General features: G+C 38.5%; 3 protein-coding genes and 2 long non-coding RNA genes across 5 annotated transcripts; 1 reads left to right on the top strand and 4 right to left on the bottom strand.

The window, feature by feature from the left end:
* Nucleotides 1-444: 444 nt before the first annotated feature.
* On the bottom strand, nt 445-29,581 carry LOC134802424 (zinc finger protein 648-like). The gene is made up of 5 exons (XM_063775085.1): nt 29,457-29,581; nt 4,381-4,497; nt 3,531-3,692; nt 1,747-1,867; nt 445-1,036 (listed from the first exon to the last, which is right to left on the bottom strand). The coding sequence occupies exons 2-5, from the start codon at nt 4,491-4,493 to the stop codon at nt 449-451; spliced, it is 984 nt and encodes a 327-aa protein (XP_063631155.1). The 5' UTR covers nt 4,494-4,497; nt 29,457-29,581; the 3' UTR covers nt 445-448.
* A 7,750-nt stretch (nt 29,582-37,331) lies between these two features.
* On the bottom strand, nt 37,332-42,749 carry LOC134802296 (uncharacterized). The gene is made up of 3 exons (XM_063774880.1): nt 42,574-42,749; nt 41,409-41,493; nt 37,332-39,823 (listed from the first exon to the last, which is right to left on the bottom strand). The coding sequence occupies exons 1-3, from the start codon at nt 42,620-42,622 to the stop codon at nt 37,339-37,341; spliced, it is 2,619 nt and encodes an 872-aa protein (XP_063630950.1). The 5' UTR covers nt 42,623-42,749; the 3' UTR covers nt 37,332-37,338.
* Nucleotides 42,750-45,019: 2,270 nt separating this feature from the next.
* LOC134802251 (uncharacterized) lies at nt 45,020-47,232 on the bottom strand. Its single transcript, XR_010145821.1, has 2 exons — nt 47,086-47,232; nt 45,020-45,972 (listed from the first exon to the last, which is right to left on the bottom strand). It is a non-coding gene; the product is annotated as an uncharacterized LOC134802251 (long non-coding RNA).
* Nucleotides 47,233-51,210: 3,978 nt separating this feature from the next.
* LOC134802545 (protein LLP homolog) lies at nt 51,211-51,750 on the bottom strand. Its single transcript, XM_063775198.1, has one exon. The coding sequence runs from the start codon at nt 51,680-51,682 to the stop codon at nt 51,251-51,253; it is 432 nt and encodes a 143-aa protein (XP_063631268.1). The 5' UTR covers nt 51,683-51,750; the 3' UTR covers nt 51,211-51,250.
* Nucleotides 51,751-61,778: 10,028 nt separating this feature from the next.
* On the top strand, nt 61,779-66,508 carry LOC134802529 (uncharacterized). The gene is made up of 3 exons (XR_010145852.1): nt 61,779-61,845; nt 62,741-62,932; nt 65,847-66,508. It is a non-coding gene; the product is annotated as an uncharacterized LOC134802529 (long non-coding RNA).
* Nucleotides 66,509-67,373: the final 865 nt, after the last annotated feature.

The raw sequence follows: 67,373 nt of genomic DNA, 5'->3' as shown, positions 1-67,373 counted from the left end.
GCGTGGCCAAAGAGAATTTGAAATAGAGAGTTACTGTAAATTTACAGTTGCTACATAATTTACTTTGACAATCCGCCTCTATACACTCTATTCTCTTTGGCGTGGCGTTCAAAGGCTAAAATAGATTAGTCTAAAGCGGTATCCAGACGGGACTGATCAAATCGGTCGATTTGATCAGAAATGAAATTGGCGTCAATCTCCAATTTAATCACCAATTTTAAATATGGTGATATTAGAGCCCTCTAAATTGAAAAAATGCCTCAGAACGAAAATACTGCCCTCACAAATTGGTATTCTTGCGTCCGCGTCATTTTATCGGTAATATCGGTCATTATCTTCGCTTGAATTCGGCGAGCCGAATTGGCGTTTGCGTCCGCACGTCCTGATTCGATCGGGCAATTTAATCAGATTGGCGAAAAATTGACTAGTCTAGATACGTCTTAAGATCTCACCCCATTATACCATGCTTCCTCAAAATACTTATATCTATAACACTTTCATCAACCTCCTGCTTAGGGTGATGTATCAAATGCAGCAAAATCTTCGCCATCGCACTAGAAGTCCAACCACAGATCTGACAGTTAAAACTGCCCCATTTGACATTATCGTCTGCCACACCGTGCTCTTTAACCATATGCCGTTTTAAAAACGGCCTCGAACAGCTTTTGAAATCGCAATCTTTACATTTAAACTTATGGGTGCGTTCGTGTTTTTTGAACGCGACCAAATCTTGAAATTGGAATTTGCAGCTGTCAAATTTTAGCCAATCAGCGTCCGTGTGAGTTTCTTCGTGTCTTTTGAGGGCTTTTGAATGTCTGCCTATGAAATCGCATTGCTTACATTTCAGTGGGTTGTTTGGTCTATGGATCAATTCGTGTTTCTTTAAGTTTTTCTTTGATGCGCTCTTGTAATCGCATTGGGAGCATTTGAAGGGTTTAATTCCTTGGTGGATGCGAACGTGTTCCTCGAATAGACTTTTATTGTATGTGCTGTAGTCGCACATGTAGCATTGGAAGGGGTTTTCGCCTTTATGGACCTGAAAATAAGAAATATTATTGATTAGATTCACTTGGCTAGTTTTCTGTTCTGTTCCACTTGCACGAATTAAGTATACATATTAGGTGTTTGATTGTTTACATCTAATATAATACATTTAAACGAGCAATTCTTGTTTATATACATATATATTTCGGGGATCTCGGAAACGGCTGTACAGATTTCGATGGAATTTGCTATTTGAAGACACACGGAAGACCAGCGTCGAGATCCTTAGATGGTATCTTGACATTACGCTGAGTGGAGACCTTTTCAGTGACGTTTAATAATAAATTAGTTCTGTTGTCTCATGTAATACCTAAATTTAAGCGTTTTCTGAATAAATTTCTTCTATTTCTTCTATTTGGGGTTTTCTGGGGCGATAAATCGATCTAGCTAGGTCTTATCTCTGGGAAAACGCGCTATTTTTGAGTTTTTATATGTTTTCCCAGATATTTAGGTATTATGTATAAAAAGAAAGGCCACCGATATTTTATTTTAACCTTTTGAAAGCCAGACGGCGATGGAATATGCCGTGCCCCGGACACTATGGCGATCGCGATTATTTAAGCGAAATTGAACTTTACGGCGACGTTGGCCATCGTTGGCATACGTGGCAAGACTGACAAGCCGACTGTGGCGGTCAAAAGGTTAAAGATTCTAAATCGTCTAATGGTTTCGGTTTCGGCCGAAAATGATTCGTCTACGTACCTTTTTTATGTGACGTAGCATTTTTTCCTCGTTTTCTGCGGTGTAGCGCTGACACTCAGGGCACCGTATCCGACGCGGCACCGGCGCCAAGTCTGCCTCGTCCGCTTTCTCTGACGCAGCCCTAGGAGCACAGAACACAGTAAGAATTGGGTTGACATGTACTTAGAAAGTAATTTACGGGTCTCTATTGTTTCCCAAATAGTTTTAAGTCATAATGTATTGTTTGTCCGAATTTTCGTTAGTCATAATTGCTTTTTCTCAGAAACGCGTAACTTTTCAGGATTGCCTTAAAACAAACCTAACCTAATCTATCTATAGAATAACCTTACGAAAATCCTGAAAAGTTAACGGTTTCAGTTTTATGACTAACGATAATATGACAAACAATACATTATGACTTAAAACTTTATGGGAAACCAAAGACATATGTAACTTCGTATAAGATTAATAAAGTCTAAGGAAAAATCGTGCCTCGGAAATCAAGAAAAAGTCATTCTCGGATAGATGGCGCACACACCTTTAGCCTATGCTCGGCTAGATGGCGTGACGACACCGTTTCATATTTAACAATTTTAACACATAGATATCAGTGAATGAACATGGGGTCAAAATGATATAAAAATAATAAAATAATTTATCCATATATATACATTTTTTTGATAATTGTATACGTTTTCATTTTGAGTTTTAGTCGTGTGTCGATAGATGGCAGTAAATTTACTGTGACTACAAAATTTACTATGACAGGACCCCTCTATACTATCTATTCTCTTTGTGGGAAACAAAGGGACCCCGTAATTTACAGATGGCGCCAGCAATGTCAATCCTACAAATAGTGTCTCAAATTCGTATTTTTTTGGAATTTTTAGGGTTTACGGAACCCAAAGGGTAAAAAAGGGCAAAGTAACGCCTGATTCTATTCACTATTTGGTAAAAAGGGACCCTTTTACTAAGACTCCACTGTCCGTCAGTCTGTCTGTCTGTCACCAGGCTGTATCTAATAAACCGTGACAGCTAGACCGTTGAAATTTCCACAGATGATGTATTTCTGTTGCCGCTATAACAACAAATACTAAAAAGTATGGAACCCTCGGTGGGCGAGTCCGACTCGCACTTGTCCGGTTATATTGCCTGGATGCTAAATCCCATAGAACAAAATTAACTAGAGACCGGTAAAACCTATGATGGCGCCATCTATATAGTTCTTTTTTTAGGGTTCCGTACCCAAAGGGTATACCGGGACCCTATTACTAAGACTCCGCTGTCCGTCCGTCCGTCTGTCACCAGGCTGTATCTCGTGATCTGTGATATTTTCACAGGTGATGTATTTCTGTTTCCGCTATAACAACAAATACTAAAAACAGAATAAAATAAAGATTTAAGTGGGGCTCCCATACAACAAACGTGATTTTTGACCGAAGTTAAGCAACGTCGGGCGGGGTCAGTACTTGGATGGGTGACCGTTTTTATAAATAATGGTACGGAACCCTTCGTGTGCGAGTTCGACTCGCACTTGCCCGGTTTTTTTTAGCATTAGAAAGAAGGTAAGCGATCTTGACATGTCTTTTAATTGAAAAACGCTTGTTAAAAATCAGTAACTATTAATTATGAAAGCAGAAGAATATAAATGATCGTATTCGATTCATAACTGTTACATATTTGCCGTGACATATTTTTAAAACGTGTTTTTCAATTAAAATACATTAAAAGATTGTTTACCTTTTTTCTAATGCTAAAAAAACGAAGTATAGATACATTTATCAGTTGGATCAGTAAGTACTCACTTCCTCCCACTCGGCTTTTTAGCTTCACTTTGACCGGCTTCATTTTGAGTTGCCGGCATTTCTTGGCTTGAAGCCAAAGCTTGGCTTGAAGCTTGAGTTGGTTGATGCGCCGTTGGAGGGAACTGGCTTGTTCCTGAATCATATGCGTGGCTTTCCCCGGTGCTATTTAAATAAATGAATGAATGAAAACATTTATTTTCAGGCAACTATTGGCCCATAGATAAATACCTTAAAAACTAGCATACATATTATTACAAAATATATCTTGAAACTAAAAACACACAGTTATGGCTGCGATGCTGTTATAAATGCTCTAAATAAATGGTCATGTTTAAGATTTTTTTGTCAAATCAATTGAAATTTTTCATACAAGTACGATGAAAGTGAGCCGGTCTCTCAAACAAGTTTGAACAAGATCGGCTCACTTTATATGGGGCATTATCTATGAAAAGGGACCTTATTGTCGATGGCGCTTACGCCACGCAGCGTCGCGCGGCATTGTATTTATATCGGAGCATCGCTAATAATGGCGTAAGCGCCGTCGACAATAAGGTCCCTTTTCATAGATAACGTCACATATTTCGTCAACTTTACCTACTTATATGAAAAATTTCAATAAGAAGTGACAGATAGGACTTAACTAGAGATGCCCCGAATAGTGGCTACCCGAATACCGAATATTCGGCCCCTCCCTCGGCCGAAGCTCCGAATATTCGGCATGACATGCGAACATTTTGTGTCACAATTATTTTGAAAACTGTTCGCCAACAAAGCACAATGTTAAGAATGTTAAGATATACTACTCGTAAGAGTCGTAAGTACATATTTTTTTACTTTTTTACTTTCTTACCTGGTCTCCACTTTGTCTTGAATCAGGTTCTGGCATATTCCTTGGGCAAGAATATACCGGTCGGGTGCTCGTTCCACGTCTATAAAGACCGGTACACTCCCATACGGGTCCATGGTTCTGAAAAAAATGACATAGGACGCCTTAGTTAGAGCATACTTTCAGTAACTTACCCCTCTGTCAAAAACCTTATATCACAATGTGCATAAAATAGTATAATAGTTATTTCTTTTACAACGGGGCAAAGTTGTTATTTAACCGCTCGTGCTAATATTGATACCCGAGCAAGCGAAAGATTCCAAAATTGAACCACGAGCGTAGCGAGTGATTCTAAAAATGGAATCTTGAGCGTTGCGAGGGTTTCAAAGCAGGAGGGTTAAACAAAATTTGCCCCCGTAATACAGTAAAATTATACATTTTGCGTTTGCGTCAAATCCGGTAGTTCTGATTTTTTGCAGACTTGTTTATGATGTTGGCCCAATGAATAATCCAAGTTTGTGACCTCGAGCGCCGAACGCAAGTTTGTCAAAAATCGAATAAACCGCATTTTTGTTTTTAGATTTGGGCGATTATAACTTATAACCTTAAAGTACTAGTTTTTGATAGTAACTTCCTAGGGCGTTTTTAAAGTAGACTAAATTTGCTACAATAAGACACTAGAATTGTCTCTGTACATCTAATATTTTCCGAGATAAAGCCTTTCAAAATGTATAACTTTTTCGAACTTGTATTCGTAGGCTAAGTAAGTGCAGTGAGTATACACTTTTGTCTCAGGCGATGCCGGTTGGCACAATTGTTTCTAAGGTCAATCAAAGCTCCAACATTATAAACAAGTCTGCAAAAAATCAGAACTACCGGATTTGACGCAAAAGAGCCAGGTTACAAAATTCGACAAAGTTACTGGATTACCGAGTGAAACTCAAAATTTTCACCACACCAATCCGAAGCAAATATTAAATGTAAAATATCAAACAAAATCAAACCAAATCAAATCCAAATGAATGTAATTAAATATTTATCATCCAAAATCATCATTTAAAAGTCAATTCTACCAGCAAACATAAGAAAACAACTCAAAATTTGCATTTGATTACTTTGCCTCACATGTGAATAAAATGCAACTTTGCTATCAGTTTTTGAAGTGCAAAGTAAGCCTTTCCGAGCTGGTTTGGCGAAGACATTTCCATGTGTGATACCAATGTTTGTGTGCGTCAAAATGAGAATTTGTTAATTTTTATTTAAATGTGCGTGCTGTGTCTCTTTGTCTTTCGACCCAGATCGTTATTGCAGGTGTGAGTAATCTTTCGGCGTCTCCCCGCAAAATAAGGCAGACATAAAAAAATATGCATATTGAAATGTCAAAAAAGTACAAGACCTTTTTTTAATTTCAATAATGAAAAAGTTTTTGGCAAAAAAAATATTTTTGGTACAAGCTTTGATCGCCGACTGTACTTTTCTTTCCACAGGCAACTAATACTCATCGAGACAATTGTACAACCCCACAGAGTGCCCATGGGCATCTACTGCCTCCATCATCAGATCAGCTCTACGTCATCATAATATTTCATTGTCATCCGATTACGACATACATATGTATATGTATGTGAAGTAAACACAAGACAGCTGGATATAGACTGATTTATTATTTCTAAAAACCTACCCACACCAATACATATTTGTGAATATACTACATCTCCCTCTTAATGAATTGATTAAGCTATCTAATTATTATCAAGTTTTAACAACTTAGAATACAGTAATTATGCTAAGAATTACACACTATAATTATAGCTAGTACATTTCACGAAGAGACTTGATTTTCACTTTTATTATTATGTTATCAAGGTCTAATTTCACTAGCCACCTTACCTTCGTGAGATGCAGTATCTATAATCTTAATCTTACTTTGTGGCCGTACAATTATGAATATCGCCCACAACTTATTTACCATACTTACATATATTTTTTATGTGTATCTATCCTATCCTTATATATATATATATATATATTTTTTAAGTATGCCAACTTAATAATGACACACTTGCGTTATAATTGAAATAGTTTTACAAACAAAACAAAAGCTACAGAATAGTAATGTTACGTTGTTAAGTAAAACACTGGTCCTTAATAGATTTTAACTGTTGTTTTTGATACTTTCATAAGGTCCAACATAACATTAAATTATTAGTTTAGGTACATACCTTAACTATCACATGCAATGCTTAATCGTTCTTTTATGAACGTGTTCTTTATTCTCATATACACAAGGTTTATTTCAGAATAACCTATGCGTCGTATTCATGGTTTTATTTTTGCTAACATGAGTACTGTAATAAAATTATGATATACATGATTGCTACAGGTAAATATGTAATATACCTACCGGTATTTAACATTGGTTATTATTGCTTTAACTTTTTCTTAGCCTCGATTGCAGCAGCCCGCGGTAAGCGCTGATTACTATTTTCATTAGGCCCTGAAAGAACAGGCTGACCGGTCTGAGAACGCGTGTCCTGCACCGCGGTGCCGGGGGCGGTATCGAGTGACTCACCTACATCATCGTAAACACTGTCATCGCTAGAACACCCTGCATCATCACCGTCCAATATCTCGTGATGAGATGATGTGGGAGACGCATCTTCGGGTTGCAGCCTAATCAGATGTCGCCTATTTCTTCGGTAACGCTTGCCCGAGGCATCCGTTACGAAGTACGATCGCGGCTGTGCTGCCCGGCCCGTGACCCGCGCCGCGCGCCTCCGACCGCCTTGGCCGTCCAGTGCGATGACGTCATCACCTGGCTGCAGCTCCGGCAGCGCTCGCGCCCGCTCGTCGTGCCATTGTTTACTCCGCGCCTGATTACGCACTATATTATCATAATCAACCGTGTTGTCCCTATCCGGTACTAATTTATTTTCGTGAACTGGTAATCGCGTATTTAATCTCCTACCCATTAGGAGTTGTGCAGGACTTGCAATTCCATCCCGCGGCGTGGCTCTAAAATTCAATAAACCTAAATAGAAATCTGAACCCGAGTCCAATGATTTTTTTAAGATCATTTTGACCGTCCTTACCGCTCGTTCGCTGCGACCGTTTGATTGAGCGTAGTGCGGCGACGACGTGGAGTGCCTGAAGTCCCAGAGTTCTGCAAATTTCTTGAACTCCTTCGACGAATAGGCTGGGCCGTTATCTGAGATGAGCTCCACTGGAATTCCGTGTCGGGCAAATTGGTCCTTTAGTGCTAGCACTACAGCGTTTGAATTTATGGATCTTAAGGGACATACCTCGACAAAGTTTGAAAAGTAGTCGACTAAGAGTAAGTAGCTTTTACTCTTGTACTCAAAAATGTCCGAGCCAACTTTGGCCCATGGTAAGCCCGGTATGAGGTGCGGCACCATCGGCTCCCGCTGCGGCGCGGGCGCGTGCTGCGCGCAGGTGCGGCAGCGGCGCACGGCGCGCTCGACGTCACGCGACATGCCCGGCCACCACATCACCTCCCTGGCGCGCCGCTTGCACCGGTCTATGCCGAGGTGGCCCTCGTGCACCCGGGATACCATCTCTGATTGGAGACCGGTCGGAATATACACCAGGTTGTTTTTGAATAACACGCCGTCTGTGTATTCAAAACATTCCCTGCCGTCCCATAATGCTCGCACAGATTCATCAGACTCATGTTTTGAGTTTGGCCACCCGTTTTTGATGTAATTTATTAAAACTTGACATACCTTGTCATTGCGAGTGAATTGTCTTATTGTATCCATCTTATTATCACTTATGCGCACCGACCGTAACAGGAAACAGGTTTGATCGTCAACTTCCTGTGAGACCTTATCGCTCAGTAGGTCTGGAAGGGCCGCACGTGACAAAGTATCCGCGATGAACATGTACTTTCCGGGTTTGTATACAACAGAGAAATCATACCTCTGAACACGCAGCATCATACGCTGCAGCCGAGCAGGTACAGCGTCCAGGGACTTCTTAAACAGCGCTTCCAAGGGTTTGTGGTCCGTTTCAACTACCACGTCTGATTTCCCGTACACATACTGATGGAACCTCTCGAGAGCAAACACAATCGCCAGCATCTCTTTCTCGATCTGCGCGTAGCGTTGCTGTGTATCAGTGAGCGTGGCGGAAGCAAACTCAACCGGACGCTCCTGCTGCAGGATAACAGCCCCTAGGCCCTGGCTACTCGCATCTACGGAAAGCACGCAGGAACGGTCCGGCGCGAACAGCGCCAGCACCGGCGCCTCACACAGCGCCTGCTTCAGCGCGTGCACCACGCGCTCCTCGCACTCGCCCCAGCACCACTCATTGTCTTTTTTAAGGAGGTTTCTAAGTGGAGCTACTTGTTCCGAGTAACATGGAATGAATTTGGCAACATAATTGATCATACCTAAAAACCTTTCCAGAGAGTGCCTGTCACTAGGGCTTGGCATTTCTTTTATAGCTTTTAATTTTTTGTCGTCGATTTTAACCCCTTCCGAATTAAAAGTATGACCTAAGTATGTTACCTCACTCACACAAAATTCACATTTTTCCTTATTAAATTTTATACCTACTTGTCTCGCTCTTTCGAGCAAAATTCGTAACCGGCTGTCATGCTCTTCCTCCGTAGCTCCCCAGACGATAACGTCGTCGACGAACGAATCGACACCCTCGAGGTCCTCCAGCAGCTGCCTTATTTTGCTGTGAAACACCTCAGAAGCCGAATTAATTCCATATGGTAAACGTAAAAATTGGTATCTACCATATGGCGTGCCAAATGTGCACAGATCAGCACTATCATCGTCTAACTGGATCATCCAGAACCCGGACCTGGCATCTAACTTACTGAAGTAACGCGCCCCCTTTAACTTTGTCGCTATCTCTGTTATTGTAGGCAACGGGTAGTGCTGACGACGTATAACGCGGTTCAAAGGTCGTGGATCGAGGCACACTCGAAAACTCCCATCTTTTTTAGCGACCATAACTATGGCATTTACCCACGAGGTTGGGTGCGTAACCTTACGTATGACACCTAAATTCTCCATGCGAGTCAACTCGGTCAACAGCTGATCCCTAACACCTAACGGTATCTTGCGTACAGGACAGATGCATGGACACGCGTCGCTTTCAATAGGAATCTTATATTGACCCGGAAGTTTACCTAGGCCACTGAACAAGTCAGCAAAGTCGTCGACGTTTAGCGAATAGACACGCTTTACTAGGCCTAATTCTCTCAGAGCGTATTTTCCAAGAATACTTTGATTATCACCATCTGCTATAACAAATTTCAACATAAATTCCTGCTGTTTGTATATACATTTAATAATACACGAGCCTATAAAGGGAATATAATGGCGAGAATACGATTGCGCTTTTACATTGTCGGCGCTTATATCCGAGAGACAGAAGCCTAATTTCACAAAATTAGATTTAGATATGACATTAAGATCTGCGCCAGTATCCAACTTAAATTTATGTCTTACTAATCTATCCGAACAAAGTAACGGTAATGATTCATACCACTCAGAGTCCTCGATGTGATCAACCGTATCGATAGTGTCCAAATAATACAGCTCGTCATTGTCCTCCTGTAGCTGATACACTTTGTTTGATTTACGCCCCGGACACACTTTTTTAAAATGACCTCTGTTTCCGCACATAAAACACTTTACACTTTTAGCCGCGCAACGGGCCCCGCCGTCGCAATAACTTTCAGCACACGATGCACACAATCGCTCCCTGGCGCTCCCGGCCGCTCCCGCGCCGCCGGATGCCGCGCCGACGCCGCCGACGCCGCCGCCAGGCGCGCGCGCGCCGCCTCCGCGGCCTCCGCGCCAGCCACGACGCGCCGACCCACGCCCATAGCCCGAGCGATTCCTCAACGCATCTACCGCCATGCTGTTCACCGACTCCTTCTTCACGCCTTCGATCTCCCGGTTCTCTTCACTCGTTATTTCACCCGACTGACATATTCGTATAGCTTTTTCTAATGTCAACCCGTCTGTGCGCAAGAGTCTATCCCGCACTACGCTATCCTTAATCCCGCACACGATGCGATCGCGTAGCAAGCCATCTTCGAGTTTATCAAACTCACACTGTTGACTAATGATCCGCAAAGCGGTTACATATTCATCGATACTGTGACGTTTATACAATAAAAGTGCAATGCGAACTACCTGCAAGTCGACATTCTGTTGTCAACTGTCATGGCGTACAGGCGGGTCGCGGAGCACACCTGACTGACCAACTGAGTTTTATTTATCACCTTGTAATACAACAGAACCTAGACGTCACAATGGCGACGAGGATAAAGAACGTAAGAAAAAACAAAAAAAATCGATGTAGTTGCTAAATAACCGACAAAAAGTTATCAGTTTGAAATTATTTTTTCAATAAAAGGGAGGGAGACGAATGACCCAAATAGCACAGGTATGATGGACCCATTGTGGACTTAATTTATAGCTCTGAGCACATAAACATCTTTATAAGGTACACATCTGGTATTTAAACTATATTTTGATCGAGAAAAGAACTATTTTTACGCTAATAATATTACTATAGTGCACATTTCAACGTCTTATTCAGTTTAAATACCATTTAATGCTTTTACCTTTCCAAAAACGGGTCGGTGAACAGAAATTAAGCCAAATACAGTAAAATAAGTTATTATAAAATAGAAATAAAACTTTTATAGCGACTGTGTATTTAAGGAAGCGTGTAAAACTATAATTAAGTTATACGTATAATAAATAAACTGTCGCGCATATTGCTGTGTAGTGCTGAATATGTCTGTTCACCGGTAATTTACTACAGGTAACTAAGTATACCAACGTGGTGCTGTCTGCGTTAACGGTTGTTGAAACAATATCTGGGTGCGCTGTAGTTTATTATTAGCTCACAAATGTATCAAATTAACGACAAATGCTTAATAACAGTTCACATAATAGGGTTAACACTTTTAACCAGAAGTTATCTACCTAAATAAATAATAAGTGTACGCTTTATTTAGCGTCAGACTCAATAAAAATCAACAGATCATCTGCTATACAACATGGTGCTACTTAGCTTACGTGTGCTAGTTAGATATGCATTTAAATTATTTAACCAAATCAGCATAATATTATCTGGGTCTTGTTTCTATATTGCAAAAGGAAAAATAAGTAAACAAACTGATACTGTCGGTGAAATTTGTCGTAAAGCTTAAGCTTAATACGAGTATTCTCCAAAAATGGAATACTTTTATGGTTGTAAATGTTGTTGTGTTAATATTGCACTCACCCTCCTGGGGCCCAGCCATACAAGGAAAAAGTCTGAAATTTGCTATTGAAATTTGAATCTATAGTGTAGGATTCAGGGTTGATTTTGTTTTGTTTAAAATGAAACGAAGCAAAACAGATGCAACTCTGCTTCAATTAAACATTAGGTGGTGTCGCTAAGGAGCAAAATGTCATGGTTACGGCGACGGCGAACATTGAATCCTGAACGAAGCGAGGTATTAAAATGGAATACTGAGCGTAGTGAGGGATTCAAGTGTTAACGCCCAAAGTGAAAATAATTTTGCTACCATGTGACCCATACTGCTTTTCACATCACATAATATATGTATAAGGAAATAAAAAATAAAAATAAGTTAGATCAAAGAACCTAAAGTCTTACCTAAACCTAGAGTTTAAACCTAAAGAGTCTTAAGAGTTTAAAGAGTTAAAGAGTGAAAAGAGTCTGAAAAGTCTAAAGAGTTAAAAGAGTAGAGTCTAAAGAGTCTAAAGAGTCTAAAGAGTCTAAATAGTCTAAAGAGTCTAAAGCGTTTAAAGAGTCTAAATAGTCTAAAGAGTCTAAAGAGTCTAAGGAGTAAATAGTCTAAAGAGCCTAAAGAGACTAAATAGTCTAAATAGTCTAGAGTCTAAAGAGTCTAAAGAGTCTAAAGAGTCTAAAGAGTCTAAAGAGTCTAAAGAGTCTAAATAGTCTAAAGAGTCTAAAGAGTCTAAAGAGTCTAAAGAGTCTAAAGAGTCTAAATAGTCTAAAGAGTCTAAAGGGTTTAAAGAGTCTAAATAGTCTAAAAAGTCTAAAGAGTCTAAAGAGTCTCAAGAGATTAAAGAGTCTAAATAGTCTAAAAAGTAAAGTGTCTAAATAGTCTTAATAGTCTAAATAGTCTAAAGAGTCTTAAGGAGACTACAGAATCTAAGTTAGAGTCTAAAGATTGTAAGAGTTTAAATAGTCTAAAGAAGTCTAAAGGGTCTAAGAGTCTTGAGAGTCTGAAGAATCTAGAGGCGTACATGTGTGCAGTAAACAGATTTTGTTGAAAATAATTATAATAAAAAAAAACATTTTCCGAATAAATGTAAAAATTTCGTCCACCGAACTTAGAAAGTACCTACTACAGCTGGTAGGACCGTGGGCCTTGGCAAGGGATGGCTATGCTTAATCATTCTGCCGCGCCAGCAATGATTGCGCGGTGATCGATTACATTTGGAAACTCATGAAATGCTTACCTTGTCCTCCTTAAATAAGTTCTTTATTTAATTATTTCAACGAGTTTTCAAATGCAAGTACCGCGGTTATGGTGGTGGGGCGGGTTTGCTGATGCCGACTATGGTGTATTTAAAATAACTAACTAGACATTGACACAACCTTGCCTATAAATATGAAAACTAGAAAAGTCGAGTTTCATAGGCTGAAAAGACAATGGTATTAATGTATAGTTTATGCAAGATACGAGTTCCGTATAAATAAATACCTACAATTGGAGTGAAGACTCCGTGAGTGGAACCTAAGTCCGAATAAGGAAATACCATTGGAGTGAAAACTCCGCGAGTGCTGCATGGGATATCGGCCCATGTAGTGCAAATGATAAGTTCTTCAGAATTAAAAATAAATATAGCTCAGGAAAAATTCCATAAAATTTAAATTGTTAGTAATATGTGACTATAATTAACGTTAAGGAGTGAAACTCAGGTTATTGTCACAAAGACTCGTTGAACTTTAATGTATGTCTTGGGGTCCAATCCTATGTATATGTGTCTACCTGTTCTGTTTGTTACACGTTAGGTTACTTCGATAACTCCTTAAGTACAGAAACTCGGTAGTTAGAAGGTACTTACCTAACGCACATGTTCCGTGCTTACTTACGGATAGTATTACAATAATGTCTTAATTGTCCGCTTTAGAATGTGCCTGAGTGTCGTGTGCCTGCTATCTGCGAGCACTCTTCCAAGTACGCACGTTTCAGAAGCTAGCGTAATGGACATTTTTAAAGTTGCTGTCGACAAATTATAAGAATACTTTTCGCAAAAACAGAGTTTGTATGAACGATTCGTGTTTCGACTGATGCAACAAGAATTGTACTTTGGAAATTTCTAATCTAATCTATTCCTAATGATTCTAAATGTGATTTCAATGCGGAAAATTGAGCCTCCGCCGATCTAAAGGAAAATATTGAATCTAGGGGTTTCAGTTACAATAAACAAGTGATTATGGGAACAAATTTGATAAAATGTTAGGAGGCAACTGAAAGAGTTTTGGGCAAACATAACAAACAGGTAGACAGGATTGCGATAATGGCGCCGCCTTCCCCCTAAAAGATAAAATGTGCCGGCATGTGATAAATGTGCCTACAAAGGCCAATTCAAAATGCAAAGCTGCACTAGGACTAAATGAGTACCGATAAAAGTCGACGGGCCGACTAAATTAAAGTCCAAAAATAAATAAATTACCTAAAGCCAATCAACTAATTTTAGTGCCAAAAGAACACAATAGTAATTCTATAAATTTACAATCAGGTCAAAGGTCAATTTAAGGTAAATAAATAGACGCTGGGTCCGTCACAATGCCACACATTGTGTAGGTATCTAAAGTAAATGCTGAAAAAAATACAAAGTACCAATCAGTGACGATGCGTGAAACCTTGCACTCCCACTGCGCTACTTTATATATGACTTGTTCCTAATAGTGAAAACATACACATACGAACATAGTAACCAAATCCGTAAAATGGACGGCCAAGCGATGGCGTCAATATCGGACAGTTACCCAGATAGAGATGAGTTTTAATTAAGTGTAATAAAAAGGCACGTTAGTGGGAAATTTATACTGTGTACGTATAAAAACGTAAGGACCAGACGTGATCTTGATTGCACCAAATTGCAGTTTGCCTAGTTGAGGTTGAAACTAACAAAATCAAACAAACCTTGTAAATTGAGGTTGCAGATCGAGCCTCTATATTTGCAAGAGTACATATATATTATCAAAGAGTTATTTATTAAGTCGTTGTTTAATTATCGTACAGGTACTAAGTACCAAGTATGAACTAAAACCCAAAATGGCGTAGGGTTTTATTAAAGCAACGGAATAATAATAAAGTAAATCTTCGAACAATGTAGTCGGTGAAACCGTGTTCATGGTAATGAAATTCCATTGGTTGCTTGTAAAATATACATAATTAGAGTTAAACAATATATGCCACCATCAAAATGAACATACACAGGTGCTAGTTTTGCTCTATAATAAATCTGTAAGTAATTGAACCTAAGGGAAGCAAAATGTCTTTAAAAAAATTTATTAATGTGACTGTAACTGTAAAATTAAGGCTGTGTATATTGTAGTCAAGGGCTATTGTAGACTATAGTCAAGGCTAAAATCAACTTCCAATTGTAAGCAGGGATTAAAGTTGTTTTCATAACATAAATAATATCATTCATTGTATTAAGTAACATTAAGTTGCTAGATTAACAGTACAGTCGATATACCATACTTGAATATAATTGAGGTCAATACTGTATTCAGCAAGTATTATAATTAAAAAACGGTAATAAAATAATGTATCCAATGCAATTTATAATAATAACGGTCAAATATGTAGGTACCTACATCATTTTACCCGAGTAATAGAAATCTATTTGTATAGATCATGGTTTGCGTAAATAACATACCAGTACACAAGTAAAACTAAATAGGTTGTGATATCTGGTATGACTTTTTACCTTACTTAACATTGGACCATTTACGTATATTATAAATTGCATTATATCTATATATTATACTATATTACCTATCAAACAGCCAAGTAAAACTGAGGAAATCAGTTGTTGCCAATAAATAATGTACATGTACGAGATGTTATTGGAAAGCGACCTGTATGTTACAATTTTATTGGAAATTCACGAAATAGGTATTAATTGTGTGAAACGTGTATATAGCTTGAACGCTAATGAAAATACCTAGAAAAGTGTAAGCATCCAAAGAAAATATGTATCAATTAAGGTTAAACTGGTAAGATATTTAAACCTCGAGTTATTATCAATTTGAATAAAAGAAAGCAGACTCGAAATTCAAAACTGAAAAAAGGAGAAGGAGAGAGACTGACATTGTAAAAGTAAAACCATAATTGTATTAAAACACTTTATTACGCTAAACAAGTACATAACAATAAGAGAATAGAATAAATGTGTACAAAGGCGAACTCATCCCTTTAAAGGATCTCTTCCAGCTGACCGCTAAGCAACTGAGAGAGATACTAGGAATAGTGTAGTGTGTGTGTGTGTGGAATATTCCAAGGTTATATTGTTAAAAAATGTTTATTGTTGAACTGTTGAGAAATGAATATATCCACACCTGGCCGAGTTTCTTCCGCCGGTTCTTCTCGGGTCTGAGGTTAACTCTGTTTTCCGAACCGGTGGTAGTATGTCGGAATTAGAATCTAAATTAACCTAGCAGTTATAAGATAAACAGATGTGAGATGACTGAACTATTGTTGCATGGCTAACGCATAAAATAAAATAAATAAATCATTATAAAAAGGAAGAGATGTGACGTTTATACAATAAAAGTGCAATGCGAACTACCTGCAAGTCGACATTCTGTTGTCAACTGTCATGGCGTACAGGCGGGTCGCGGAGCACACCTGACTGACCAACTGAGTTTTATTTATCACCTTGTAATACAACAGAACCTAGACGTCACAGATACCTTCGCCCGGCTCTTGAGTACGTGTGAAAAACTTAAATCGCAGCATAATAACATTTGTCTTCGTGCCAAAATGTTGATCAAACTTTCCAATCAACTTGGTTATGTCGTCGCGATCCTCCTCCTTATCAAACTTGAACGTAGTGTACACATCGTATCCCTCGGACCCGATTAGATTTAACAATAAACTCGCTTGTACATCCGAAGTTTCCTTGTTTACACCAGATGCCTTTAAAAACACTTTAAACTGCTTTAACCATTTGCGCCATGAATCAGCACGATTCGCCGGGCCGCCTTCTAAAGTTAATTCCGTAGGAGGACGCGCGTGCTCCATTGTTAAAAACACGTATTTACTAACAGTGCACTTTTATTAAAGCTGAAAATTCACTACACGAGACTTAATACTGTAATTTATTTAATATTTCCGAGCACCGCTGCCACCATGCAGTAAACACAAGACAGCTGGATATAGACTGATTTATTATTTCTAAAAACCTACCCACACCAATACATATTTGTGAATATACTACAGTATGCAAAATTTCAGCTCAACCGGAAATCGGGAAGTCGGTCAACTTCCAAGATTTGACCCACACTAAAAGGGCAAGTTTTAACTTGTAATAAAACAAACATTGTAAGTTAAATATTATCTAGGAATATTGCTGTAAAATATAAATGATCTTAGCAAGTGCACAATGGTACAAATGTTTACTTTGAAACTTGAACTGAAATTACAAACGGGCCGTATCAATCCAAATATGGAAGCCATGCAACGTTGGCAAGTTGGCAACGTGACCGATTTGCTTTTGGTCTAAGAGCTAGCTACGGAAAAGGTGTGCAATTTATAGAGCAACGAAATCCCTCTAGTTAGAGTGCCATACTATCATTATTAATTAATCCGGGCGCCTGGCAGCTGTTCAGCGGTGAGTGTGACAGTGATTGGGCAACAAAGGGGCTGTAAAAACAATTGAAGGTGTGGAATTTATAGAGGAGGCCGAAAATGGGACCTTATAATAAGGTCCCGTTTTCACCCTTTGGGTAACGAAACACGATAAAATTTGACCCAGTAAATGAGATGACTTGGCACTTTTTCGCGCATCTTGGACGTCATCTGGCACTACTTTTCCCCCAATTAAAATACCTGGCAATGTTATATTCGAATTAAATGCATAATTAGCTATTATATCACACCAAACTCAGAGCTCTATAGATTGTACACCTTCAATTTATTTGGCACCTCTCACACCCACCGCTGAACAGCTGCCAGGCGCCAGAATTAATTAATAATGATAGTATGGCAAACTAACTAGAGGGATTTCGTTGCTCTATAAATTGCAAACCTATTTCCGTAGCTAGCTCTCCGTCTATTTGTTCGTAAGACATTGGTTACACGCTAATTCTGGCGTCAGTTCAATCATAACTGTCATAAGGCTTATTCGAGTTTTGACTGATGCCAGAATGATGGAAAAATGGACACGGTTACACGATCAGTCCAGACTGACAACAGACTGATAAAATTACGACACAGTCGCCGTTTGGACACAGATCGCAACACAGTAATTTAGTCTTGTCTAATAATGGTGACTGACGCGAGAATGACACAAATAGGTGACACGATAAGTTTCCTATCAGTTTTCTGACTTTTCTGTCATTCAAAATGGACTGACGAATATTATCTAAAAATTCTAAAATATTAAATTTTCAAAATTTTCATCAGTCCAGACCATCAGTCAGAGTCAGAGAGCCAATAGCAGATGATAATCACGCTCTTCGATTGTTTCTTCTTCCTCGCGTTGTCCCGGCATTTTGCCACGGCTCATGGGAGCCTGGGGTCCGCTTGACAACTAATCCCATGATTTGACGTAGGCACTAGTTTTTACGAAAGCGACTGCCATCTGACCTTCCAACCCAGAGGGGAAACTAGGCCTTATTGGGAATTAGTCCGGTTTCCTCACGATGTTTTCCTTCACCGAAAAGCGACTGGCAAATATCAAATGATATTTCGTACATAAGTTCCGAAAAACTCAATGGTACGAGCCGGGGTTTGAACCCGCGACCTCCGGATGGAAAGTCGCACGCTCTTACCGCTAGGCCACCAGCGCTTCGATTGTTTATTAAAAATTAAATATCATTTAGTTATGACCACCCAAAGTGAACTTATCAAATAGTATGACGGAAACGCCCTCCCTGACCTTACCTATCTATATCTAATTAAATAAATGTAAACAACGTGTTTATACATTTCCGGGAACTTCAAAAATTTATTAGTTAACCAGCCAAATAGATAAACTGCCTGGATCTTCCTTCTTCTTTGTTGTTCTTTTTGTTGTGTTTTTGGTCCGGCTTTAACCTATTTCAATCGTGTAATGTTTTCATCTACTTCTACCCTCAAATGGCTAAACATTCGGTCTCGTTGTAGGTTCTTTACTAGGTCGAAGTAATAGCCAATATTACAAAACTAAATTACTATTGATTAGGGGCCGTCCAGAAATCATGTGATCGTTTAGAGGGGGGGTGGGGGTAAGAAAAATATCACGAATGATCACGATGGGGGAGGGGTCAGAGAAGATATCACGTGTATTTTTTGTTCAAAGCAGGAAAGTCAAAAACAACATATTACTCAAAAATTTAATCAGATCAAATAATCCGCTCTGTTTTATACGCGTATTTTATTTACCCAATAAAAATAATTTATCGCACCAACTTTAAAACATTAATAATAAAAGCTGGCATCGGCGCCATGGCCTTGATTGCTTAGCGTCTAAGGGTACCCGCATCAAATTATCACGTGATCTTGTGGCAGGGGGTTTGCGTTAAAATCACCAAATATCACCAAGGGGGAGGGGGGTTCAAAAATAGGCCAAATATGATCACATGATTTCTGGACGACCCCTTAGGTCGGCGGTCGGCAACAAGCGGCCCGCGAACCTCTCACTTGCGGCCCGCGAACCTCTGACTTGCGGCCCGCGAACCTCCCTGGCTATCTTGTATGTAATATTGACAAACGACAATGTCTGATAAAGTCATAAATATTAACAAAGTGCGGTCCGCGTCAACTTCGGTAACTACTATTTGGCCCTTGCCTGCTAAAAGGTTGCCCACCGCTGCCTTAGGTATTCAGATCATCCCGAGATATCCCTATTAGCAAAATAGCACGATTATAGCAGTTTCATTGTTACGTTGAGTAAGTAGGTTGTACCTAATTAATATTTTATATCGTAGTAAATTTCTGTGCTATGCTCGGAGTTTCTCTTAGACGTGCGCGCCGGTAGAAAAAAATCGGGCGGCGGCGCGCCACGAAAAAATCCACGGCGGCGGCGTAACGCCGGCGGCGTGGGATTTTCAACTTTTCAATATACGTATAATGAAAAACCAAGATTAACTCTAAATCAACAAGGGAAAATATCTCAAAAAAAACTGTGTTACATCGTTTTTTTGGTATATAAAAAATATCTAATTATAATGTTGAAAAAAAACATATGTCAAGTATGTTGGACGTTGCTATGATCGGTGTAAATAAAAAGATACGCCGCGTAATGAAAAGACGTCCAGTATTTTGGACACGCCGAGTATAGAGTACCTACTGTATGTGCATAAGGGTTTTTTAGTCCAATTCATGTTTTTTTAAATAAAATTTATTTTTTAATTAGAAATACACTTACTGATAATGTCAACTTATGTAATGAATTTAAGTAAGTAAAACCTATTATTTATATATTTTTGCAATAACTTTATAGCTCGTAGGTGGTAAAATTTTACCAGTTGTTGACGTCATTTATTTCACATTAAATCTAACTTAGCGGGGTATCCTAGGAAGCAGTAACATATGAGCAATGGTTTTTACAATAATGCATGCACTTTTATCAAAATTTTCGTAATAAATTGCTCAAATGAAATCGGGTCTGTCTCTTGATGAAAACAAATCCACACACACACACACACACACAGGACAAAAAAATCCATAAAAACATCCACAGGAAAAAAAAATCATAAAAATATTCTTTTTTAACTATTTGGTTCATTACGTTGTATTACCGCAAGTAATGACTTTTTAGAACGTTTTGAAACACCTAACATCCCTCTATTTAATTTATTTACCACAAAAACTACCAGAAAATTTAATAATTTTACTCTTCGCATACTTGGCAACGTCCAACATATTGGACTTAGCAAAAGTGCCGTGTAATCGACAACGGGCAAAATACTGGACATTACACTTTTTACACTTGTTTTTACGGAAACACAAAACATTTTTATGTAAATCATATTGCCACGTAAATAACAGACCAGTTAGTAACCTATTACACGTTTTAACGCTGCTTAATACTGTCATATAAAAAAAATGAAAAAAGGGGAAAATGTCAGTCTGTCGGATGCTTACTTGCAAGTTCTGCGTTCTGTAGGACTTTGACAAAAAGATTAGGTTCACACTGGTTCGCAATATTTTCTTACTTACTTAAAAATAACATATCATTCAAGTAGTAGTAGTAGTCGTAGTTTCCTGGTAGTGTAAGTACGCTACCAGGGGAAAGTAACGCTATGCTATTTGGTGCAGAATTTTTTTCTTGGGATGTCCAGTATAGTGGACGTTATCGATTTAAGGGTTAAAATAAATCAAGCATTGAATTAAAAAAAACGGAACAGTCGGAACGCTAAAGCTAGGCACGTTGCACGCGCTTTATATCCATTGATTTTAAATTTGTACCCTCTTGCGGGTCTTGTTTCGGCGCGAATTTTAAACTAACGGCGGCGGCGGCGGCGCGCTGACTCCTTATAGCGGCGGCGCGCCGCGGCGGCGCGCCGCGGCGGCGCGCACGTCTAGTTTCTCTACGTGATCGAATCAGAAATGAGGAGATCCGTAGACGAACTAAAGTCACCGACATAGCCCACCGGATTAGCAAGCTGAAGTGGCAATGGGCAGGCCATATTGCACGCAGAGAAGATGGCCGATGGGGTCGAAAAGTGCTCGAGTGGAGACCACGGACTAGCAAGCGCAGCGTAGGACGTCCGCCCTCAAGATGGACTGTAGACGACCTTATTAAGGTCGCCGGAAGAGAAGACGCTATGCGGGTCGCTTCCAACCGGTACGTATGGAGGTCCAAAGGGGAGGCCTATGTTCAGTTCAGCAGTGGACGTCTTATGGCTGAGATGATGATGATGATGTAATTACTGTAAGTTTTAACACATCGAGTTAAATTAATTGACTTCAAGAATATTCTTGCCCACTAAAATATCTTATTGTGGTTTGTTTACATTTTGTTAGATTAGATACCTAAATTAGGGTAGACCGGGGACAACTGAAACACGTTATAATAATATTGAAACAAGCACTTTTGTATGAAACACAATTATGTAGGTACAATCCAGAAAAAAAATCCTAGGCTTTGACGACGGGGCAGCCCTACCGCAGCCGCTAGCCCTAACCCACCACTACCAACCAAGTCTCTTTGTATATGTATTTTTATTTCCTTGTTTCAGTTTAAATAAACCTGTTATTATGTAGGTACATATTTCTACCAAAATTCATCTTGCGGTTGCATTAAAACACATTTGATTAAGCTATACTATGTATAAGGTGAGCGGTGAGGAGAGCGGTGGTGGCCGAGTGGATATGACACCCGACTTTCAATCCGGAGGTCGCGGGTTCAAATCCTGGCTCGTACCAATGAGTTTTTCGGAACTTATGTACGAAATATAATTTGATATTTACCACTAGCTTTTCGGTGAAGGAAAACATCGTGAGGAAACCTGCATACATCTGCGAAGAAATTCAAAGGTGTATGTGAAGTCCCCAATCCGCATTGGGCTAGCGTGGGGACTATAGCCCGAACCCTCTCGCGCATGAGAGGCCTGTGCCCAGCAGGTGGACGTATATAGGCTGAATTATTATATTATGTATGCTAGATGTCTTACATTACAGTTCTTTTATGTATCCCTTTCTTTGATCAAGATCTTCAGATTATTATGAAATAATTGTAATTTTTTTGCGAACTTTAGTTGATCTTATTGAATACCGTGATAGTTAATTAAAAAAGATTAGAAATAAAAAAAAGTTCTTTCATTTTGCCGAATATATTAGTGTTTCAAACTGACGACGTTTGAAACACTTTAATATATTCGGCAAAATGAAAGAACTTTTTTTATTTCTAATCTTTTTTCACATAGTTTTAATTAATCAACCTATGGGGTCAATTGAACCACTTTTCCACATTCTCTTTAATTCCCTATCATTACGGAACCATGGGTGATAGGCCTTTCAAACACATTTTATTTCAATACTAAATAAATAACGTTTAATTAATAATATAGGTAAGAATAAAATAGTAACAGGCGGTTAAACATAAATTGTTTCAATTGTCTCCAGTCTACCCTAATACACATGAGTCTGTGGATGTCGAATCAGCTTATTTTCTAATCAGGTTTCGTCAAGGATAGTCTATTACTCACATTATTTAAAAATATACATTTATTTGTCTGATTTAAATTTCTATTAAGTATTATTACTTAAAAAGTGCTTAAAAATAAGACCATGCGTTCATTTTTGTGTTTTTGTACTGTGCTTTCTCTAGCATATGGTGTTCATGGAAATGCCATCGGTGATTTTATTTATGACAACTCTGTAAGTATTTAATTTAATATTTTTAGGGTTCCGTACCTCAAAAGGAAAAAACGGAACCCTTATAGGATCACTCGTGCGTCTGTCTGGGGTCCATATTGGCTCATATACAATTTATTGTTCGAATATTTCTAATAATACCGCTTTGTAGTCATAATCATCATTTCTCCGAAAATTGTTTCTCATATATTTTTTTAATAGATTTTTGTGCTACTACCTACATTATTCATAACGATACATATTCCGTTTTTTTTACTCATAATGTTGTCACTGAGAATGTATCTGTCTGTGCCCATAATGTTATTTGTAAGAATTTCTTTATTCATAAACTTATTTCATACAATCATTTTTACAGAGCGAAACGTAAATTACCAATACTTTTTCACCTGTGAGGGTCGCAGTTCTAACCTAACCTAACCCACCTTTCTGGCAGCATTTCGGTTCTGTGAGGGTCGCAGTTTTAACCTAACCTAACCCACCATTCTGGCAGCATTTCGGTTCTGTGAGGCTCGCAGTTCTAACCTAACCTAACCCACCTGTCTGGCAGCATTTCGGTTCTGTGAAGGTCACAGTTCTAACCTAACCTAACCCACCTTTCTGGCAGCATTTCGGTTCTGTGAGGGTCGCAGTTCTAACCTAACCCACCTTTCTGGCAGCATTTCGGTTCTGTGAGGGTCGCAGTTCTAACCTAACCTAACCCAACCCACCTTTCTGGCAGGATTTTAACCTGACTTGACCTACTTTTCTGTTTATTTTTGTCTTTTTTTTCTTATTTAGAATTTACTATTGCAGGTGCATGCTATAAATAAAATCAAATATGTTGAAATCGATATGTCGAGTAATAATAATTATATGCATAAATTTTAGTAATAGAGATATTTAAAGTCTATTTCAATAGAACTTGCTAACTATGTAAACAAACAACGTAACTTTGTTTTATCACTGTTTCACTTTGAACTTTCACACCACCTCATCAAATACCATTGAAACCATACACATATACACTATTGAAACGGTCCGTTCCGTAAAATACATAAATATGTAACTGTATCTTGGATATTTAATTAAAAGTTTAAAATGGGTTCATAAGTTAGGTTATTAGGACCTGTTGAAATGACGGTTTTGTTTCTTTTAAATTCTACAATTGTCTATGATGGGTAGTGTTGTGACTAAAGTTTGTGTTATAAACCCGCTACACACTACCCAACCCACGCTCTGTACCTACCGCCGCGGTTATAAAATACATCAATACATCATTCTTAAGTACTAATTTGTTTTCTGATCGTGATTAAACAAATGAAAAATAAGTAACTACTTGTTTTTTACTTTTGGTATTTTATTATTCGATATGGTTTGACATTAGTAAAGTAGTAAGTAGGAGTCTTGCCCATCACTAGTAAATTCATCATTCAGAGACAATTTCAATATGGCGGTTTGTTTACATAGTTAGCAAGTTCTATTGAAATAGACTTTATGTAGGATGACATTATGAATATAATAAATTCGAAGTTCCAATGAGTATTGTTTAAAATGAAAATGTATAATGATAATTAGGATGTAAAATTGTATGAGATACATTTTCGGAGTTTCAATAATCGAGTTTGCAATTTTATATGAACTTTGGCGCACCCGTCTGTCTGTCTGTCCGTCTGTCACAGGCGTCACAGCCTATTTTCTCGGAAACTACTGGACCAATTAAGTTGAAATTTGGTACACATATGTAAATTAGTGACCCAAAGACGGACATGTAACGTAAATAAATTAATTTTAAACATGGGGGCCACTTTTGGGGGGTAAATGAGAAAGTTAAAAAATAAAGTTTTTCAAACTATATCGTGTTATATTATACAGCTATTATACGGCTATATTATACGGCTGTGCCACGTGGAGGGAAAGTACCCTGAATATTTTAAATGGAACATTTTACTGAAAGAGAACATTATTTTAATTTAAAAAACAATTTAAACTGCATTCATAGATTTTTAAATAATTACATGGTTGAACCGGGAGTCGAACCCGCTACACGAGAAAAAAAAACCCTGTAGCTTAATCATACCGATCGAAAGGCTTCATCATAAGGATTATTTTATGCTAAATAACACAGTGTCAGAAATAAAAGGAAGACCATGAATTTGAACATTTGATGTGAAATTTTGTTTAGAAAAATGAAAAGCTGACATTGCCGTAAGGACATACAACTGACATTATCATTTTAAAGTAAGTAAGTACTTACCTATTACTAATGAATCAGTACCCACTTGAGAAGTACGCATACTATTATCGACAGGGAGCGAAATAATCAAAAGAGTGCGACTTTGTATTCAACAGAATGGGACTCATTTTGAGCATTTGATAAATTAAATTGATTAATTTTAGGGATGTACCGACTATTGATTTGGCCGACTAGCCGACTAATCGGCGCTCGAATGGCCGATTAGTCGGCCGACTAGTCGGCTAGTCGGCCAGATCATTAGTTTCGTATAAGTTCAGGTGAAAAACTATATTTTTGCTCCTTTGGTTGCGCTATTCATCATATTAGCTTGGCTAAAAGGTGTTCTCTACAGGTTCAAAGACCTATCACAATAATCCTCGTTCAATTTCTGTCTTTAGATCTTTTATTTTGCGATCCTGAGCAGACCGTCAGTACAGCTTGTAGGAGGTATTTCCAAGGCTCTATTTCCCGTACGTAGTCGCCAGTTAAGAACCTATCCCCTGTGGTCAGCGTCTTTACGAGCAACGTGCCCTGTCTAAGTCTCTAAATTTAGTAATTAATTAATTTTGTATTAAAAATGTTGAAACTCGTGGTCTTCCTTTTATTTCTGACACTATGTTATTTAGCAAAAAATAATCCTTTTGATGAAGCCTTTCCTTCGGTATGGTAAAGCTACAGGGTAATTTTTTTTCTCGTGTAGCGGGTTCGATTCCCGGTTCAACCATGTAATTATTTAAAAATCTATGAATGCAGTTTAAATTGTTTCTTAAATTAAAATAATGTCTTATTTCAGTAAAATGTTCCATCTACAATATTCAGGGTACTTTCCCTCCATGTGGCATAACCGCGGGACGCCCTGTATATCAAATGAAAGAGCTCATTTTGAGAATTTCAAATATATTTTTTTTTATAATTTTAAAATAAATAGGTTAGAAGTTATTTAAGACAAAAGCCAAAAAATTACCATCCCTCCCCCCTTATCTCCGAAAGCACTGGGTCCAAAATTTTGAAAAAAATACACAAAATAGTTCTTTACCTATAGGTGACAGGAAAACCTATTAGAAATGTGCAGTCAAGCGTGAGTCGGACTTAATGTACGGAACCCTTGGAACGCGAGTCCGACTCGCACTTGGCCGGTTTTTACCTTGCAAAAATTTGGATAACGCGCAAGGATGGCTATATACTCTTCAAACTGCTGGATAGATTTCTATGAAATATAGCTAAGGACCACCGCAGGAAAACTCGCTTTGATCTAAAAATATCGCATCGAAATCGGCCCATCCGTCGGAGAGCTACGACGCCACAGACAGACAGAGAGAGATTGGCGTCAAACATATAATATAACACGCCTCGTTTTGTGTCGAAGATTAAAAAATTAGACTAACAACTCATGTCTGCCCTGCTAAGCCAAAGAGCGCTATCTCAAAAGAAAATTCATTGCTATCATATACTTTTTCACCTCAGCAGCTCGAACAAGGGTACTTTGCTTCTTAAAAACAGTGAGCAAAATGCGATTTTGCTCACTGAGTCATTTTGTCTCACTCAGTGAGCAAAATCGCATTTTGCTCACTGATTGTGTCTCACTCAGTGAGCAAAATGCGATTTTGCTCACTGAGTGAGACAAAATGACATTCAAGTGACCTTTATAGTCATTTCAACATGCGGGGTCTAATACAAGTTCGATATACTTGGGTTCTATTATCTCTGTCCCTCTAGGTATGTTCTCACTGCTTAGGGTGAAAAATTTTGTGTACTACACGAGATCAAAGTTATTTACATCTCGTGCGCTTTTGAATCCCTTACTACGCTCAAGATTCTAAATTAGATTCACTCGCTACGCTCGTGAATCTATTATAGAATCTTTCGCTTGCACGGGACTCAAAATAAGCACTCGAAGAAATATCAAACTTTGATCTCTTGTTGTACAAATAACTATAGTTTATTCTATTACTGAGAATTCCATTTTCAAAATCATTTGTTTTTGAGTTCTCGGCGTTCTCGCGCATGAGAGGAGGCCTGTGCCCAGCAGTGCGACGTATATAGGCTGAATTATTATTATTTTTTATTTTTTTTGAGATAGCGCTATTTGGCCTGATTTTAACAAGCTTTCATTAGGTCGACCTGTATGTAACTATGTAATGGAATCTAAGGTAACTAATTTAACCATCTTCCAAGGATCGTAGCGTCATGAAAATTGGCAGCTGTATGTAGTTCTGATGACAATACCATAATATGGTACTGTCGAACTGATCTGATGATGGAGACAGGAGGTGGCCATAGGAACTCTGTGATGAAACAACGCAATCTAATTGTGTTAGGGGTTTTTAGAATTGTCTCGACGAGTATTACATAGTTGTCTGTCATAAGAAAAGTACAGTACAGTGATAAAAGATTGTACCAAAAATGAAATTTTTGCCAAAAACTTATTTTATCGTTAGACATAAACATAGAACATTTTTATTCAATATCGCATGAAATGGCAGAGAAGTCAGACTGAGGTACTTACTGCCTATCACGCATATGTAACAGCTACATTGCGTTATGGTATCATGTTCTGGGGTAACTCAACTGAACGAGAATTGGTGTTTATGGCTCAAAAGAAGTGTCTGCGTTCTGCTTGTGGACTAAAGATACCTGACTCATGCAAGCCATATTTTATTAATTTGAAAATATTAACTGTGCCGTGTTTATATATTTTTGAAATTGCTATGTATGTCAAATTAAATATTAATCAATTTCCTGCTTATAATAGTGCGCGGCAGGGACACAAAATTTCATATCAGCAATCAAAAACAGCCTTGCATGCAAAAAGTGTTTATGGCATGGCACCCAAATTGTATAATAAGCTACCTAAATTAATAAGAGAATCCGAAATGCCTTTATTTAAGAAATATTTGTTGGACTTTTTGGTACAAAATGCTTTTTAGTTTTTACTCGTTTAAAGAATTTTTAGACCATATGCCGCATATTTTATAGTATAATGTAGTATTTAAAGATCGTGACTGTATTATTTTTGCATGCTGCATGGTAGGTCATAAGAATCTAGTCATAGTTATAGGTAATATTCAATATTTCTATGCCTATCCAGGCAGGATGAGCTGTTCAAAAATTGTTTTTTACATCTTTATTGTACCGCATTCAAGAAATAAATAAATTATTATGATTATGCTATTACACTTTATCCAGGTGCTATACTTTAGCTTCTGTTACTGATTCCACATAGACGAAGTCGCGGGCAAAAGATAGTGTTTGTATGTATGTATGTATTATTCAAGTCAAATCTTGCAAGATAAATTTAGATCCACTTCCCATTATTCAATTGAGCTAAAACTTCAATATATGTGGGCCATACTGAAAGTTTCTGGATTCTGATATATGAGATGAATTATTTTTTCTAAGAGGCCAGTCCAGGAATTTTCAGTATGCCCTAAGTACATATGTAAGTTGAGTGACAATGCAATATTATAGTAAAACATCGAGCTGAACTGATGATGGAGACAGGAGATGGCCATAGGGACTCTGTGATAAAACCACGCAACCTAATCGTGTTTGGGTTTGTTAGAATTGTCTGGATGAGTATCAGTTGCCTGTTGAATGAAAAATACAGTCAGGTATATCAATATTTTTTCGCGAATTCGGGGTTGGTTCCATGGTAAAAGTTGCTCACTATGACCTATAATATGTTCACCTAGAAAAATATGCCTCTAAGAGTCAGGACCCTAACTTTGCTTGATGTTTTCAGGATACTATATTCTATGTATTTTTAATACTTGTGATAATAGTGGTGATTTCGGCCACTGTCACTTGCTGCTTGGAATCAGTTCTAGAAGGCTTGCGAGCAGTTCTTGTGATGATGATTTGCTGCTTTGATGTAAGTAGAACCAAAATATCTCAAGTACATCAAAAATATCCAAATATATCGAGAGTGGTGCAAAGCCAATGCCACCAAAGAGCTAAATAAGGCCATTTGCTAACAAAACTTTTTCATTTCAGTTCTTTTCGATTTGCTGCCGTATAAACAAGAAAGAAAATACAACAGTTCTCGTCGTCGAGGCGGAAAGATCGGCAGTCCCTAGTCAGCCTACGACGGTTATCAATATCGGGGGAATGACGACCACTCGCACATAAACATTTAACCAAAAAATACCAACGTGACCGTTGCCTAAAGGCGGAATTCCACCGTGCGACACAAGCATTATTGTAAAAATCTATATTTATAGCAAATATGTTATAATTAAAGTATGTAAACAAACAAGAAATGTAAGCAAAAATGTTATGCCGGCTGTATGTATTATAGTAAATGTAAATTACCTGAAGTCCTCAATAAAGTTGAATCGAAATCTTCGTATTTTTACCACTTTTTAACCGAAAACTATACACATAATTTAAGATTATTCCTTGAGAAAATGGGAAAATAACAATAAATTATTTTTTACTGGTAAATAACCAATAAAATGTTTTTTTATGCTTACATTACATTTTTTTTAACTGTCTCAGCTTGACATTTTTGTTTCGTTCACCAATTTTAACGATAAAGCGGTATCCAGACGGGACTGATCAAATCGGTCGAAATGAAATTGGCGTCAATCTCCAATTTTAGATTTATGGTGATATTAAGCCCCCCATTCACACTCCTACCTTGTAGTCCGCCTCGTTGGGTAGGATTGTGTATGGGGGTTGCGGACTACGAGCCGTCCTACCGTTTAGCCGTTTGTAGGACGGCTCGTAGTCCACAACCCCCATACACAATCTTACCCAATGAGGCGGACTACGAGGCGGACTACAAGGTAGGAGTGTGAATGGGAGGTTTTAGAGCCCTCTAAATTGAAAAAATGCCCCAGAACGAAAATACTGTAGGGCTACCGCCAATACCGAAAATCGTCAATTGCGGGCATTTTTCTCTGTCACTCTAATTACGCCTTCATTGGAGTAAAAGAGTAAAATCCCCGCAATTTGCGAATTTCGGTTTTCGTTGTGAGAACTTCTCCTCTCACACTAAACTAATCACTGAAAACACTGTGTATAACGAAATACTTTAATATCAAATACAACACAATAAAATAATACAATTACAATAAAAACAGCCTCCGCTGACAATATTATTTTCTCGAACAGAGAACCGTCATAACATTCTATTCAAACATCCTTCAAGATTCAAACCAGCCAGTCTGTCAACAATTGCCTAGGACTCTTTGCTCTAACACTCCTCCTCAATTGTTTTCCCTCAGACATCCTTTCCTCATCCAAACTCTCCTGGTTCCTTTCACTCTGACTAACGAACAACCTTTAACACACACCCATCTCTCTACGACAAAAATCATGCTTCTCTCTAACAACGGCTTTTGTCAAGACATCAGCAACCATTCGCTTTGTTTCTAAGTACGCCAGCGAAATTGCACCATTTTCGATTGCTTCTCTAATAAAATGGTAGCGAACATCAACATGCTTAGTCTGCTGATGTTGCACTGGGTTTTGTGCAATTGCCATAGCGGATTGGCTGTCCGTATGTATTGTTATGGGCGACTCCTCTTTTCCCATAATTTCTGTAAGGAACCTTTGAAGGAATATGGCTTCCTTGGCAGCTTCGGATAGGCTCATATATTCAGCCTCAGCTGTTGATAAAGCTATACTCCTTTGTTTGGTACTTTGCCATGAAATGGCTCCCTTTGCCATCATGAAGACATTGCCGGAATATGACTTTCTGTCAACAAGGTTTCCACCATGATCTGCATCGGCAAATCCTCGTATATATCCGTATGTCATGTCCTTGGAGTACTTGAGTCCCATGCTTTTCGTACCTTTAAGATACCTCAGTATTCTCTTTGTAGCAGTCCAGTGAACTTCCTCATAGTAGTTACAAAACTGACTCATAAAATTTACTGAATGTGCTATGTCAGGTCTAGAACACACAGCTATATACATCAGTGATCCTATCAGCTCTCTGTAGGGTATACTCTCATCAGGTGTATATGGCTCTTGTGGTTTCTGAAAACGTTGGCCTGGAACTCCTGGTGTACTAACTGGCTTGCAGTTTTCCATTTTAAACCTACGAAGGACTTTGTCTATGTATTCCTCTTGGTCGATTTGGATATTTCCGTTTTCTTGTTTAATTCGCATTCCAAGAAACAGTTCGGCCTTTCCCAAATCCTTCATCTCAAATTTTGCCTTCAGTCCATCTTTAACATTTTCCATCTCAATCTTGTTGTTATATAGTATCAAGATGTCATCTACATATACAGCTAGGATTATCGTGTCCTTTTCTGTTTTTCTTATATAAACACACGACTCATTTTTACATCGTTTGAAGTTAAGGCTCTCCAGCTCAACGTGTAACTTCAAATTCCAAGATCTTGGTGCTTGCTTAAGTCCATATAGGGATTTCTGGATAAGACACACGTAGTCTTCCTTCCCTTCCTCTTCGAAATGTGGTGGTTGACGCATGAAGACTCTCTCATTAAGACTTCCATTTAGAAACGCGGTTTTTACGTCCATGTGATCAATTTGTAGACCGAGATTAGCCGCTAAAGCTAGAAGAAGTCTCATTGAACTGTGTCGCACTACCGATGAGAAAGTCTCGTCGTAATCTATGCCTTTTCTCTGGCTAAAGCCGCGTGCAACCAAGCGAGCTTTGTAACGAGTTTTATTCCCCGCCTCCTTTTTGATTCTAAATATCCATTTGGAATCAACAACGTTGCTTGCTTGTTCAGGCTTTACTAGAATCCACGTTCCGTTTGTCTTCAGTGCGTCAAGCTCCTCCTTAATCGCATCTCTCCATTGTTGAGCATCCTTTCTGGATAATGCCTCTTGCACTGTAAGCGGATCATCCACCTCTGATGTCGCTTGGTAGGTTACATAATCAGGTAACTGAACAGGTTTTCTGTCTCTGAGTGGATATCTCCTTTCTTCCACTAAAGGTTCAACTGATGTATCTCTATTCTCTTCAGCTGGTAAAAGTTCTACTGATATATCTCTATTTTCTTCATCTGATCTCTCTTCAGACGAAGCCCAGTTTTCTTCACAATCAGATATTTCAATATGAGCATCATGACCTCCATCATTTAACTCCAGGTTCTCTACCTGAACCCTTTGCTCTTGCTGAACATTTTGCTGTAGAGTTTCCCGTTGCTGAACATTATCTCTTTGCTGTGGAGTTACCGGTTGCTGTACATGATCTTCTAGGTTAATTGTAACGTGCTGTTTCTTCTCAGGATCATGAGCCCTTGCACCTCCTTCATATTTTTGGCTCTCGAAAAATACTATATTTCGGGCTCTATGCAGCTCTCCATTTGAAGGATCTATCAGCCGGTACCCTTTTGACTCTTCGCAATATCCTACAAATACCAGCTCTTTACTCTTCGGATCCCACTTGGTTCTCTTTTGATCTGGTATGTGCATATATGCCTTGCATCCGAAGACCTTGAGATGACTTAGATCTGTCTTTCGTCCAGTCCACATCTCTTCTGGCGTCATCTCCTTTACCGCTATAGTAGGACTTCTATTTTTTAAGTATACAGCAGTGTTTACTGCTTCGGCCCAAAAACTGACGGGAAGTCCTGCCTCTTGTAACATTGCTCGGCTCTTATCGGCAATCGTCCGATTTGCACGTTCGGCTACACCATTTTGTTCAGGCGTGTATGTAATGGTTAGCTGATGCCTTATGCCATGTTCTTTGAGGTAGGCATCCACTCTCTTGTTTACGTATTCAGTTCCATTGTCAGTTCTTATTACTTTCACTTTCTTTCCTGTTTGCCTCTCTGCTAAATTTATAAACTCTTTTATTTTTTTCAAACGCTTCACTTTTAGCTTCAAGAAAATATACGAAAGTTTTTCGCGAGTAGTCATCGATAAAAGTTATATAGTACCTATGACCCCCAATAGACTTACCACTCATTGGCCCGCTAATATCCGAATGAATAAGCTCAAGGAGCTCTCCAGCTCTCGTAGCCTGGTTACGTTTAAATGGTTGCCTAGTCTGCTTGCCCATCAAGCAGGCTACGCAGTCCATTTTGGAGTTAGTAATGTTTAAAAAACTCACCCCTGTTGCCATTTTGTCTCTCAATAAAGTCAGGTTACGTACACTCAAGTGCGCCATCCTTTTATGCCAAAGCTCCATCTCGTTTCCAATTGTAGACGCCAGTGCAACTGCCTGCGAGGAACATGTCAGTTTATAAATGCCCCTATCATGCTTTCCGGTTACACATGGGTGCCCTTTTATAGAACATTCATCAGCATTATAAATTTGGCAACCTTTTTTATTAAAAACCACAACCTTATTTTTAGTATTGACCATATTGCTCACACTAAGTAAATTTGAAGACAAGTCTGGTACATACATCACATTACTGATACTAATATCAAGTGAACCATCCTCTACAATACCAAACCCTTCTCCAAAAACCTTACCTCCATTCGCGCAACTCACTTCTACCTCTTTGTCAAAGTTCACAAACTTATCCATCCAGTCCTTCCTGAAACTCATATGTCCTGACGCTCCTGAATCTATTATCCACTCGTCTTGATGAGTCTTCTCTCGATCTACACTGCTTAGTGCCGTCGCCATATGATTCCTCTTCGATTGACGTGGATTGTGTGGACAGTCACAAGCTTTATGCGGTCCCTCGCAAATGAAGCATTTGACAGTCCTCTTCTCTTTGGACTCTTTGTTCCTCTGAACAAATTTCTTATGAGTGTTGTGATGCTTTGATGAAGTGAGCGCTGAGCTCGAACTAGGCTTGTTACTTGGGCCTGCACTCATTTTGTTCTCATCGAGTTGCAGCAGTTTTGTTTTAACATAGTCCGAAGTTAAGGTTATGTTCGCGCTCTCCAGCGCCAACCTCATAGGCGCATATTCCTCAGGTAGGCCTTGTAGCATGAGAGCTGCTAGTAATTCGTCATCGATTTCTTTATCTAAGTCTGCTAGTTGGTTGCTAACTTGCATCAGTTCAGTTATATATTCAGTTATTGAATTAAACATGTTCAATTTTAGGCTCACTAGCCTTGACAACAATCTACATCTATTGTTGATACCTTTATCTTCGTAACCTGCTTTCAGATTATTCCACGTCTCGTACGCCGTAGTAGCTTTACGTACGTGCACCTTGCACTGACTCTCGATCAGTAAACATATTTTGGTTCGCGCTCTCTGATCGTTTCTCTTTACCGTAGCATTTGTCGTGTCAGCAACTGCCTCAATATACTGCCACAAATCATCGTGCACCAATATGCACTCCATGTCAAACTTCCAGGTATTCCAGTTATTGTTACCTTGCAATTTCTCTATGCTCGGGAGCCCCGGTCCCGCATTCGACATGTTGGTACTCATTGTGTTGTTACTCGAACGAACGTAGGACGTTTAAGGTAGGTAGTTCTTACCGCCGTATTCCTCTAGATCCAACATAAAATATTTCTCTCTGAGCTTTACACTAGTGTTGTGCCTTGTTCATGATTAGATCGATCAGATTTTTGGAAATCGTGCTTCCCATAACCTGTGAGAACTTCTCCTCTCACACTAAACTAATCACTGAAAACACTGTGTATAACGAAATACTTTAATATCAAATACAACACAATAAAATAATACAATTACAATAAAAACAGCCTCCGCTGACAATATTATTTTCTCGAACAGAGAACCGTCATAACATTCTATTCAAACATCCTTCAAGATTCAAACCAGCCAGTCTGTCAACAATTGCCTAGGACTCTTTGCTCTAACAGACTGATCAAATCGGTCGAAATGAAATTGGCGTCAATCTCCAATTTTAGATTTATGGTGATATTAAGCCCCCCATTCACACTCCTACCTTGTAGTCCGCCTCGTTGGGTAGGATTGTGTATGGGGGTTGCGGACTACGAGCCGTCCTACCGTTTAGCCGTTTGTAGGACGGCTCGTAGTCCACAACCCCCATACACAATCTTACCCAATGAGGCGGACTACGAGGCGGACTACAAGGTAGGAGTGTGAATGGGAGGTTTTAGAGCCCTCTAAATTGAAAAAATGCCCCAGAACGAAAATACTGTAGGGCTACCGCCAATACCGAAAATCGTCAATTGCGGGCATTTTTCTCTGTCACTCTAATTACGCCTTCATTGGAGTAAAAGAGTAAAATCCCCGCAATTTGCGAATTTCGGTTTTCGCGGTAGCCCCTCTGGCGTCACAAATTGGTATTCTTGGATCTGTACCTCATTTTATCGGTAATATCATGTCATATCGGTCATTATCGACGGTTGAATTCGGCCAGCCAAATTAACATTTGCGTCCGCACGTCCTGATTCGATCGGGCAATTTAATCAGATTGGCGAAAAATTGACTAATCTGGATACGCCTTAAATTCGAGAGAAAATAAGTGAGCGGTTTACTGGCCGCACACGCACGGAATTTTGTGCATGTGCAAGTCTAGCTTTGCTCTGCATTTGTAGAGCGACGTCCCGTTCTAAAGGCCGTAACACACTATCGCACCGCACCAACGCGACGAACCGATAAGTAAGAGCGAGAAAGAGATATTGCGTTCTCGCTCTTACTTATGGGTGCGTCGCACAATGACCTTGGTGCGGTGCGATAGTCTGTTACGACTATTAGAGTAATTCTAACTTCTTAATATTTTTCTTTTTCTTATTTATTTTTCTTCTTCTTATTTCTTTTTTAATTTCTTAGGGGTCATCCATTAATTACGTCACACGTTTAGGGGCAGGGAGGGGGTCAAGAAAATGTGACATATTGTGACATGGGGGAGGGGGGAGACACAAACTTTGTGACGTCACTTTAACTTCATCAGTAAGGCCCCATTCGCACGACAGCTTAAAAAGCGTTGCGTTAAAACCCGACGTTGGCGCTTTTTTACCGTTTCCAATATTTGTGTTCATATGAACGCTTAAAAATCACTTGTGAGTCGTACTGCCACGTACGTATCTCAGCAAAGCCATACTTTATTTGCTATTACGACGTATTATTTGAATATAGCTTGAATATTTCAGGAATTTGTAAGCATAATTTGACATTTTTAAGGTGAAACTAATAATAATCTTGACGAGTGACACCAAAAATTGACACTTGACAGCCAACTGACAGCAGCGCCGGCGCTTTTTTAACGCTTGTGAGAACAGATACACGGAGTTCCGTATGCTCTATTCAATTTGACGCCAACGCTCAACGCCGAAAATCGAACAGTGCTCGATAAAAAAGCGCCGCGCTTAAAAAAAGCCTTCGTGTGAATACATACATGGTTATCCATTTGTGTCATTCAAACGCTTTTTTAACGCGCGTTGAAAAAGCTGCCGTGCGAACGGGGCCTAACCGATTTTTTTTTTAAATTATTTTATTCGCTGTACATTTAAATAACAAGTTTTTAAAACGATAATCGTTTTTATTCTTTTAATTTTCTTTCCTAAGCAGTTTTGGGTTATAAAATTACTAATATTTATATCGTCAAAAATATTTTGATAAAATATTAATAATACTTAGGTACTTACTTAATTCGATTTGGCGATTTCGTAGAAAAAATGTGACGTCACACTAGGGGGGAGGGGTTTGCCAAATGTAACCAAATGTGACAAGGGGTGGGGGGGGGGGGGGGTCAAAAAACCAGTGCAAAAAACCTAGAAATTCGTGTGACGTAATTAATGGATGACCCCTTATTAGAGTAATTCAGAATTTGAAAAACGCTTTTTAAAAATCAATAACTATTACTTATGAAAGGAGAAGAATATACATGATCGTATTAGATTCATAATTGTTACATATTTGCCGTAACTTATTTTTAAAATGTGTTTTTCAATTAAAAGACACATCAAGATTGTTTACCTTATTTCTAATACCAAAAAAAACGAACTATAGGTGGCGGACCCTGCCTATGAAACGGTGGTCCCAGGTTCAAATCCTGGTAAGGACATTTATTTGTGCGATGAGCATGAACGTGGCACGTATTTAAGTATTTATATAGGTACCTACCTATACCAGCAAAAATCGAAATTTGACATCAATGTACTGGCATATGTATAACAAGCAGATATGCAACAAATTTACAATATCAGAAACCCAGGTATAGGTAGGTTCGTGGTGAGGCCTATGAGCGTTATTATGGTCCTATACTATAACTAATATGAGCATTCGTTCTGAAGGATAGTTTACTTCGTTAAAAACGAAATTCAATACCACCATTTACTATTCAGATTTATTTTTATTATTACACATAAATTACAACTGTTTAACTTCCAAGCTGTACGGAGTATCAAACGCTCCATTTTTTAAACATTTAGTATTGTGAAGTACCGTTTCATACATTCTCGTCCGTACAAAAAGTTTGAGCATATATTCATTTGGAAAGCACGGACACGGGAATTTCCAGGAAGGCACGTTTTTTAGTGCACGAAATATCGTTTCAGCTGGATTCGTATGAAAATTATCGTTAAAGCACGTTATAAAATATTTATCTAATTTCTCCACATATGCTGGCAACTCCATCGGTGGTAACTTTAATCTTCCATAAAACGCCGCCTCTTTGTTGCAGGTTTCAAAATGCACGTACACTTTTGTTTTATTTAAATCAACCAAACGTTTCATGAATTCCACAAATACTTTACATGTGTGAAGTATCGAGCATTTATACAGTAAATAGCTTGAAACGTAGATAATGGCGTATGTATCCGGCAGCGTAAATCTGTAATCATTGTCTTTTAACCGAATTCTATCTCCGCTATAAACTTCGTAGCAATCCTTCACGCCGTCAGCCATTTTTAAAAAGTCATCCATATTGCCTATGGATCTTGGCGCGGGTGTCAAATCTACCAAGTATTTGACGAACAATTTTGAAAAAGACCCCGTGAATTTAATTGGAGACGGCTTATTAGTTTTAGCGTCTTTTTTTATCAAATCAACGAATTTAAGCATCGGCTCTAAGTTACAGAATCTGGTTTGAATTATCCCAATTTGCTGCGCATCTTTTAAAACGCATGATATCAACCATAGAGACCTAAATGAAACTAGAAAGTATTTTAAGCTGTCTGCTTCTTGATTGCCGCTGTTGTCAATATCCATTACTTTAGCCAGCTTTTTGAATACAGATAAACTATTATCAAGTGCTTTATTTTGTGCTCCGGCCAATTTCATCTTATCCTTATTTTTATCTCCAGTAATTAACACGTCGAAACACTCGTTGACTTTCTTTATAAAATTTACTGTTGGTGTTACTTCTTCTTCTATCAACCCATGGTCTTTATAAAAGCATATTGCTCCACAGACTGCTTTGCTGAAAACTTGAAGAGATTGTTCAATATTTCTCTGTTTGTTGCCAAATTTCATATGTTCATCAGTAAATTTAGTCAACATTCTACCTTTTTCCTTATCAATGTCATAAACCAGCTTGACATACTTTCCGGAGACATTTTCATTCTCAAAAATATAGTCATTCTCCAAAAATTCTCCTGTAAACATGTTAAAAACATGCGGGATGTCAAACACGACATACAACTTGTTTGTCCCAATCCTCAGATAAGGTTTCGTCACGGAAATAAAGTGTTTCGATCTACAATACTTCCAAAAGAAATCATCAGATCCCATCACAACCCCCAAGACTTTCAGACCTAATTTCTTCAGTTTCTCAATAATGTCCTTTAGGAATAGTTCTATATCAACTTCTGTCATGGTTGAAAAGAACGAATAGGCTAAAGGCTGATGCCATGGAACTATTAAGCCTCTAACCATAGCTATTAAAGCATATGTAGCTGCCATATTTTTTTTCACACCATTAACATTATGCACTCCTATTATATTATCGTTAGCAGGATCGTAATATAGATGAGGCTTTAAAGGTATAGCATAAAGTCCTAGAGTGCAAAATTTTGCTTTCTTTGACAGCAATTTAAACTTTTGCTCTAGTAATATCATCATTTGTTCATCTAATCTTGGTCCTATCTTTAGCTGTATATTCTTCAACTCTTTTTCTTTAGGCAGTTGCCAGGTATCCATCAGCATTCTGTAAGCTCTTGTGTTCATCGTATGTAGATTCAGTGCAAATATTTTAAAGTCCTTTTCATATTTTGACCCTTTCTGTCTGTCAGTTGTTCTGCGTCGCCATTTTAAGAATTTATTAAAGATTACTCTTGGGTCTTGTAAACTAACAACATTAGTTATCACAGGTACAGCTTTATTTCCTCCATTATCTTGTACATTACATTTTGGTGTAACTTCATCAATAAGTGAAATAACATTATTTTCACTTACTTCATTATTTCCATCTTCATAAAAGGCAAATATTTTCCTATTCCCTAAATCAATACTGTCTCTTGGTTCATTCTCACTATAGCATAATGAAAATGGCGGCTCTTCATAAATTTCATCATCATAAAATCGCCTTTCATCACAATCGATTTCACAACAGACAATCATTTTTCTGTTTGGTCTGATTCTTTTATTAACTTTTTCATTATCATTATTAATTTCATCATCATCATCATCCTCACTACTGGAGAAGTCTGTCTGTGATGCGGTATTGGAACTAAAAATGTATTCACCCTTTCTTTGTCTTGGGATATGTCTAGTAGGGACAGCTGTAGGCAGTGCTTGTTTCAGGACACTAATATTTTTTTCCTCAAAGTGGATTGAGCACACTGCATAGTCCCTTGGATTTTGTGTATCATTATATAAGTCTGTTATTCCTAAAAGCTTTATCCATTGCTGTCTCCTGAAACAAAAGTATATTTTCTTTATTTACTAAGATATTACATCAACAATACTGGTTTTAGCAAGGGAGAAAAAGAATCAGTATGAAAATTTAAAGAGATTGAGAATATCATAATTTTACACTTATATTTTAAGGGTGGTATTCTACCTGTCCAATACCTTGGTCCAATGTGCGTCTCACATTTTGTTTAATGAGAGAGTAAGATGCAATGCACATTGGACCAAGAAAGGACAGGTGGAATACCATCCTAACAGAATTTAAAAAAATAGGAAATTAGTTGGTAGTCAAGTTATTAAGGGCTTGTGCACAAATCAAGCGAGGTTTGATAGGGGGAGGGGGGCCACGAAAAAATCACGATAGATCACGTTGGGGGAGGAGGGGTATAAGGAAACCTCACGTGTATTTTTCTGCAGTGAACGAAACTAAGAAAAAAAAACCTACCACATGAGTAGATACTTTTTCTCGGTTTCGTTAAACATAAATCTTCACTCTGCACTTCAAAATAGCGAGTCTATATAACGAAAATAGAAAAATAAGAAACAACATTTTCTATATACAATACTATTTATCTTAAAATTAGGTTGAATAAAAAAAAATCCAAAAAATACACGTGAGGTTGTGTGGGGGAAGGGGGGTAGCCAAAAACCTCACCAAATATCACCAAGAGGGTGGGGGGGTCAAAAAGTAGCCGAATACACCTCGCGTGATTTGTGCTCAACCCCTAATATGTATGTAGGTTTAATTTAAGATCCTAGAGATAGTTCTAAAAGTGTATAAGTGTATAAACAGATGGACAGCCATAGTCACGATCTGGAAAGGCCCAGACGGTAAGCGCCGAAAAGGAAAACCAAACATGCGCTGGGAAGAAGACATGAAAAGAATGGCTGGTCCAAATTGGAAAAGAATAGCATAAGACCGTGAAAAATGGACGTCTTTGGAAGAGGCCTTCACCTAACGGGTTCCTACAAATTAAATTAACAAAATTATATTAACAAACTTTATGTACATATAATGAAAGGAAATAAAAGGCTTTTTATTTTTTATTTATATTTTTATTTATTTTATTATGAATTAAAAGTATAAGGGCCAGATGCACCAACCATAGTTAACAGACTGATCAATGTCACTTCCCATACAATAAATATTTAGTGAACGCTTTTACGGTGCATAGGGTCCTTACAGACGAGCGACAGTACGCCAGCGACAGTCGGCGACAGCAATCTGATACGCTGCGGCGATCGCTGATGTCGCAGCGCGCACTCGTCGATGTGTAGTCTACTATACACACACATCACACACACACACACACACACACATCGACGAGTGCGCGCTGCGACACGATAGCGATCGTCGCGTGCGGTCGCCAGCCGCAGCTGGCGACGGTCGCCGATTGCTGTCCCGGGCGGTCGCTGGCATACTGTCGCTCGTCTGTAAGGGCCCATAGGTAGCTGTATACTTATACTTGTGTTTGTTTGAATAAAGGATTACTTATTAAGATATTGCACCAGAAGATGACACTTTTTAACACTTTAGATGCTGATCTTTTTAGATTTAGTAATTATAAACTAGTGTTGTTCTTACTCACCTCTCCACATTCGCAGGTAGACTGAAATATGTGACATCTTCTGTATCCTTAGCAGGGCAGTCTTTCACGCAGCACACTTTCTTGTCTGCCATCATTAAAAAAAGTTTACTAAGACAGTCATATACATATATGGAATCTGGCCCCTATTTCACCATGGTGACAGGTGTGACAATTCGACAAATATCACTGTAGCTGACGTCACAGACATCCATGGGCTACGGTTACCACTTACCATCGGGCGGGCTGTATTCCTGTTTGCCACCATCATTGTATTATTGAAAAAAACTTTATTATATCGGCAATAAACAGGTATTTCTCTTGCAAAGTTTATGATGATGATGACAATTGTCACAAGATTTAAAAGAACTTTCAGTAGTTTTTGACAGGAAATGAGTTCTGTGTCGGAATTTCGTGACAATTGTCGTATTTCTTGTGACAATTATTGTCACTAGCTTGGCAAAATAATTACTTATTTACTGGCGATATAATGGAGTTTTTTTTAAATTAAAATGTTGGTGGCAAACAAACACACCACCCGTCCTATGGTAAGCGGTTACCGTAGCCGATGGAGGCCTGTGACGTCAGTAACAGTGATGTCGACAATTGTCGCACCTGTCACTGTGGTGAAATAGGGGCCTGGACTATGCTGACATTATGCTATACTTCTTTTTAAATTCTAAATATCTGGGAGACCGAGTTTTGCTTGGAAAATATAAAAAACTCAAAAATGTGAATACACAGCAATATCCATTACTTACACATATTTTTTCGCCAAACTGCATGACAGTTTGTTGGCGAACGATAGCCTCAACAATCTTCCTTAATCTACTTTGTAAGGCAGGGGCCTCCAAACCCTGGCCCGCGACGCGTTCCAATCCAGCCCGCCGACACACAAAGCGAGTGCCCACTGTCCGGCCCGCGGGAGCCAGGCACCAGGGGTTCAGCATTCATTGAGAGTGGATTGTTCCTAACAGCAGCTGCAACCAGACACCCTCGCCCGGCGCAAAAACCGACGGTGGCCCGCGCGAAAGTTGTTGAGGCGCAATATGGCCCTCAGGTAAAAAAGTTTGGAGACCCTTGGTGTAAGGTATAAGTAGGTACTATCAGCAATACTCTTACCTGACCTGGAATATATATTATTGCTATCAAAACAACTTAAACTTACCTCTGCTCACTTCAAAATTCTGCTTGAAACTTGTACTTAGATTTTGCATTTTAATTAAGCATTAGATGTAAGTTGGTATAACACGATTATTTACAAACAAATATGCTGTGTTATCGAAGTACATAAAATTAAACAAATAAATACAAACAATGCAAACGAAATGCAAACTACAGTTTCAATCATTTCGTTTTTGACATTGACATTTATTCTGACACAAGATTCTTTTTTTTAAATAAATATGACCTGGATGCGTGTCTTTTAAGCCAGCCATTTCTGTCCGTTACCGGCTTATCTTAGAGATGAGCAAAAAACCGGCCAAAAGCATGTCGGGCCATGCCATAGATTTATAATATACAGAGATACCTTCCAAGCGAGCTGTCAGTGGGACCACTTTTGTTTAGTGTACGATTAACAATGTGGCCCACCTTGCTGTAGCCATGTCGATAAAGTCATATCGATAAACTATCGACATTTCTTACAATTTTAATTTTACTTCAAAGGTTTAACGATACCTAAAGGCCCCAGTACACAATGGGCCATCGCCGGCCATTCCAAGGGACGCATTTATGCGTTAGAGGGAGCAAGTGATATTGCTATCTCATTCTACCGCATGGCTGCTGTCGTGACAAGCACCAATATCTAATGTCACAATACAAATTTCCTAGCGGCACACTGAACAGCGCCCTCTGAGTGGAACTGTGGTAAGCGGGTGGATACGGTACTTCGGCCGTCAGGCGCCTCGACCTGATGTACCTGCTCCCTAGAGATGAGCGAGGCCGGTTTGGCCTTAAAATGAACAAAAACGCTTTTATTCTTTATTGTGGTTATCAGATCACAATTTTATAGTCACGCCCCAGCAGGGAACCAAGGGACAGTACAGATATTTAATTAAAATACATAAATACCTACTAAAATAGGTGTTCCGCAATAATTGAATTATTTTATTATATTATAATATATCCATTAGCATTTCAATTATGTTTATGTTTAACGAAGATATTGAAGCTTCAATTAATCGCTATTTCGTTCCGCTGTGTAGCGTTTATCGATATATAACATGATTAAAATCGACTTTTCACATCCCTAAAAGAGCACACATATACGTTTTTACGCACACGTACACAACCTGGGTCTACCTAAAAAGGGGACACCTGGATTTGAAATCCATCTTGTCAACAGTATGGTTGTCCTTTTTGACAAACGGCATTTTTAAAAGAGCAAGGAGAGAGAAATGATACTAGTTTCTGCGCCGTCAAAGAGAACAGACAGCGTTGGGGCCTTGGGCCATGCTCAGTGTAGGATTCCGTAGTTTTTTTAAGGATTTAACCGATGTTTATTAATATAGTTTTAATTGATAGTATTTGGGCCATTCTCAACCAAAAGGGCACACTGGAACCTCTATCTCAAACCGTGGGGTACGTGTTTATTATTCTTTAACAGCTTCAAGGAACCGTAGACCTGAGTTTAAATTTCAACTCGATACGCGTTCTCGAGATAAAGGTTCTTGACAGACGGACGGACAACAAAGTGATCCTACAAGGGTACCAACACCTTTCCTTTTGGAGTACGGAACCCTAAAACCACGCTGGCACATTTTCTACGTCCATTGCGTTAAGCCCTTTCCAGACTATGCGCGTGAATCGCGGCTTCGCGCCGCGATTCGCGCACGAGTGAGGAGGGGGCTTTACACAAAGCACAGGCAAACAACCTAATGCCAGCTGTGGCTAACTTCGCGGCAGCGCGAAGACCATAGCGAGGAGCAACGTGAGGAACATAGTGCTGCGGGGGCATAACAGAGGGCCTATCGCGAACCACGTTCGACGTGTTGCCTCTCTGTCGCACTTGTAAATTCGTACGTAAGTATAACACAGGCTGACGCAACTAGGAACAAAAAAAGCTTTTGTATGGAATTTGGTGACCTAGCCATAGCAAAAGAAAACAAAATAAAACGTCAGAGCTATTTATTCTGTCAAGTCAACTGTCAGCCACATTGCTTTGTTGCTTGTCATGGCGGTTCGCATGTTTTACTTACGTATTTCTTGCAATTTATTTTTAAAAGCCTTCGTTATTTTCCAAAACAGTCAAACGTGATAAGAACATACAGTGAGTCAATAGATTTTGTTTAAATGCCACCGAAAACTAAGTTGTTTAAGTGCGATATATGTGGCAATTGATACGCTCGTAGTGATTATATTCTCTTTGGTGTAACAGGCAGGCAACACGTCGAACGGAAGGAGGAGGAGGCAGGAAACTAGGGTTGACTACGGAGTCGGAGTACGGAACTCTAACAATAGAGGACTATATGGATTCTAGTATCTGTTGACTTTCTATAGTTAGACCAAGATAAGCCTGCAGTAATTTTGATAGCCCAGACTGTGCAAGTGTTATTTTAAACGTTAAACTTCTGTGAAATTATGATTTATTAGTAACACTTGCACAGTCTATGCTAACAAAATCGTTGCAGAGTTATCTTGGTCTAACTCTATCATGGATTCATGAGCCAATTTATTAACTGATGTGTTTACAATTTGATTCTAAGCATGATTTGCTAAAAAAAATATTTTCCAGAGCCAAAATCTTGACGATTTTCAATATTAGCCAGCTGTTCATTATATTCTTTATAATCTGGGTGATCTTCTAAAACAAATTGTTTGTCTCCTTCTGTCCTTGTTGTTCTGGTTAAGTTTTCGTCCTTTTCTCCTGATTTACTTTCATTACTAAGCCCTTCATTGGTGTCACTTCTAAACGATTCATCTAATTGTTCGTCTCTAGATGGTGGATGCTTAGGAGATGTTTCATCCCAAGAAACACTTTGTCCTGTACCAAATGGATTCTTAAAGTGTTCGTCTCTAGGAGGTGGATGCTTAGGAGATGTTTCATCCCAAGAAACGGTTTGTCCTGTACCAAATGGATTGTTAAAGTTTTCATCACTAATTGTTTTCATATTTTGATCTATTTCAATGTCTTCGTCATGGTCAATATTTACAGATACGTCGTTGTCTTTCTCGGAACTGGCTTTGGCATGTTTGTTATTTAAATATTTATATCTCAATTTTAACCCACCTATGGGCAAGATTGCTTTCTTTAAAACGGCATCGACATCAATTTTACCATGCTTATGATTATGTTCATTTGTTAGTCTCTGTTTTAGATCAGGTTTCGTATGACTACGATAGAATCCATCATCGAAAGCTAATTTTTCAGTAACAATCGTTTTCTGGAAGTCATTAAGCTTTTTTACCGCTTTATCTGCTATTCTATCAGCAAGTTCATCGAATTTATCGGCCTGTAGTATTTTTCCCAAGATATAATTAACTTCTCTTTCATCAGGTTCATTAATATGGTCGATAGACACATTAGACTCGCTAAGTATAGTTTTTACACCAAAACAACAACAAACTGCAAATGAAAATAGATTTATGTTAACGTTCGGATTCAGCGAGTATTGCAGCGTGGCGAAACGTTACTGCCGAATGCATTGCTGCCATGAATGTCAAAATTTCGGGCATTAACATCGATTTTGACATTTGCAGCAATAATGCAGTCGGCAGTATTGTCACGCTGCAATACTGCTGCAGTCGACTGCATTAATTTCTGCAAGAAACGTGAAATTTCATATTTTTGGTGAGTTTACCATTTTCTGTAGTTATGCAGTCGACTGCACCAGTATGGTATGTAAGCGCGACATTGCTGTCAACTGCATTAGGCCAAGCGCGCACCACGACTTTTCGTCGCGCGATGATTTAGTCGCAGAAATGTAACGTATGTGTTTATATCACAGTGCGCGCATATGCGACAAAAAAATCGCAGCGATTTTATAATTGTGATTTGTTACATTTTTCCGCGACTGCTCGCGACGCGATTGTCGCAAAAGTGAATTGCAGCATACGAAGTTGTATGGCCCCGCGCGCACTGCGATAATAAAATCGCACCTCGGACCTCAGTCGGCATTTCGATCTCCAAGCGTCAACATATTGGAACCTGCTTCTCCAATGGAATCACAAGATGAGACGCTAGATGTTGACCATTTAATTATGGAAATAGAAGGAGATCACCTTTATGGTACATAAATACTCAAAGTTATACAGCGATCGCATATTGAAGACACGTTTCACGACAAGCGACTGGTACAAAAACCATGTTGAGAATGAACAAATCGTCGACTTTTCATCGCAGTGCGCGCAGTGAATTTTCTGCGATTTATTACAGCGCGATTCTAAAATCGTGTCGCAAAAATTAAAATCGTGGTGCGCGCTTGGCCTTACTGCCGCAAATGTCAAAATGGACGTTGCTGCCCAGAGGGGCTACCGCGAAAACCGAAATTCGCAAATTGCGGGGATCTTACTCTTTTACTCCAATGAAGGCGTAATTAGAGTGACAGAGAAAAATGCCCGCAATTGACGATTTTCGGTATTGGCGGTAGCCCTACAGATTTTTGACCTTAGTTTTGTTTATTTATTATGTGAAACTAAGTTTTAAAAGTTTTAAATAAAGTATCCAAGTTGTACTTACGAAACAATACTTTTAGAAACCACAACATGATTGCATTGTATAATATAAACTCTGCCAACCTCTTTTTACATAGGTACCTATAACCTATGTAACTATAATAAAGTTTATCTGACTACAAGTTTGTATTTTATGTTATTCAATCTACGTCGAAGCATAAACAAGTTTACGGCCAGCGATGGAGATTACATACCTACGTACAATATTTTATAACATTACATCTTGATTACATGGAATGAAATCGTATGAAAGTTTTGAACTATTCTTAAAAGTCTTCGCAAATTGAGGGCATCTTTCCCTGTCACTCTAATTACACCTTAATTGGAGTAAAAGAGAAAGATGCGTGGGATTGTAATCGAAAAATTGCAAGTCATATTGTATTATAGTATAATCTTTGGAGCCTATAGAGAGCTTTCTTATGTAGGTACTTGTTAATTTTTCTAATATACAACGATAAAACTATTTTTTTTTATTTTTTTTTAAATAATAATCACATGAATCGGAAAAGGTATTTATATAGTGTTACAACACTATGTCACCATAGACGATAGAATAGACAAGACAAACGGATTTCCGCCAGTTCCGGTCGGTCAAAATTGTCAAAAACTTTTGATTGCATTTCTCTTGTACATGGTTCGTACAAAAACAATATTTTTGAACATTCAATACTTTTAAGTTTCAAGTTGAAATTACTTATATAATATTATAATATAAGATAATAAGTCATGTCTGCGCCAGCTTTACGACAGCCAAAGATGCTGAATATAGTCCAAAAACCCACAGTGAATGTGCAATGTTTTTCAGATGATCAAAGTGTAATCTTGACTCTAAAAGACTGTAGGAAACTTGTAATATCTTCAGACTCCTACCACGGAGTTCTGATGGTTGGCAATATGTATAAATGTGTATTTTGTGCCGCTGAAATGGAACTCGACAATAAGTTAAAGGAAGCCCATAAAAATCTTATGACACATAAAAGATGTTTAGAAAGATACCCACATTTGGAGGATTTCTCGGAAAACTTGATAAGAAAGGTAATAAATAATTAAATATAAATCTATAAAAAACTACAATATTAACTTTATGGAAAATATTTTTACACAATTTTTTATACTTTAATCATAGCTCTTTGTTTGACTTTTTTTTCGATTACCATTACACCAAATTGTTATTAATGCAGAGAGAAATAAGGAGACCATGTTTGTATGGAGAATTGGCCATGGGACATTGTCCCCATACTTCTGACTGGGTCCTGCAGTATGTCCTTTTATGCAGTGTGTTATTTACATATAGGCACCATTTTTATGCTGGGACCTGGGTATGTCCTTAAACTATGTCCAAGACCACCGGTGGACGGGCAGCAGCGTCCCTCAAATTCGGTGTACTTGACTGCGATCGCCAACCCGCCTGCCAAGCGTGGCGATTATGGCAGTCACCCCCCATAAGGGGCACGCCTATGTTCAGCAGTGGACGTCTTATGGCTGAGTTGATGATGATGACCATTTTTACTCCGCTAAGACTCCGCTGTCCATCCATCCGTCTGTCACCAGGCTGTATCTCATGAACCGTGATAGCTAGGCAGTTGAAATTTTCACAGATGATGTATTTGTGTTGCCGCTATAACAACAAATACTAAAAAGTACGGAACCCTCGGTGGGCGAGTCCGACTCGCACTTGTCCAGTTTTATATTAAAAAAGTACATGTGTAATTTTTGTCATGTTTCAGCTAAGCAATAATAGCCTGTACTGCTCACTATGCAATGTGGTGATGACGTCCACTGCAGCCACTCGCCACGTCAGCACGGAGACACATAAGGAGCAGCTGGAGAAAGCAGAGATCAAAGCTACAACTTATAAGCCTATTTAGGAACTTTTATTTAATTGCGGAAAGGAGGGCTCCAAACCAGTATTGAAATGCTATAGGGTCATTGCGTCAGTTTACCGTCCCAGGGCCCGTTTCCATCCACTTGGCATAGTTGCTATATAATTGCGTATAATTTTAATATATGCCTATATATTCGAGAAATGCGTATGATTTGAATATACACCTGCACACACCTGTCTGTAATATACACCGGTATATTCAAATGATACGCAATTCTTTGTAGCAACTACGCCAAGTGGAGGGAAACAGGCACTGGACGGTGTACTGACGCAATGACCCTATTGTTTCTAAACTCATTCATCCAAAAATCAGTTCATTGATGACGACCAAATCCTTTTCCTTGATTGTGCCTGAATATCCCATTTCCACAATGATTTGTTCAGATCTCACTTTTACAATACTAATACTGCCCCTATGCAATAAGGCCTAAATTGGCAACTTCTGTTCATAATATGTATAAAAAAATTGTATGTACAATGATCAATCACTATATTCACTATACTTAATCTTTCATGTCTTGTCCCGTGTACTTCCCAGACAATTTGGGCATATGAAGCTGCCATATGAAGCTATGTTTGTTATTGTTGTGATTATCTTTTGTTAATAAGTACACTATCTCAATATGTGCTTAAAAAAGTTACTACCTAAGTCTAAGTGAAAAGATGTATGGTCAATGCTATAATTTCAATACCATTTTATCACAGTGACAAGAGTATAAGAATAAGGTATGGAAATTAAATACTTTGACTATATGTACATACAATATGAATGATTTCAATGAGCCCATAGAACTTGATTACTACCAGTTTACCCAACTTTCTGACAGTTGAAAAGGAAAACTGAATTAATTGAATATTTAGACAGTTCAAGATTTTCTTTTAATCTTTTTTTTTTAAGGGGTTTTGTCACGCAAGTTCAAGATCTTGCATGTGATTTTCATTACATTGCTGTAAGTACTTGGTTGATCGACTGAATTGATTGTACTCTGTGGTTAGTATTTTTTTAAATATTGGCTGCAAGTTTTTGAACTGTCTCAATGGGACTTTAGCTCTGGCTTGCCTTGCCTATGAATATGAGTTAAATAATTGATGCGCTGCTAATAATAAATAGATACATTTATTATTGTTATTGCATAACAGATCCTGTTCTTTCCCTTCTTATAATTATAGTTCTCTGCATATACATGTAAAATGGTCTGGTACCAAAAGGATTTATATACTGAAAAAGATGTTGTATATTAAAGAAAAAGAAGTCCTCCAGTGGTGAAGGCAGGATTTAAACCGGTGTCTATCCAGGCTAACACCTTGAACCCCTGGGCCACTTAATTTCTCGACTATATTATATGCCATGTTAGCAAGACTAGGTGTCTTAAAATATTTGATATAAATAATTTGATTTGTTCCTTTGAGAACAAAAGAAAAAAACCAAAAGAATTAGCAAGATTTCGTACTGGTAAATAATTTTATAATGTACCTATTCAATTCATAAATAATCACATCATCAGGAATGCATGGTTAAGTTGGTTAGGTTTTATTGGGGGTGTACCTATCTAATTAAACTTTTTTGGCTGTAGATTTTTTTTCAAACTAAACCAGTTATAACAATTTTTATAAATCATACAATTGCGTTTTACCTAGTTACAATATTTTTTCTAATTTCTTTTTAGTTTTACATGTAAAATGTATTGTTATAGGTGCAATAAAGAAATATTGGTCTACTATTTGAATCTTTAAGAGAATGCCAAAATACAATTCGTTAATTTGTCATGCAAGCTATTAAAATAAAGCCACTAGTACTTGTTTTTGTGTTTACTTTTGTGTGTATAATAATAACCATATTTCTAGCAAATAATAGATTTGAGGGCAAGAGAAGTTATTAAGAGCTTACAACTCTTGAGTGTCAGGATGGCAGGTGGACCTCAGCAAATTTGAATAAAATATTTTTAAACATATTGTACCTTTGGTGTACTTTAGTGTATGTCTAGAACTTGTGTGCAGTACCGTCTTTACCATAAGGGCACACGGGGCCCCGAGGGACAAACAGTAACAGTATATTTGATTACCCATAATATAGACATCATAGTAGAAAAATGTTTAATTCGCTTTCTTTACTTTCCAAATTCTTATGTGCCCAAGGGCCCCAGCATAGTTTAAGACGGCCCTGCTTGCATGCATGAAGATGTAAACATCAGAAACGCAATTATGAAGGGAGTAAATTCAGTGACGGTAAATAAAAGATTTACATTGAGAACTTAACTTTAATGCAATACCAATATTCACTACACTAGCGTCTACGCTTCTTTGCTCGTTTCTTCACGTTTTTCTTGCCGATCTTGTTAAGTTTCGCGATTTTCCTCTTGTGCAGCCATACTGGGTACTGTCCGTTTTGATCCTTGAGCGTTTTACTGTCAAAGACACGTTTCTTGCCATCCTCACCTTCTACTTCTATTTTCTCGTCATCAGAACTCATCTCAACATCTTCAGGATCAGGTTCTGGCTCGGCAACTTTAGCTTTCTTCTTATTCTTTTTGTTTTTCACCTCGCCAGCATCCAAGAAAATAACTTGGTCGGATTCCATAACCTCACTTTCTTTGACCTTTTCTTCTTCTTTTATTCCGAGCATCTTCTTTAGCCTGCTTAGTTCTTTTACAGCATAGCGCTCACGTTTGACGGCGCGACATTTTCGCTTCCACCTGCTGCGGAGAGACTTCGCCATCTCGTTTTTGGAATAAAAATATAAACAAACGTGGAGCACGAGCTCCCGTCAAAATTGGAAAGAACTTTTTTTTATTGACGTTTGAGACTATGTTCTAAGCTGTTTGACTTTGGGAGCCACTAATGTACAACCAAATAATGCTCAACCCAAGAATGTACAGCCCAATAATTGGCGTCCATGGTGGACGCGTATTATTGGGCTGTACATTCCTGGGTTGAGCATTCTCGGTCCGCGCAAGATTGGTCCGGGGCGATAATACGAAGCCACTCTTTTCACAGGGCAATAATGTACGACCCCATAATTCGCGTCCACTAATTTGAGTCCCTTGGCTTTCAATTATTGGGCTGCGCATTATTGGTACAGGTCGAGAAAGCCCGACCCAATAATGTACGACCCAATAATTGGAAGCCAAAAACCAGAGACATTCTTTTTTTTAAGGGAGCTGTCAAAATTAGTAGGGACGTTCTGACATTAGCTCTTGACAATTTAAAAATAATCGGTTTTTTCTAGTGCCATCTTTCAGTGACATTGACAGTATTGTCACTTGTTGGTTTACAAATTAGGCTTGTGCCTGCTCGGTCACTACAGAGAGCGCTCCGCTCTCGGTCAATCGGTCAAACGAACTAGTTCGGTCTTTTAGTTCCTTTAGTTCAGTTCGGTCGTTGAGAGCCGGGAATGAATAGGAGTCGATTTTTCATTGGTTTCTTTCCAATCTTTGGTAACTGAATACAATTCAACTTGTACGATACGATGTGTCGGTATTAAACATTAAAACACCTTAACATAATTAAAAAATATCAAATATGTCGAAATATATTTGATTTTCCTTCATATTTTACGGGCTTAGGAGTGTCACGTCGTTCTTTCATCTCGTTCACACTCGTGCCAGCGACATTGATAACCGTTTCGTTCCGTCCATTTTACGTTTCACTCAGTCAAGCGCTCTCGAATCCTACTGAACTAAAGGACCTAAAGACCGATTAAGTGCGTGCAAAAAGATTTAGTTCCTTTCGGTCCTTGATGGGATTTCATTCTTAATAGTTCTTAGTTCAGGACCGACACAAGCCTATTACAAATACAATAAATGAATTCTAATAAAAGAAACAGGGGGCGTAGCCGAATTACATTCGCTCCGTATCGATTCGATCTCTACGATCGCAAGCGACTGGTCGATAATGTTTACAATAACCTAGCCAAGAGGCAATCTTTTTAGTTAACGCTCATTCTACGCGCCAAGTCGGTAAAAATTAATTTTTGTCTGTGGTTCTCGTTCAAAACCGTCAAGAAACATCATCTGTCAGCTGTCAAGAGTATCAAGTGAACAGCGAATCTAATTTTGGAGAAAATAATTGTTTTATCGGTAAGCAAATTAAATATTTTGGTATTTGTTTAACTTAGTTTATCACAATTTCGTGATAAAATAACTCTATATAGTGTAATATTTGAAGAGTGCGTTGTTAATTGCATATAATTTTGACCTAAAGTTTAACAATTTCAGACAGTCGTCGTCCCCGCAGCCCCAACCAAGGCGGCGACGCAGCCAGAGCGGGCAAGAGCGGCTCCGCGGGCTCTTCTTCCACGCTGAGAAGTTCTCGCCAAGTTGGCACGTACAGTCAGAGCTGCCGCTGCAATGACGCCTTCATGGCAGTTACCAGTGCTAAGGACGTGCACTGCTGGCTTACTTGACCAGAAGAGACAATACTTTAAGCGTTAGTATTGATTCAAACCGTGAAGTGATATTGTGGACAGGTTTGCCCAAATCAGTGTAACCTCAGTGAACTCATTTACTTCATAGACTTCAAACATTTTCGAAATTATCAAAAGTCAAGCGGACATTGAATACATAGATGTTATGCATTAGATTTATCTATTAAGATCGCCGAGGACAGGAACACTTGGAAAAGCATGGTACATCGCGCAGGAAACTCTTCAAACTAGACACGACCTTCAGCAATGAAGACGCCGACTAAGAAGATGCATTAGATAAGATAAAAGCTGCCTGTGAAACCAAAACTAATAAATCATACTTAGTGTTACTTAATATTATTTTTTTATTACCTACCTGTCTTTGATTTTTGTTTACTCAGTAATAGAAATACCTAAGTGAGTGAGGCGTTAAAAATGAATTAAACACATCTTTATTATTTATAGTCAATGGAAATTTGGGAAGGTAATCTCACCCACTAAGCTACTGGCTGTTCATATTTAACCTTTTGTATGCTCCTGTCAAAAATTTGTAATTTATATATCAATCATAATTGAATAAAATAAAATAAATAAATAAATATTGGGGACATCTTACACAGATCAACCTAGCCCCAAACTAACCAAAGCTTGTACTATGGGTGCTAGGCGACGATACACATACTTATATAGACAAATACAAACTTATATACATAGAAAACACCCATGACTCAGGAACAAATATTAGTGTTCATCACACAAATAAATGCCCTTACTGGGATTCGAACCCAGGACCATCGGCTTAGCAGGCAGGGTCACTACCCACTAGGCCAGACCGGTCGTTTTACAAAGACAACTTTTAAAAATTATTGCATTTTTTAAAGTTGAATATAGGTAAGTACATGGGAGCAGATCTGCTCCTAAGCATACCATAAGTTAAGGTGGTAACCACCATAAATAAATGCCATAAATAAATGAAACAATGATTGGGTTAAAAAGTTAAATTATATTTATTTTATTGAAAATCTATTAATGAAAGATGCAGCAGGTATTTTTTGCCAGCAGCATGAAATCAGTAGCCATGTTTGTACATATATTATGTACAGTGTTTTAAAATAGTAAAACAACACTCAATATATTTTTGTGGTTGTACATGTGACATAGTTTCTTCCCTTGACCCTGGCTTTGGAGCACCATAAAGTATTGGTTCATATGCCAAGGCTGCAATGAATATCCAAGTCACCTGAAACAAAATGAATGCTTAGTTTTATTAAGGATGAATATCCTCTTTACACTTGAAGTGTTGTCTTTTTAATATATTCTGTTGCTATGAAACATTGTTGATTTTACTGTTACTTTTGACTTATCTAAATACAATAATAAACGCAAACTCTATTCTTGTTATACTTTAATATGGTAGCAGAGCGTGGTTCGAATTAATGTTACATTATTTGCAATTGTGGTGAAGAAAGCGAAATTCCCAAAAATGCATTCGACTATTTCGTCGGGTATAAAAATTGAGATTGGTCGTCTTGACGGAGCCACAAACTGGCAAACCTGGCGGTATAAGATACAACTACTGCTAAAAAGTACCCCAGGTACGTTGGAAGCAATACAAGGTACGTTAATAAAACCTAAAACCCCAGATGAAAAAGCAACATCTGAGGAGAAAACAAAGTATAAAACGGAAATGGAAGCGTTTCAAAAATCAGATAGTCAGGCGCTGCTAATCCTCACGACTAACATGACAGAGGAGACACTACAAAAGGTGATGCGTTGTGAAACAGCGAGCGAGATGTGGAAAGAGCTCCATAGACTCTATGACGGGGCAAAAGAAGACCGAAGCTACGACCTGTGCATGAGGTTCTTCCGCTACCAGAAGAGTGAAGAGCACGACATGGCTACGCATATTTCAAATCTTAAAACTCTATGGTATGATCTGAACAAAGAAATTGAGGGAGATAACCTGCCAGAAATGCTATTAATATGCAAAATTTTGGACACACTTCCTGAACAATACTTTAGCTTCAAATCAAGTTGGCTTTTAATGAATAAAAGTGACAGGAACATAGAGAACTTGACTACACAAGTATGCGCACACGAGAGGTCTCTAAATCAGAAAAGTAGTGAAGAAGCCGGAGGAAGCAACGAACTACTTATGTTACGAGGGAATAAACAGTACGAAAAGAAAAGAAATAAGAAGTTCAAGAAATGCAATTACTGTGGAGAAGGCTTTCACAAAGTCACAGCCTGCAAGAAGTGGATTGCGGATGGTAGACCTCCTAAACCTCCGAAGCAAACCTCTAATATTGCGACATTGACACTGACTGACCTCGCTCTTACCTGCGAAATAAAGAATACGGATCCATACTCGTGGTATGTAGATAATGGCTCGACAAGCCACGTCTCTAACAGAAGAGATATATATCAAAATTTCGAAAAGTTTGACGAGTCTTCTACTACAGTAATGACAGCCAGCGGACAGGAGATAGAAGCCCTAGGAAAAGGCTCAATCCATCTTGAAGCTGACATTAACGGCCACAAAGAGATAGTAATCCTTTCAAACGTATGGTACATACCAAGCATCAAACGAAACTTATTTTCCGTGCTGTACGCGCAAGATACGCTGAAAAATAGCTGTTTTAAGTCAAATGGCCTGTCTTGTAGTTTGAAGAATGATGAAAGAGTGCTATTACTTGGAAACCGAGCCAAATATGGCGATTTATACAAACTTAACGTCAAGGTATTGATGCCGAAACTTGAAGTGAACCAATTATCGGCACCTCAGAATCTTCAACTCTACCATGAACGCCTGGGACATCAGAACAAGAGACATGTGGCAAAACTGATACACCAAGAGCTTGGAGTAAAGTTAAACTCAAGTTCATCAGATATTTGTGAAGGCTGTGTTTTTGGAAAGAGCCATAGGCAAAAATTTGGTATGAGACCAAAAACCACAAAAGCTGGAGAAATAATAAGCACTGACGTATGCGGTCCTTTCCCCTACTCGATCTCGAAGTGCAGATACTATGTCCTGTTCAAAGACGCTTACTCCAAGTATCGTTGGATATACTTTCTAAAACAGAAGTCTGAAGTGCACGCTCGGATGAAGGATTTTCTTGCTGAAGCGAAAACTTCTGGACACGTAATTCAAGAACTATTAAGCGATAATGGAGGAGAATTTGACAACGAACTGGTGCGGAATACTTTGAGAAAATACGGAATCAAACAAAGATTCACCATGCCATACACTCCTGAGCAGAATATGCCCACAGAAAGAGAAAATCGCACGGTCGTAGAGATGACAAGGACACTGATGCACGCCCGCAATAAGATCCCAGAAGGTCTATGGGCTGAAGTAACAAACGCATCTGTGTACATCCTAAACAGGACAGGGCCTACTCCTGTAGAAGGAAAGTCTCCGCACGAGCTTTGGTATGGCAAGAAGCCTAGAATTGATCACCTAAAGGTAATAGGATGCGACTGCTACGTCCATATCCCAAAGCAGAAAAGGACTAGTAAGTTGGACAAAAAAGCAAAAGCAGGAATACTCATTGGGTATGACGGCGATGAAGGTTACAGAGTTTTTAATATAGAGGAGCTAAAACTTGTCAGATCCCGAGATGTTGTCTTCGATGAAGCACCTCTACCTGAGAAAACCAAGATTGGTAGAAACTTGAAATCACCTCAGCCTGAAACAAACACCTATGACTTTCCTTTGTCTCTTACAGATTCTGAAACTGCTAGCAAGACGAGTCACTCTCGTCGACTTGGAGAGGGTCCCATCGAAGAGGATTGCCGTGAGGTGAGTTGTGACACTACTACACCTATAGAAGCAAGCGTGGGAGAGGACTTCCGCGAGGTGAGTCACACTGGTGCACCTTTAGAAGCAAGCGTCGAAGATGACTACAGCGAACAATGCCATGCTCATCCACCTTCAGAGGCAAGCGTCATAGAGGATTATGAGTCAATGGAAGAAGAAGAGACAACAGATATTGAACCTCCGACACGACAGCTACGCGATCGGAACCAGATAAAACCTCCGAAGTGGTTTAGTTTTTATCAATTTCTCAATGAGGCTATATCTGTCTCTGAACCCACCTCGTACCAAGACGTCCTAAGAAGCCCTGAAAAAGAGAAGTGGATAGAAGCTATGAACAATGAAGTTCAATCCCTACAAGGAAACCAAACCTGGGAATTGACGACTCTACCTAAAAATAGAAAAGCACTAAGATGCAAATGGGTCTTTAAAATCAAAAGAAACCCTGACGGTACAGTCGACAAGTATAAAGCACGATTAGTCGCTGTTGGATATACACAAAAGAAGGGTATCGATTATGACCAAACGTTTAGCCCTGTAGCGAAAATGAGCACAATCCGGATGTTACTTAGTATTGCTTCTAATGAGGGTTTAATACTCAGACAGTTTGACGTGGCTACTGCTTTCCTTTACGGAACTGTCAAGGAAGAAATCTTTATGCGACAGCCAGAGGGATACGACGATGGAACGAATCGAGTATGCAAACTGAAAAGAAGCCTATACGGGTTGAAGCAGGCGCCTAAGTGTTGGAACGAGTGCATCCATGACTTTCTTATAGGGTCAGGTTTCATTCAGAGCGAAGCAGACCCTTGTGTCTATGTCAGAGAACGAGGACAGAAGAAAATACTGCTCACACTATATGTAGATGACGGATTATTGGCCGCGTCAGACGCAAAAGAGGCTGATGACTTCATTAACATTGAATTAAAAGGACGTTTTAAAATCACCACGAAGGTACCGTCCTATTTTCTGGGGCTTGAAATAGATCAACACAAAGATGGTACTATTAAAGTCCACCAAACGGCTTACACAAGAAAATTGCTTGAAAAGTATGGAATGAGTAACTGTAAGGAGGTTGGAACACCCATTCTAAAGCCTGAAAGAGAAATGGAGGATCGTAAAAGTCCTGACCAGTTAGACTTCCCTTACCGGCAAGCCGTTGGGTCCTTATCGTACTTAATGGTTGGGACGAGACCAGATATTGCATATGCAGTTGGAGTTGTATCACGGAACCTAGATAAACCTACCTCAAGCAATGTACAACAAGTAAAAAGAATACTTAGATATTTGAAGGGAACTGTCGATACAGGGCTTGAGTATAAGAAAGGTGAAAAGCGTCTGGTGTGCTACAGCGATGCCGATCACGGTGGAGACGATGCGACGGGGTGCTCCACTAGTGGAATATTATGCCTATATGCTGGTTCAGCAATATCATGGCGCAGTTCGAAGCAAACTGTCATCGCACTATCATCTACAGAGGCGGAGATAGTAGCGGCCAGTGAAGCCAGCCGTGAGATTGTTTGGCTAAGGAGATTGTTCCAAGACCTGAAAATAAAACTTGATACGCCAATTTTGCGCATTGACAATGAGTCTGCAATCAAGCTTGCGTACAATCCTCCATATGAGCAACACCGGAAGACGAAACACATAAAACTGAAACACTTCTATGTGAGACAGTGTGTATCTGAAAAAGATATAACAATTGAGCAAGTACCGACAGCAGATCAACTTGCCGATATGTTTACGAAACCTCTTTACAAACCAAGATTGATTAAACTGTGCGAAGCCTTAGGCTTGCCTTTGGCTTGAAAAGAGAGGGAATATTAAGGATGAATATCCTCTTTACACTTGAAGTGTTGTCTTTTTAATATATTCTGTTGCTATGAAACATTGTTGATTTTACTGTTACTTTTGACTTATCTAAATACAATAATAAACGCAAACTCTATTCTTGTTATACTTTAATAAGTTTTTCAACAAACTCTGTAACATTTGGTTATAATATTTATTCTCTACCAGTCATATGACAAAAAAAAACTAAATGTTTTGTGTAAGTACATGTTATGATTATTTTTATATAGTGTGTAAGTACAGTCAGCTGCAGAGAAAAGGTACCACCACTACATAGAAGTTTGTATGCAGGGGTGGGACCTTTTCTCTGCAGCTGACTGTATCTGCGCCTGCCAAAAGAAGTCATATACAATGTTTCATAATATGAAAAAGTTTCATTAATATGGTTGATAATGTATATGTATGACAACAGCCCGTCTGGCCTAGTTGGTAGTGACTAGTGACCCTGCCGGTTAAGCTGATAATCCTGAGTTTGAATCCCCGGTAAGGAAATTTGTTTGTGTAATGAGCACAGATATTTTGTACCTGAGTCATGGGTGTTGTCTATGTATTTAAGTATAGTTTAATTTTTAATTAATTTAATTTATTTATTCATTGCTTTTATGGGTTTTACAAGGAGTTAAAATATTTACATGTTCCAAACATAAACCCCGTTGGGGCACAGCAATATACATAAAGACTTAAAAACTAATACTTAAAAACTAATACTTAAAAACTAGTACTTAAAAACTAGCACACACTAGCAATTAACATAATTAAGACTTGTAATTAAGATACTCCTTTATATTGTAAAATGAGTTTTCAACCAGAAACTTTTTTAGCTTGTTGAAGAATGTTGAATCTTTCTCTATATGTTTTAGTTCTAACGGTATGTTGTTATATACTGTGACTGCCATATGGTAAGGACCGGAGTTTACTATTTTTAGATTTGTGAAAGTGCATACTAATTTATTTCTTTTCCGCAGATTTTGATTCCGTGGAAAGTTATCTCTTGTTCGCTCAAATAAATGTTTTTGTTTTTTAACTAATTTACACAATTCAAAAATGTACAGTGAAGTTAACGTTAATATTTTCATTTTTTTGAAATAAGGGAGGCAACTCTCCATGTCATTTATATTTGCTAGTATTCTTATACACTTTTTTTGTAGCAAGAACAACGACTCTACGTTCGTGCTATTCCCCCATAAAATAATACCATATGATAACCAAGAATGGGCATAGGCATAATAGGCATTAGTTGCAGCTTTTAAGTCTGTACATTTCTTCAACATGGAGAGGGCATATGTAAATTTAGATAATTTAATCGAGATTTTATCAACGTGTGCCTTCCAATTTACGCGGGAGTCTATTTCCACACCTAGTAAAGAACATGACTCAACAACCGCCAATGATTCATTATTATAGCAAGGGTTCATATCAATTGCTGGCTTCTGACAAGGTTTTATCTGCATGATTTTAGTTTTAGCGATATTCAATTCATTTGTTTGTCAAAGGACTGTCTCATTTCAAACAAAGACAGAGAGAATCATACTAGCTTTGTCATATACCAGTACTAGCACCCAAAAGATAAGTATGAGTATAGTTTTCCTGGTTCTTACTGACTGACAAATTGGTTTGACCATCTATATATAGTTATCTAAGTACCCTAAGTACCCACAACACAAGTCTTCTTGAGCTTACTGTAGAGTCCGACTAGAAATTGTAGAAATTAAAAAGTAGCAACACTGTAGTCTCATCCCTTTCAAATCAATTTAAGAAAATGGGATGACACTACAATATTGCTAGTTGTTAGTGACCTTGCCTATGAAGGTGATGGTTTTGCATCCCGGGAAGGGCATTTATTTGTGTGAAGAACTTTTGTTCCCGAGTCTTTATCTATATTTGTATAGCCTTTACCTATATACCTTTGCCTTTACACATTCAATTCACTTTCCTATTGAAAAACAAGTGCTTGCCATTGCGCATATGGGTACCAAATTTAATCTACACCGTTCATCGGTTTATATTTGATGACGTAACAGGAACACATTAGTTATTTTAGCATTATTAACATATTTTATATACTTATTAGTAGGTATAGTAGGGATAAGTTATTGACTCACTCTTACCTTTGTAGGGACATTGTTTCGTGTTGCATTTGTGGGTGCATAATCCATTTTTCCATGACACTGTCACTATAGATAGGTAGATATTCAGCGCCTCGGTCACATTGGATCCTTTGGGTGAAATGCTGCGTACGGCCCACAATCCTTTGATCGTAGCATACATGATAAGATCACCAGCTAAGGGCAGTCCTTTCCTAAGCAGTTTCAAGTTTCAATAGAGGCGATTTTTCAGACGGCGCCTGCGTCTAAGCGACACTTCCGCGTTGTTCGCCGCCCACAATAATGTTGAAGTATGCTTTTTATTACAAATTCTAATTTACAAACACTATTATTCGGTATTTTCTTGTGCTTCGGTAAGTTATCTGCAAGGGGATAGCTCGTGCTAGATATCGACACCTAGGAGGCGATAACGATTCGATTTCGCTTGTCAAAAGTGTCACTTGGCTAGACAATGTATGGCAGATATCGAATTTTGGTAACGAATGTTTTGCGTTTCGTTACAACATTGCAACTTGGCTAACATTTTTGTATTCGTTAATATTTTTCGACAGACTCATCTACGGTACCTGTCATTCCCATACATTTTTTATCGATTCGTTAGCGATATCTTTTTTCGAAATGCGTTTCGGCTAGGCCCCCAGTAGACTCAGTAGAGGTACGAGGTACTGAAAAAATATTAATTAATGGAGAAGCCGAAGTTGGAGGTAAGTGCCGCAATTCAACAACTTAAGCTAAAAAAATCTTCGTGTCCGCATGGTATTCCCTCGTGCGTATGGACTGTACAGCCTGGTGCTGGCGGAGCTGCTATGGCACATATTTAACCTCTGTCTCGAGCTAGAAGTATTCCCAGAAATTTGGAAAATTACTTGAGTGATGACCAGTACTGAAAGGTGGATCAGGAGATAAGGCAAGAGGGTTTCGACTTTCGACCGACACAAAGTTTGTACCTCACACTTAATTTTTTTAGACTGCATGAGAGACAGACAGCAGTAAGTATGTAGATTATGAAGGGCACAGATTGACACCAGCAGTGACATGGCAGTTTGTTCAAAAGAATATCTTGGTTATATTTGACAACCGGTCTGGCCTAGTGGGTGCCTAGCCTAGTGACCCTGCCTGTGAAGCTGATGGTTCTGGGTTCAAATCCTGGTTAGGGAATTTATTTGTTTGATGAGACAGATATTTGTATATTGAATAATTATATTGTTGTCTGGGTGCCCACAACACAAGCCTTCGAGCTTACCATGGGACTTAGTCAATTTGTGTAAAAATGTCCCGATAATATTTATTTATATTGAGATTGACTGAGAAAACAAGGTGTATGCTACAAGGTGCAGGTTTCTGCAAAACATATCGGTGAGTCCATTAAGACAGCTGTTTATCAGAAAAACTGAGACTGGGTCACTGATCAATGGATCAAACACCATCAAAAACTACTACTTAAGAGCAAAAAAATTGTGTTTATAGGTTCAGCAAAAGTACAAAAGGATACATACCTCTTATCATGTAATTCATGTATGCGGCACCGCGATAATAATACATTCGGTAAAGACACACTGAAAGAAAACGAACTTGAAGATGTTCTTATCTGTTCTGCAGGAAAACAAGAAGATTCGAGGAGAATGGTGTGGCACTTAATGCCGCCGGGACAGTAACCTAGCTGCAGCTCCAACTCTAGGGAATTGGGCTGAATGAACGCAACATGTGATCGACAGCCCACCTGCTTCCTGCCGAGCGTCCCTACACTACCTCTACATGGATGCCTCGCTTATTCTGCTCTACAAAACTTCTGTAAGTAGAGAATGTACAAGTGCAAGAGTTGAAGGATTGAAAGAGCTTGTCGTCTTACCTGACAGTCTTCCACACATTTACCTTAATTAATTTAAATGATGTGAATGAAAAAAAGAAAAAAAAAAAAGAGAAAAATGGTCAAAAGACATCACAACATGGTACCCAAGAGACGGAAAAAGGAATGATGGTAGACAAAAAACGAGATGGGAAGACGAGTTCAGGCAGGTGGCTGGAGCCTTGTGGAGAAGACAGGCTCTGGACAGGGACGCATGGAGGAATATGGGAGAGGCCTATGCCAAGGGCAACCAGACAAAACGTCTGCGGAGAAAGGCTAGCAGTAAGCAGTAAGTAAGTAATTTAAATGATTTTAATAATTATAGTCCTTTTTAGGGTTCCGTACCTCAAAAGGAAAAAACGGAACCCTTATAGGATCACTTGTGCGTCTGTCTGTCTGTCTGTCTGTCTGTCCGTCTGTCACAGCCGATTTTCTCCGGAACTACTGGACCAATCAAGTTGAAATTTGGTACACATATGTAAGTTTGTGACCCAAATATGGACATGTAACGTAAACAAATTAATTTTAAACATGGGGGCCACTTTTGGGGGGTAAATGAAAAAATTAAAAAAAAAAATTTTTCAAACTATATCATGTTACATATCAAATGAAAGAGCTTATTGTAAGGATCTCAAATATTTTTTTTTTATAATTTTCTAATAAACAGTTTAGAAGTTATTCAAGAAAATAGGCAAAAAATGACCATTCCCCCCCTTTATCTCCGAAACTACTAGGTCTAAAATTTTGAAAAAAATACATAAAATAGGTCTATACCTACAGATGTCAGGAAAACCTATTAGAAATGTACAGTCAAGCATGAGTCGGACTTAATTACAGTTTTAGATCCGACCCCTACGGATTTTTTAAAGATATTTCACTCACATATTTAATTACACAAACGGGTCTACCGCGATATAATTTCATTGTTTTGTTTTACCTTTAATTCCGACGTTTCAGCTGAGTTGCACCAGCTGTGGTCACGGAAAGACTGACGTCCCAACAAACCTACAAACGCCAACCAAACGCGCGTCCAAACGCGGTAGACCCGTTTGTGTAATTAAATATGTGTACAAAACGCGAGAGTTTAAAGTGTTAGATTTCACTCACGTTTCACATAAAAAATACATTGTTAACAGTGCCGGATTAACCAATAAGCAAAACAAGCACGTGCTTAGGGCACCACGTTCAGGGGGGGCACCAAAATGCCAGGTTGAAAAAGGTGAACAAATTTTAAAATTAGGGACAGACACATCGTTTTTACCACACGATTTTTTTTTAGCTGTCCAAAAGCTAGTTTGCAAAAATAATGGCGCGTATTTCTTTGGGAAACAATCGGTAGCAGTAGAAGAGGTGTGACTACATGCATAGATTCGATTTCAACCCACTCTTTTGCGGTTCGGCGTTAGGTCTTATGCGAGGCCTTCTGCCTTACGGCAAAGTTGATCTTCTGCCTTAAGTAATTACACTTGGGCGTGGATCCAAATCCAAGCTTTCCTCTTTCGCAGCTGGGCCTACTGCCTTGCTCTTACTTCGCCAATTCAATTCACTTTGTCAATTCCAAGCTCTACTTTCTTCCATATTTTATGCATGAAAACAACCTCGCTGAGAGCCTTAAATATCGAGCCCTATGCGAAGCTAGGCTGATAGAAAACTGTCCCATCCTTTCTCTGTATGAAATCCTGGAATCGGGCCTGGTTCGGACTAAAAGTAAAATTGCGTTTTTTATATCGAAAAATTTTCGCGCTCGCTTCGCTCGCCTTTTTAATAACTTTCTAAGGTATGACAAAGGTGACATTCGGGTGACGACTGCAGCAACATTACTCTGTTGCAACGTTACTGCTGCAGTACTGTCAACTTCCGTGATAAAATGATGTGACTGATTTCCATACTAAAAGTAAAAATGTACAACTGTCTATCATATTGCGTTTTTATATCGAAAAATTTTCACGCTCGCTTCGCTCGCGTTTCAATCACTTTCTTAGATATGATAAAGGTGACATTCGGGTGGCGACTGCAGCAGTATTAGGTACTCTGTTGCAACATTACTGCTACGGCACTGTCAATTTAACATTACTGCTACGGCACTGTCAATTTTCGTGATAAAATGATGTGACTGATTTCCATTCTCAGCTGTAATGCGGCATTGAACTGACCCTAGGGAGAGGGGGCACCATGGTCTAGAAATGCTTAAGCATCAAAATATCTTAATCCGGCACTGATTGTTAAAAATTGTGTAATATACATATATATGGAACGCGAGCCCGACTCGCACTTGGCGGGTTTTTTTTCAGATTACCTCAATTACCTCTAGTATACTACTTTTGAGGTTAGAACAACCCACCAAAACATTTAATGTAAAGTGTTGCCAAGACTAGTTGCATAAAGCTTTTACACTAAAAATATATCAGATCCCGTAGTAGGTACCAAGACTTTTACTCTGTCATTCCTAACTTTATAAGCTCTAACAGTATAAATAAAGCCAACATCTTGGTCAAACAGTACGGCTTGGCCGTTTCGTTGGTGTCATACTCATATGGACAATCCCGTAATGACACTTTCAGAATTTGAAAGACCTTTGTTGCTACTTTGTACAACAAGTCCACTGAGGGAGTGTTTGTAAAAACGACATATCAGTTTATATAAACTACGATAATACAAGGTCATATAAGCAGGCATAATTTTAAAACATTTAACATTTAGGTTTTCATAAAAGTTACGTACCTATTTCTAGCGCCATCTATGTATGTATGGCCTATATAAAATAAGCCAGGAAAGTTATGAAAGTGAATTAAAGTTTATGTTGCACAGATAAAATCATTTTAAACAAATATTCTAAATATAATTATTCTCAAATTTCAGGAGCTGATACAAGCAGCCAGAATGAGTCTCTGCTGAGTCGCCGGCGCCGGACGTGCGTCGCGCGCCTCGGGCGTCTGACGTCTTCGTGTGAGTCGCCAATTGCAGGGGAAGATACGAATAGTTAGGTATAAAAGCTACTTTAGTCAACCTCGCCTCAGTACTGTTTGTATTGACTGAAATACAAGTAGCATATATGAGATGTTCGGACGTATCCGTGAAAATACGAAGGTAAAGGAAATTGCACTACATTTTTAGAACCTATTCACCTGTCAGTAAAATATTGAAAAGGAAAGTTCATGAGTTTTATAATTTTCTTTCCTCCAACAGCTTCACATGGAGCAAATGTAAACCTTTTATGTTAATAATATCAGTAATGTCAAGGTACAACGCTCTTTAGAGCATATTGCCATTCCTTTTACTCGAGCGGCCTGTGGGTTAACTATACGAAGCGAGCCTACAATGCATTAAAAGTGCAGTATAACAATGCATTCAGAATGCTGTTGGGCTTACCTCGTAGATGTAGTGCATCTGGCATGGTTTGCGAAGCTAGAAGTTTTCTGGCAATCATGCGCAAGAAAATAGTATATCTGCTAGGTCGAGTTAGAAGCAGTCCCAAACATACATGTTCGAAAAGTAGAACTCCCTTAGATCGTATTTCAATTTATCGCCTCTCGTTGGCAATTAAGGTGGTTCGCTTTCCATACAAAAAACAATTAAGTAACTAATAGTGTGTAATTACTTAATATAACGCAATTGTTTTTTGTATGGAAAGCGAACCACCTTAACTATTCGCACAACGTTTTGTAGTTGCAGTAAGTACTTACATATGGCCGGTAAAATTTTCGAAATAGGTATGTATTTACGTACAGTGCTAATTGCCGCACATAGAATAATTAAAGTTTGATCAATCGGAATATGTTCATAAGTCACTTATTACATTTCGATTTATAAGTCTGTATTTTCCAGCTTTAGATGTGCATGACTGCATATGCACATCTAAAGCTGAAAAATGCTTTCATGAATACGGTTATAATTATGGCTAAATTATGTTAATAGGGACAAAATGTATCATTTTCAACCAAAAGGGGACTTATTATCTGTTGTCAATAAGGCGCTATTTCCATAAAGCTTCAATTTGAAATCAGCCTCGTCGACAACCGAAAATGTTAACCTTTTGGTTGAAAACGTCACAAATTATGGCGATAGAGAATACAATGTTCTGTTGCCAGAGTGCAGCACTAGTAAAACCCGTAAACGAGTGAATTGCAAAAAAGTGTAGGTAACACAATGGAATATTCACAAAAATATGCAAGAATGTAACACAAAATGAAGAAAATGTATGTGTTTTTTTTTGTGTTACGTCACACAAAGGAAGCCAAAATCGACGCCGCAATATTTTTCACGACGTGTAGAATAAAAGTGGCGTCGAATTCAGGAATCCGCAAATACCATACCGATAGCCAAGTAATTTATCTATAGAACAATGTTAAAACAGTAGTAGAAACGGTTAGCTTTGCAAACTTTTAG

The sequence above is a fragment of the Cydia splendana genome, chromosome 24 (assembly GCF_910591565.1).
Source record: "Cydia splendana chromosome 24, ilCydSple1.2, whole genome shotgun sequence".
In the NCBI taxonomy this organism is placed as follows: Eukaryota; Metazoa; Arthropoda; class Insecta; order Lepidoptera; family Tortricidae; genus Cydia; species Cydia splendana.
Note: the sequence above shows the minus strand (reverse complement) of the source record. Positions and strands in the feature narration are given on the sequence as shown.

Coding starts and splice junctions, on each gene's coding strand:
- LOC134802424 (XM_063775085.1), bottom strand. CDS start 4,493: ATGGACCCGTATGGGAGTGTACCGGTCTTTATAGACGTGGAACGAGCA. Junction 3,693..4,380: donor CAAGACAAAGTGGAGACCAG/GTAAGAAAGTAA, acceptor TTATTTAAATAG/CACCGGGGAAAGCCACGCAT. Junction 1,037..1,746: donor TGCTACGTCACATAAAAAAG/GTACGTAGACGA, acceptor TCTTATTTTCAG/GTCCATAAAGGCGAAAACCC.
- LOC134802296 (XM_063774880.1), bottom strand. CDS start 42,622: ATGCAAAATCTAAGTACAAGTTTCAAGCAGAATTTTGAAGTGAGCAGA. Junction 41,494..42,573: donor GAATTTTGAAGTGAGCAGAG/GTAAGTTTAAGT, acceptor TAATGATGGCAG/ACAAGAAAGTGTGCTGCGTG. Junction 39,824..41,408: donor CTACCTGCGAATGTGGAGAG/GTGAGTAAGAAC, acceptor CTTTTGTTTCAG/GAGACAGCAATGGATAAAGC.
- LOC134802545 (XM_063775198.1), bottom strand. CDS start 51,682: ATGGCGAAGTCTCTCCGCAGCAGGTGGAAGCGAAAATGTCGCGCCGTC.